General features: G+C 38.4%; 1 protein-coding gene across 3 annotated transcripts; it reads right to left on the reverse strand.

Moving 5' to 3' along the window:
• Positions 1–5951: 5951 nt before the first annotated feature.
• Positions 5952–56297, reverse strand: ArfGAP3 (ADP-ribosylation factor GTPase activating protein 3). Of its 3 annotated transcripts, none has more exons than XR_014443982.1 (12): positions 56184–56297; positions 51970–52161; positions 49397–49528; positions 38453–38572; positions 32930–33094; positions 32032–32187; positions 25944–26074; positions 23432–23566; positions 21833–22070; positions 19853–20068; positions 14301–14391; positions 5952–6565 (listed from the first exon to the last, which is right to left on the reverse strand). XR_014443982.1 is itself a non-coding variant. In XM_083144163.1 (12 exons), exons 1-11 carry the CDS (start codon positions 56256–56258, stop codon positions 14555–14557), a joined length of 1569 nt encoding a protein of 522 aa, XP_083000289.1. In that variant the 5' UTR covers positions 56259–56297; the 3' UTR covers positions 5952–6565; positions 14535–14554. The 3 variants fall into 3 exon arrangements, 2 of the variants coding, with proteins under 2 accessions (XP_083000289.1, XP_083000281.1); XM_083144163.1 differs by lacking the exon at positions 14301–14391 and adding an exon at positions 14535–14563; XM_083144155.1 differs by lacking the exon at positions 14301–14391.
• Positions 56298–72089: the final 15792 nt, after the last annotated feature.

Below are 72089 nucleotides of genomic sequence, written 5' to 3' on the forward strand. Positions count from 1 at the left end.
CACTATCATCCATTTTAACAGATTTATCCCCTTCATTAATATGGATGCTGTATGCATATTCTCGAAAATGTAGACTTGAAATATAAAGTGATTTTTAAGAAACAGCAAAATGGACAAAAAAAGTGAATTATTTATAATAATTGTTATATATTTGTGATTCCGATTAATTTGTGAGACTAACTGCCAACTTTAGAAGAAAACATTAAAAGAAATAAAAAAAAAAAAACAATAACGATGTCCAAAGTCGACAAGATAATGCTGACAGGGACCAAAAAAAGAAGAAGAAGAATAATAATTGTGATTTGAACTATAGTGTCAGCCATATGAGAAAAAACATTAAAATAAGGCTCTTGGGAAAGTTGTCCGCAAAACCCTTTCAAGGGCTCCAGGGAGGGTGATTGTGTCCTCCAGTACTTGCTTTAACCTGTAACAGACACAGAACAAAAAATTACGCTTTAAGATACACCTGGGTTCTAGCTTATTTAATTTTTTATGTATAGAAAATGTTGAAAGAGACAAACTCTGTTCATGTACCTTGAAGTGTGTTTGTTAGTAGTTGTAACAAGTGTGTTGATGTGATAAAATAATAATATAGTAAAAAAAAAGAAAAATAGGAACCTTTCGATAAATATATTTACTGCATGACAAAACATGCATATGTAGATATGAGTATATCTCATTCTCTCAAACCTTGATTTGCGAGATGACCAAATACCAATAATTAAATACTAAGCATATTAATTATAAATCACAGGCATAAGAAAAAATGGTAACAGTTTCATACATCGGAGACACATTTCTTCAATTTTACACAAGAAACTACTTACGGAAATGAGTTTCTCCAAGGTTTACAACGTTCGTCGAAGTATTTACTTTCATTGTGCAATATATTTGACCGGGAAATCATGTATTTTTTCAAGAGAAATATCTCACCGACACACAATTGCCATTGCTTTCATTTGCTTGCCCTACGACAACTGGATGCTGCGTACGTTTGATGACGTAAGCCCCTGTCAGTGTTTCAAACCCCCCCTTTTTTTTTTACTATGCTTGCCTAACGTAAACAAACCTAACCTTATCGGAAATGATTCATGGGACTATCCGTGAATGGTTCGTGGGGCTATCGGTCAGCTACCGTGCATAATGGTTTATGGGGCTATACGTGAATGGTTTGTGGGGCTATCTGTCAGCTACCCGTGCATAATGTACAATTTGCACAAGGGACGAACACGATAGTAGGTATTTTTTGGTGAAGGATGTTGGAAACACTGCATGCCCACTATGGTAGTCAAGATTTGCCCGCCATATTGTGTTATGGAAGTGAAAAAAGGAGTCACAGAAATTACTCTCTGTGAAAAATTGTGTTTTTTTTCCGTGTAAAAAGCATAATGGCACCTTGAACTAATGTTCCGCAATACACAATTGGTAAGTAAGTACGAACCATGCGAAACACAAAATATCCGATTTTAATGTGTGTCTGATCTATGAAACTGGTACCGAAAAAATAACACAACTAAAGTTTGATCACAGTCTGAGAGAGACTTCTAGGAATAATGTGTTGCGGAATTCTACCAAGTACTGCTGGAGTTCTATAGAATTAACCAGCTTTTACTATAAAAGAAATTCAATTTGTCAGGGTCACTGCCATATTCAGTTTCTACTGCATTGGTATGTTCACCTTTATTAGCATCTCGCTCTATGCTTTCCTCTGTAGCTGACATCTTCCTCTATACTTTGCTCTGTAGGTGATTCACCTTCACTAACCTTGTATTGAGTATCAACACCACTTGTGTTATCAGTGTCTGTTAGAGGATCATCCAAGGTTGCAAGGATGTCTCCTTCGTTTACAATGCTCAACATAACTTGGCCACTATAAAACATGTTAAAGCAAAAAGTAATGCTAATGACACCCCCGAGCCCTGGGAACTAAATATTCTAGTTGCTTCTGGCACAGTAACACCCATGATCTGGCTCTCTACTGGCTTGAAGAGAACAAAGGGCTAGGAACGTCATTCCGGCCATTTCTTAATGCATGGAAAAACAAATTCCAGTCGGGTCCCCAAGTGTGTCCACTACAGGTTAATGTCCTTGCCTTGCAACTCATGTCACGAACATGTGCAAGTTTGAACAAGCACCTAACATTTTGTGGAACGTCATTTTACCGATTGTTCTCCAAATTTGAATGATATGTTCAAAACAATCTTGACAGTTCCTGCGAATTTGCCGTTCCCTTTTTGCCTCAGAAAACTCAGAACATATATGTACACAACACTACTGCACAAGAAAGACTTCACCACCTTGCTGCTTTGTGTATTGTTACCTCGAAAATACATATTAGCTGACTTGGACTCTGAATCAACTCTTTGAGGAAGGAGATAGCAATTTCATTAAGACAAAAAGCTTCACTCATACTGATATCCCATAACTTGGTGTGCGTCAAAAAAGAAACATGGTTATCTTAAATAAACATACAATAACTTGTATTTTGGGCAAACTTCAGATTCCAGGCTGTATTTAAGGTTATAAGTCGTGTTTCTTAAAAAAAAAAACTCCATGATGCAACAGCTCTCTAAAGCTGCCAGTTATTGCATAACTCATGGTCAACACATTGAGTCTCAATGCTGCTGTTTTCTGGCTTTTTGATTTTTTTTTATTTGATTTAGTTTATTTTACTTCGCGTTTTGTGCCTCTTGGCTAATTTGCAAAGATGGGGATGAGTGATGAAATGGATGAATGGACATTCACAAACAACCAAGCCCGACCGGGATTCGAACCCGGGACCCTTGGCATCGCAGCGCGATGTGCTAACCACTCGGCCACACTCTGGTTTTTTGAGTCAGGAGCCTGTTACTTCAAGCTCTCAAACTGTTTTCACAATGCTGGGTAAATGTCGAAATTTTGGATGATCCCGCTGGAAATTGAACTCGAGGCAATTTGCACCAAAGGTGAAAATGCTAATCATTTGGTTTTGTGGACAAAACTTTGTGTGTTTAAAATTTATATTGGGCTTGCAATAAACAATATTTTAAATGTTTAATTAACACTGCATGTTAATACACACAATTACTTAACCATAGTATTTATGATTTTACAAATATAGCAGTTACTTAGGACAATAGTCATGAACAATATTTTTATGGGATAGAAACCTTTGATTCCACCCAGTGCGCTGCACATCGATCGGATTCACTTACTACGCCCGCTTGGCTGGCGAGCCGGGCTTTCCTCCTCCTCCCCCTAACGAGTCAGCGAATAAAAACTGTCCCCCTGGGTTTTGAAGCTTAAAACATCGAAAGCCTACAGGTAACTGGCAGCCCTTGCAAACCCTCAAGACCAAGCTGTCTTTATCTACAGCGAATGCTCATTCCAGTCTTGTACCCTCTCCAAATACACGAGTCATGCAGTCACTGTTGCCAACTTTTAAATTCGAAACTGTTCAAGGACGACTTGAAATGTTCATCACGTTTATAAATTTGAAATTGCAGAGATTTATTCCGTGGTAAAAAAACATTTGTTTCACAGACACCTGTAAAGAGTATGAACCAAGTTTCGCAAAATGTGCAATCGTAAATATTTTGGAACATTGTGTTGGTGTTGTTCTACATTAAACTATTTTTCGAAGAAATTTCAAAACTGATGCTACAGATTTTCTCTGGTGTAATTTTGCCAATCAATATCCGAATTAGTTGCTCAAGATATCCTCTCTCCTTTTTGAAAAGTTATACGTACTGTTCCCGATTGTTTTGTGTTCATTATCCTCTCTACGGCACAAATATAGCTTCTTTTGTTTTCGTAAATTTCATTCTGAAGGGAATTTTATACTCAATATAGGTGCAATGTAGTACTTTTTCAAACCTTACATTTATGACATCATGTGATGCTGAACACTAAAACCCAGAGGTCCATAAAATTGAACATGAATTCAGAGTTTATAGTAGGCAATGCTATTCACACATTTCAACAAACAAAGGACTTGCAATTTCAAGAACTTCAAAACAAATTTGGAAAATATGTGGTAGTCAATTTAACATAATAATGAAAAACTAACAGTTATACAACCTCAAGGCTCCTGCAACTAGTATAAATTCAAATGCCTCCATGCATACGGAAATATAATGGCCGTTGACTAAGCAACTACATCAGGTCTTACGTGACTTCTTAGTTCTGCAACTACCAGGTAAAGGGAGAAATCTGGCAGGCATTGAGGCCTGTGGATTCTTGTTCAGGAAAACTTACTTGCACAATGTCCAACAACTAGCTTGACGTGCATGTTGCATGTTATTTTAGGTGCGACTCCTTGTGGATGGGTTTCTTCCAGGTCTCGTGAAGGTCTCTGATTCCACCCAACAAAATTTGTTACCCTACAGTTCGAGAGTTTTCTCTCCAGGGTCCAAAAATGTAGTCTGAATAGATTTGAAAGTGTCCAAAATGGACACACCTACACATTGTTACTGGGGGCATTTTGAACAGCATATAGTGAATTACTGTTATACATATGCTTATCGATGCATAAAACAGAATCTGGAACTCAGGATTCATGATGAGATCTACGCAGTTGCATAGAGCGATTTCAAACATGAACATTATTTTGTTGAATTGCATTAAGAACAATGAACTTTTTATAAAATGCTTGCCCACAAACATATCCTTCAAACTTTGACGAACGATTTAGGATTATGTCTGGAGGGGGAGGGTGCTAGTACAAGAATGAAAATCAATTACATCCAACCAAACATTTTCATTCAAAACCAGACCCACATCTTCATCTACTGCATTGACAATACAGTTTAGTAGATGCACGATGCACCACCTACATTATCCAAAGAGTATTATTGCAACACAAGATTCCTCAGGTCTTACAATCTGAAAATTGGTGAAAATATTAACTCGTTAAAAAATGGACTAAGTGCTTTCATGGACGTCCGCAGGATTTTTTCCCAGTAATAGTGTCGTTCCCTCAAAAAACATTGCTTAAATTTGAATTTATCATATTCATGCAACAATTAACACATATTATTGTGGCTAAAATCAAATTATATGTCAAAAATATAAAAGTTTTGGTTGACTTTCATTTTCCAGGAGGGCATGGCCACCCCTTGCACCCCTTTCGGATGGCAATGGGTGCTTTGCTTCGTTATTTCTTTACATTACCAGAAATTAAAACAAGCCACATCATTCACTCAAATTGGCAAAATTGCTTTGCATTGTAACACTGCAATTTTCAAGCTCGGGGCCATGGTGGCATTGGTGAAGGTGGCGTTAGGAAAATATCATAATCCATTTAACAAAACCCAGGGCCCATACTCAGGGAGGACAGTGTATTTTCAGACAGGCAATAAATGGCTCTTTTCCGAGGTCCAACTCTTCATGTCTATGACAGTTAGGAGGTGCTTAGATGCAGATAGTATGCAGTGGTGGTAACGTACTTCATTTTAGACAAATGCAGGAAAGAACAGATAAACAGACACAGCTTTTTGATTTTCAGAGCTTAATAGGCTGGTTGACCAGAAGCCAGTCAAATTCTTACAGTAGTATCTATAGTAGGTCACACGTCAACTACCTAAGGGTACCATGCTGGTAGTGAAGATATAAACTGTTGATGTTATCTCATCACCAACATTACTGATTGATTGATTTGGTTTATTTCACTTTTATTTTTCTGACACTTTTGGCTAATCGTGAAAATTGGCGATACCATTAAATTGATGGAAGGGCAACTACAAACACAAGTGGATGGCTCACAACATGAGACTCGCAGAGGACTATACTGGGTGCGAGTGCAGATGCTAGCGTCTCATTAGTTTGCAGTCCAGGTACCACACAGAAGTAAGCTTGGCATTTGGGTGCCTTCCAAAAGGGTCACAACTAAAACTTGAACAGCATGGCACAGAAATAACTCCAAAGTATCTAACATACAAACTGGGTGTGAGAGAGACAGAAATAAAAACTGCCTTGGTTTCTTTTATTTATTACGCAAATAGTTATTAGACCCAAAAACCTTAACCTAGACTTTACAATTTATCATGTACATTCATAATACTTCTGTGAAGACTTTGCACAATTTTTTATCTACTTTTATCTTACAATCACATACAACTGTTTTTTATTTTAAAAAAAGATCCCCAAAACTGATAATAAATGAGTGCATCCCAGTAAGAAAGAAAGGGGGGAAAATATATATGCATATAAACCCACAAGAGCCTCAAAATAAAAATGACCCCAAGAAGATATTGACGTGAGTCCATCCCTCATAGAGCCCTGCGAAAATTGCAGTTTCATTTATGGAAAGCCGACTGATGCTTATGATGACTCTTCTGGTTCCACACACGATCCGCTTGCTTAAAAGTGGCAACACAATTATTCTACATGTGCAGCATTTGAGATTCCAATACTGCTGATCCACTTGTGCTGAAGAATAAAATTACAAATCCGGAAGGCACGATCACTGTCTTCCAAAAATAATTTACAATAAAATAAGGGCCACTGACACTATGTACTTCATCTTCGGAGTTCAGTTGTTCCCGATTCCTATGTAAAAAGATTTCCTTCAATATCCATAACGGTCCTGGAAAAATAAAAGCAAATTTAGGAATGAACAGATTAATCAATACACTATTGGTATCAGATGACATACGTATATAGCTGTAGTGTTTTATCATTAGATGTGCCTATAATTTTATAATCCAATATATCTACTGATAGTCCCACACATTATGTACTAACTCTAGTGCAAAAGTCAGGCATTTGTTTTTGTTTTACATAAAGGTATCCGTGAACCCTGGCATTACAAAGTAAATGCCTAATTACAAGGGTCGTTCAAGGTTGACCAGGACTTTTATTTCTAGACAGGAAATATACATACATAGAAGCACCAAACTATGTCAGTTTTTCAAAGTATTCCCCCTGAACATCCAGACACCGTTGCCGTCGTTGTGGAAGTTCCTTGATGCCTTTGGCGTAGAAAAAAGTAGATTGGTGTTGTAACCACTGCAGGACAGCATTCTTGAGTTCCTCATCTGTCTGGAAGTGCATCTCGCCCAAATGCTCTTTCAGAGCCCCAAACAAGTGGAAATCACTGAGGCATAAATCTGGACTGTAAGGACTGTGTGGTAAAACCTCCCAGTGCACGCTGGCCAGTGTTGTTTGAATCAAATGGACCGTGTGGGGCCTGGCATTGTCATGGAGAACAATGACGTGTTTCGACTACATTCCAGGTCTTTTCTTCTGAACAGCCCCACGTACAGCACCGTGAAGCAGTGTTGAGTAATACTTGGCATTAATTGTGGCACCCTTCTCCACAAAATCCACATGGATAACACCTTTCATGTTCCAGAAGACTGTTCCCAAAATCTTACCGGCAGACGGCAGCGCTTTGCTTTTCTTGGGTGGAGGGGAACTTTTATGACACCATTCGTACACTGTTGCCCGTGACAGTGTTTGTTCACCATACTGTGCTTGCAGTCTACGCCAAATTTGAGCAGGTTTCACCTTCTCCTTCACGAGAAATTTCATTATACACCGCTGTTCCACAGCAACATATACACTACTTGCCGCCATCTTTGTTTACACTACTGCGCATGCGCCAAATGTGTTGCAAAGGATCATGGTTACTCGCAAGGAATCATGGTCTGTCCTGCTCTAGTAATGCAGTGCTACATTGATTCATTAATATTTTACGCACGGAAGTCCTGGTCAACCTTGAACGACCCTTGTATAATTATCCACTTTTTTTTCCAAACATGTCCTCCTCTGTGGCCGTGAGGTCTAAGGTGCTGTGCTTGGACACAAGCTGTGTCCAAAAGGTATGAAGTACATACTTGAAGTATGGTCTTCACGGAAGTGACGTCACCTAGTGCATTTTGAAAGTACCAAGTACACAAGCAATTGAGACCATAGTTCAGACGACGGATCGTTGCAGACTTGGTCACGTGATTTCTGCACTCGTTCATTTGTTTGAAATCAAGGATGTAGAAAGCCAGCAAGTTGTTGGTTGAAGTTCTTGTAATGTGTGGAAATGTATGTATAAGAACATTTGTCGTCAGTTTTATCTACTGATTGTATTTGGTGCAGCAGTTGAAGTGCAATTCAAAAGACTTTCACCTCCAGTCTACGACTTCAAGACCATTTTCAGAGGATGCTAGCTTCAAGTACGGTAGGTATTGCACCTTTCGGACACGGCCTCAGACTGCAGGACGGCATGGTTCAGTCTCTGGGTTTTCGGCCTGTGTATAGGACCGATGGCAACCCACCATCGTGAGGAAATTTGGGTGCTATGAGTGAGTAGCGTAACCCTGTCTGGGAAATATCTTATAATGGCTGATGGTTCAACATGCTCACCCCACACCACTCCATTACAAGTTGAAGATATCTACACCTCTAGGTAGGATTGTGGGAGGGAGACTAGTAGTTGAGAGATAGGCCAAGTCCTGTCGAGCCACGGGTTCTTTCTCCAAGCATGACATACATTAAACAAGGGAGTAAATGATCCAGTCAAGTTCATCAAGGAACATTAGTAATTTTACATCGGACTGGTAGAATTGGTAATTACAATTAGTATCCGTGATTTATCAATATCGGCAAATATGTCCATCTCTAATACATATTTACTAAGTGTGCTTTTATGGTGTTAAATTTTGAAATTATCCACTCAAATTTGGAGAATATGTTTTAGACTTCCTATATTGAAAATGGGGGTATTTCTTTCTTTATTATTTCAGTGTAGCATAAAAATCATAAGGACAATCAGAAAAGTACTTGAAACAAAATAACAGCTCAGACTCTATACAGAAGGATAGATAACAATGGTGATGGGACTCTAGGTAGTGACTGCATTGTACCCAACAAGATCTGAGGATTAGGCACTTGAATCCTTAATGAAGATTACAATCATTTTCATATATTATTTTTTATCATTATATAGTAATCGCATAAAAGGCTTCAGGCTACACCAAATATTTTTTTTCAATTGCTTTAACACACAACAAAAAACAAAAAAAAAAAAACAGAAAATTCTCAGATCTTAAAAGCAACTTTAAAAAAGATCCGTAACAAAATTCTGTGAACTGATAAGACCTACCAAATAATATCTCAAGGTAACAATCTACTCAACTCATCTTATTCTGTGAGGCAATAAACATCAAAAGTGACCTGTCGATATCTCGGAAACTAGCAAATGTGATGATCTACAATTTTTCACAAATAAATATCTTAGTCATACTAGTTTAATCCAATTTGTATAATTTTGATTGACATGTCTGTCTGTCTGTGTTGGGTTAAAAATTGAAAGTCAAACAATTTGCATATTTTTTAATCCTTTAGTACCTCTGAAACCAATCAAACTATAAATATGGAATTTGGTGGGTTGAAAGAACTGTGAATTCACCACATGATGTGATCTCCACCTTCTCAATCAGCCTGTCCATTTGTCTCTTCCAGTTGACAATCAATACCTGTCAATTTCTCAGAAACATAAAATCTGGTGGACAGAAACAGCTACCTAATGTGACATAGGAGATCTTGATCAGATCAGATTTGCTGTCTGTCCACAGAGAAGTTAAGTGAAAGTTAATAATCAATATACGCTTAACTTTCAATATCTCAGAACCAAATAAAGCTGCAAACAGGTAATTGTGTATGTAGAAATTTTAATGAAAAATGCAGGCTCAACTAGGACTTGAACCCGGGTCTCTGGCATACGCCAGCCCAGGCTTTGCCCGATTCCACACAGGTGAAACATTGGCAGTCAAAAATCAGGAGAAGCCAGGATTGGGTTGGTAGCTCAGTTGGTATAGCAATGGCATGGTATGCCAGAGACCCAGATTCAAGTCTAGTCGAGCGTGCCTTTATTGCTAAAATTTCTACATAGTAAGTCTCCTGTGAGTGCCAAATCATAATGTAAGACCTAAAGATATACAGGGTAAGTCAAAATGATGGACCCGATTACAGAAATTTATTCTGTGAAATCTAATAAACATATGTTATTGTGAGACATGTTAAGGTTAACTTTCAAAGTTTAGTTTCCACGCAGTGTTTCCACTTGCTATCGCTAGGAGTCAGAAGCGAGCAGTGAGCAGGAAAATGGCGTTGACTGGAGAACAGAGATATTTCTGTGTGCTTGATTATCATGTGAACAAGTCTGTGATTAGTGTGCAACGGCATTTCCGTACAAAATATTGGAGAGAACCACCTACGGGAAAAGCCATTCGTAAGTGGTCTGAATATTTCAGAGATTCGGGCTGCATCTGAAAATGAAAATCGACTGGGGAAGAGACAGTGGAATGAATGCGCACATGTTCCGTGCAGAGTCCACAGAAGTCCACCTACCGGGCAGCGAGAGAACTTCAACTTCCACAGAAAACTGTCTGGCAGGTTCTGCGGAAACGTTTACAAATGAAACCCTACCGCTTGTGGGGCACTGGAACAACGTTGGATAGGCCAAGCATCTCCGGAGGATCGACCTCTCCTTCATTGGCCACCTCGTTCCCCCGACTTGACCCATGTGATTTCTTCATGTGGGGTTTTGTCAAGGATCATGTTTACGTACCACCACTTCCAACAACATTGAATGACCTATGTGCCCGCATCACAGCAGCCATTGCTGATACTGACCGCAACATGCTACACAAGGTTCGGCAGGACATAGACTATCGGCTTGATGAGTGCTGTGTTACGCGAGGTGCTCACATAGAACACTTGTGATTTGTTTGAAAAAAACTTTGACAGTTTACCTTTCTTAGCACATGTCTCACAATAACATTTGTTTATTATATTTCACAGAATAAATGTCTGAAATCAGGTCCATCATTTTGACTTACTCTGTATAAAGTATCAACTTATTTCTAGATTTTTTTCTCAGTTGGTCCATCCATTGTCAATTCATATCAATAATCAGACAGTTGAATATCTGTTGATTACTCGGAAACTAATGCAGATTAAATATATAATTTCATGAACTGAAAGAATACCAGGTGCTGATATAATGGGGTCTTTTATCACTCAATTGATCAGCCATTCTACCAGGCAACAGGACTTAAAAATTGATAACAATCTGCAATATCATGACATTCATGTAGTCAATATAAGTCAAAATATATTTTATGGGTAAAATGTCATAAAATAAACGTTTTGTAAAAAACATCAATCATATTAATTTAGCTAATCTGGGAAACTATCTGTGCTGCAAGATGATATTTTTAGATCAAAATACATCCGATGTACTTACAAGTTATGTTCATAGAAGGTAATATAGTCTTATGTACATTGATAAGTTTTTAGTTCCATTCCTTCTAAAATTTAGCACTGATTAGGTACTAATATTTAGTCCATTGATTTCATTGGACTTACCCATTTTCTCTGTTGCTGCATATTGCTGTCAGTTATGAAGTTGTACACTTCAAATCAATGGGTCCCAACCAGAGTACCTTGCTATACTAACTAACTCTCTAGGCTTCTTAAACCTAAAGGTTTATGGCTGCAGCAACACAAGCCTTCCATCTGCCCCTATCCTGGGCAAGATCAATCCAATCTTTTCCATCCTTACTGATATCCTTTACGTTCATCTCAACGTTATCCCTCCATCTTCGTATTGGCCTTCTTACAGGTCTCTTACAATCAGGTTTCCCAACAAGAATCCTGTATATTCTTCTTTCCTCTCTCATTCATGCCACATGGCCTGCCCAACTAAGTCTTCTTGATTTAATCATTCTAATAATATCTGGACATGAATACAAATTATGTAGTTCTAAATTATGTAACCTTCTCCATTAACCTGTCTTGTCACTCCTTTTAGATCAAAAATATTTTTCAAATACAGTCAACTCTCGATTCTACGACCCCGGGTATAACGACCCTCTCGAAGTAACGACCCTTTTCCCGGGAACCGTGAAAAATTTAGAAAAAGATAGAAAAAATTGAAAAAAAAAGTTGAAAAATTGAAGGAAATCGGCCGAAAAATGCGTTGTTCTTTTCCCCACTCATTTCCTTCATGAGCGCTCTACCGCTCACAGTTGGGTCTGAACTAAAAATAGACACCACCACACCATGCTTGAGTGATATCGAATAGCACTTGACCTCTGCCCTCCCCTCCCTCAAGCGCACCAATGTTACCCCGCACCCGACGGCCGCTACCCAACGCGCCAGGCTTGTTTTGCCACGCTTTCTCTTGGATACGCGAGAAGAGATCGAATGTGCTTGGATGTTATTTTAAATCGACCTTTTGTTTCCTTGTCCTAAGAGCTGCTGAAAACTCGCGGGGAAGGGTGGGAGCAGCCCGAAATGACTGCTGGACTTGCAGTCTTTGCCAATGTGTATGGCAGGTCAAGCTCTCTCATCGATAAATACACCACCTTGAGAGATAAGATTGCAGGAATGTTCGAAAATACAGATGTGTGGCGCTTGGAAGTCTGGCCCATCTGTCCAGTTCAGCAGGTTCCCGTGAGTGAGCAACTCTCGGCCTTGTAGCCGACAACTTCCGGTAACCGCTTTCATTCAAAATGTGTTCTTTGTTCCCTGCAACACTTCATAAAAAAGCTTTTCTCTTCCGCCACCTGTTGCTCGAGTGGCTCGAACTTCCAGCGGGTCTCTTTGTTTTTACGATGCAGCTGGCACCAGTGTTTTGTCTAGCGTCTGCTAAGCTCTTGCTTGCAGATAACAGCGATGACTCATCCAGCGGGAAGGAAAAAGTTATTGTTTTGAATCTCGCAAAGCTGTTTTGATTATAACGAAATTCGATCTCCAGAAAGCAAAACAAGAGTTAAAATAACTTCATGTTCTGCCCCTTCTGATAAGCACAACTGTAAATTTAATTTACCTTTCTTCAGAACCATTCATGTGGAGGAAAAAAAAAGTGTGTTCAATGTAGGAATGGTCGCTGAGACTGATTAAAAATAAGGGGAAAACGTTTGGAGGGGTGGGTGTTTGACATCGAGAATACTCCTAAATCCAACATTAAATCGTCCGTGAGAGTAAATAACGATCTACCATTTTGATATGCAGTTTCATAAAGCTTGTTTTCAGTTCATTTTATGCTGATGGGCTAATCGGGACTAAATATACAGTTTAAAGTGAAATTCAATTCCAAACCCGAATGATTATCAACTGCCACCTTGTTTAATGACCTGTCCTACAATACGCTTTGGGTGAAAATAGATCGCAAGTTGCGCATTTCCTTTTTCACGCTGGATTACAATGCAAGTCAAGGAAGGAGTTTGGACTGCTCCCTTGAATGGGGAAGGAGGGTTGAATGAAGTTGGTTGAAGCAAAGGAAAGTGACTTTTTTTTTACGATGTATTTTACACAGCCGAACCAGAATGAAAATTACAGCCCTGCCTTTATTTTTTTGTCTGGTACCTAGAGAGGTTGTGTTGTTTCTCCCGAGAGATCTAATCTTACCAGTTAATCTTGTAACAGACAATGAATGCTCCAGTAAACCCGTATAAAATCCAACATTCATTCTGCCCGATTATCTCCCGACTTTTGCTGGCACCAGTCTGACTGGTGTCAAGATTCTTAGAGTTTCGCTTGCAATAAGCGAGAGATTGTTTTCCTTTCCATAGGTCTCAGTGGAAACGGGTTTCTCATTAACTAGAATTGTAAGAATTTCCTGGAAAAGCAACGACTGTGCACAATTGAAACAAAGTAACATTATTTTAAATTATCTTTTGTGAAAACTTTTTCATGTTCTATTTTCCTTCTCACAACACGCATCCTGTGCATAACAGGTTGTATAACTACCAGGATAAATGGTGTTACCATCTCCTAGGCATCTTTGTGTCCGTTTGAGCTCCCTTTAAGCTGAAAATTGGTGCAAATTCCTATAACGACCCCTTCGAAAATAACGACCCTTTTCCCGGGAACTGTGAAAGGTCGTTGAATCGAGAGTTGACTGTACTCTTAATTGATGTTCCTCTTTCAATGTAAGGGACCAACTTTTGCATCCATATAATACTGCAGGCAAAATTACTGTTTTGTATATTTTAAGATTTACTTTCTTAGATATTATATGAGAAGATAACATTTTATGAAGAGAAAAGTAACACGTATTTCCTGAATTAAGTCTTCTTTTTATAACTTTGCTATATTCTTGGCAATTACTAGTCACCTATCATAAGAGAATATTAACTGTTCCTTGAATTCTACGAAGAGAAGCATATTTTTGTACACCAGTTTCATTTTTATATACGTAACAATTGTATTAAGTAAATCAGAAAATAACAAAAAGAACATGGTTTGCCTTGAAAATATTCATGTAAACATCTAGAAGCCTTTGTGTATTTGCACAAGAAGATATAAGTTGTACTTACATTTCAAGAAGAGAATACACATGAACATGCATGCATACACACAAACATCCACCCACTTGCACATACACGAACACACACACCTTTTTCAGTGCTGAAACACAGTAATTTAAATACCTTTTAAAACATGATTAGCTTAGTGCTGAGTATATTGTGTACTATTTTAATAATAAAAAGAACAGTACATTTACTTGTTCATTTAAAACATATACACTGAGTACTACAATCAGAGCTTACCACAGAATCTATCCATACTGTCAGTTACGCTACAAAATCAGAACAGAGAAAACAATCATTACAATAGTTCACCACAATTTCTAAATAAATACATAAAATAATTATATTGTAAAAACATTATATACATTCTACAATGTAATAATTTGTTATTTTACTACTAAAAAATTATCTGTGTTAACTGGTTTCATTTACAGGAAAACCTCATTAATACGAAGTTCAAGGGATCAAAAAAATGTCAACTTGAAATTAAATGACTTCAAGTTATCCAAACTTTTCAAGAAGGTACCCGTTTTTTAGGTAGAAATAAATTATCCCCATAATGGATGTTTTTAAACTTGGCAATAGCTCACAAAATAAGCTTTATATGTACTATGTAATAATGTTGTAAGTTTAGAAACTGTATTGACTCTCAAGTACGCCGTACAATATTTTAGACTAAAATGTGACACACAATGAGGACATGCAGCTTAAGCAGCCAATACACCTGGGTAAAAACACGTTGGTCATTAAATTTTGCACATGACATAGAAATATGACAGTATGTATTTGGGAAGTCGAGGATGTTATGCACCGTAATTTTTGTACGCACCCCAGTAATTTTCCTATGGCCCAAAAGTTTAGGTCGTCTTACCTTTTCTGCATATACGCATGCGTAAAGGTGGGTGGGGATGAAAGAGCAGGTTGGGACTGGAAGAAACCAGCAGAGATAATTGCCCTGTTCTTCCCTCCACCAAGACAGCTATTGTGAATAACTAAAATCCATGAGGTACCACCGCTGAAAGGTCAGTCCCTGGGGACCCACTTTGTAGAAAGCAGGTAGTACGGGACTACCCGAGCTTGTGCTTGAAATTGGGCTCCAAGGAAAGGGTGTGTGGTTCAGTGTATGTCTCGGCAACCTGACGTAATGTTCTTGTATAAATACGCAGCAGATTTACATCGCATATTTGCATGTTAGTATTTGGGCTGCTTTAGAAGGGCACAGATATCTCAACGAGATGGTAACACTATTTATCCTGTATAGTTATGCAACCTGTTATGCACAGGGCACGTAGTGTTGGAATCAAAATAGAACATGAAAACGATTTCGCCAAAAAGCTAAATGGTATTTTCTTCTAATTGTGCAGTTGTTGCTCTTCCATGAAATTCTTACAATTCTAGTACCCGAGAAACCCCTCTGTATTAAGACCTACAAAAAGGAAAACAATCTAGTTTATTACTACGAATCTTGACAGCAGTCACACTTGCCCCAGCAAAAGTCTGGAGATAATTGGGCAGAATAAATGTTGTATTTTACATGGGTCTACTAGAGTACTGTCCGTTACAGGACTAACTGGTGACATAAGATCTCTTGGCGGAGACAACCTTTCTCAACACCAGACAAAAAAAAAAGGAAAAGTGGGGGGGGGGGAATAAAGCTTTCCTTCATTTTATCACCTCCACACATTCCTCAGCTGTAAATTTCATTCTGGTTGGGATGTCTATTTATCATAAAAAAGTTGTGTTTTCTTTGCTTCAGCCAACTTCATATTAATCCCCCCCTTTCCATTGAGCAATCCAAATTCATCCTCGACCTTGCATTGTAACCTCCCTAAAAAAAAAAAAAAGGAAACACGCAACTTGCAATCTGCTTGCACCAAATGTGGATCCTAGGACAAATTAAACAGTGCTGCACTTGATAATCAATCAATTCAGACTGCTGCTAGCCTAGGATAAAGAAAGAAAAGAAAAATAATCATCCAATCTTTGAAATGAAAGAAATACAGTGGAACTGCCTTCCCTGCCGATTTGCTTTTATTGCAAGCGGTCTTGTGGAGCAGTTAAGATTATTTATTGCACCAGATTGCTTATTGAGATGTCAAGGGATGATGTACAGCAAACAAGGTGTGCTCAATTCAGTTTTCATTAGCAACATGTAGAATGGTTTCAATTCCATTTTAAACTGTATATTTAGTCCTGATTAGCCCATCAGCATAAAATGAACTCAAAACAAGCTTTATGAAACTTGAGCATTTTTAGGTATCAAAATGGTGAATCATTATTTACTCTCACGTTAATCATCGATTTATTGTTGGACTTAGGCATATTCACCCCCCACCCCTTTAAGGATTGCTGACAAAAAGAGGGAGAAGCCAACAGAACACTTTTTTTTGCAAATTTAATGACATCAGCACAGTTGGGAAACCGTATGGAGTGGGAAACGGGAGTTATGACATCCGTAAAATCAAGGTAAACTATTGCTAGAACCTGGATCACAACACATTTAGCAGCCTCACAATCTTTAGTTTAGTTTGCCTATGTGGCTTTGATTATCTGTAACCGTTTTCCTTTTTCATGAATCGTTACAAGGGAACAAAAAACACATTTTGAATAAAAGTGGTTACCGGAAGTTATAGGCTACCGAGCCAGGGAGTTGCTAACTCACGGGAAACTGTAAAACTCGAGCTCAGAGCTAGACAGGTGGGTGAGGCTTCTGGACACCACATGTATGTATTTTTGGAACATTCCTGTGATCTTATCTTGCATTTCTCATGTGACACTGGTGAATATTTCCAAGGTGGCGCATTCAGCGATGAAAGACCTTGACCTGCCAAGCACATTGACAAAGAATGTAAGTTCAGTGGGCCTTTTGGGCTGCTTCGCCCCAAGCTGTTAGCAGCTCTTAGGACAAGGAAAAAAAGTCAAGGTCAATTTAAAATAACATCCCAGCTTTCTTCACATTATATCTTCTCTTCTCAACTAATGCAGATGCCTACTTCGAATTAAGTTTTGCTAAATGGTCTTGTCAACAACTTCATATTAAAAATTATCCATACTGAAACACATAAAAATTCTTATCTTATCGGATGGAAATGGGAAGAAGTTTGGATTAAAGGGTACTTCGTATTAACCAATATCATATTAAAAAGGTTTTCCTGTACTTAACATTAAGTAAAAAAAGAAAAGATTCCACATAAAGAAGAAATATTCAAGACCATAAATGGGTATGGTCGATAAATCTGTCCAAACCATTAACAATGGCTCAAAACAGTGTAAGGAAATGCCACAATGTTGAAATAACATTCAGAACAGCTTATTCTATTCTATCAAATTTTGTGCAGGGTGCAACAGCATTCATAGCATAATATAAAGTTGCAATTAAATGTGCAAAAAAAGTATTTTATTGAATGACCTTAGTAGCTAATTGTACACAAAGGAATGCCATTTACGAGTTAATGTTTAATATGACCCCTGGCAAATGAGTACCATGGGATGTGACATCAGATGCTGTCTGTCTATTAATCATTCTAACTAGGGATGTGCCGAAGCTGATTAGAGATGTATGAAAATCTGCAGAAATTGACATATCGGCATCGGCAAAAGTCCGATATTTCAACTGGTACAGATTATACTAGTGTGTCTACTGCAAATGGCAATTCATGCACAGTATATAGACACTATTACCAGTATCACCATCGTTTCCTACTCAAAATACACTATGAACACTGCCGCACCCTGCGTTTGTATTTGAAAAGCAACATTTCCATGTGCCAACATTGTATCCTTCCCTGCTACAAAAACTTTACCAATTAATGATGACATCAGGCATGTGCAAACTAAGCCACATTAATTTAGGTGATATAGTATGAAGTGAAGCAATATAATGTGTGCCAAAAGCAAGTGAAAGTACACTTTAAAATGTAATTCATTTATGGATGGAAATAGTGTTGTGTTGCATGCCATGAATAAAAATTTCTGAGAACAGCCTGCTTATATAATTTATGCATGTTATTTAATACTCTACTGTTCAAAAAAGTATTGGAGACTTTTTCCTGTGAAACCAGTTGAAGCTGGGAGATGAAAATCACCATACAGTCGGGTTAGTGCACATGTGTGATTTGTTACTGGCTCACCTGGTGAGCCTTCCTGTTAATATGTATGTTGTTGTGTAAAATGTGATAGCAGTCACACACAATGACTGAACACACTGAACAGTGTTATTGCATCAAGCTTGGTAATATCCAAGTTCAAACTGACCAGCATTCCAGTAGGCCTCAAAAAACCGTACAAAAATCCACATGCCATTGACAAGTGTACAATTTGATCACTAAATACAGTTAGTTGACTATCTGAGAAATTCATAATGAATGAATGGTTAGCGACGATTTGGGCTTAAAAGATTAGCTCTGTAGGCATCAAATAACTAATGGCTGCATCATGACAATGCCCTGCCTCATTATGATCTATGATTTCTTGGTCAAGAGCTGCATTACAGACACTTTCCTGCTTACCTGTGATCTCTGACTATTTTCCAACTGATGATGTTGAAAGGGTCACTATTTGATAGCCGAAAATAGCATAATGACCAAGTGATAGCATTCCAAAACAGGATTAGAAAAATGTTCTTGCAGTGAAAAGACTGCTCGATCAGAAGGGGTTCATTTTGAAGATCACAGTTAAACAAAAAAGGTAAGTCACTTTTCCTCCTGGCTTAAGTTTAGATGAGTCATGAGCAGACCTCATACCTAAGTAATTAATGGCAATATTGTAAGTAAATAAAACTGGCTGGCAATATAAAGTTGTACATTTGATATATGATGTATGATTATGACATGATCCCATAGGTGGTACGTAACAGTAATCATATTATACTCTGAATGTCCACTTTATTCAAGACTCCAACCTAGTTGACACCCAGAAGACCGGCAGAAATAACCAATCCATGCTAAACATGAGGGTGGTGTGCTTGACACAGTATTCAGGGTATTAACAATGCAGTCAATTGCAATCTGTGCAATTTTGCCCCTCCTGACATGTGCAATCTTTTCAGAAGCACTCATGACACTGTGGGCTTCAAAAATTCAGTGTGTGTTGCAGCAGGAAATGAAAAAAAAAAAAACAACCATCCAGGCACAGATAATCATGCCCTTTTTTGAAATTATTAGACTGTTGTTTCTCATACCAATTTTTAACATATTGTTCACCTCAACCATACTTTGAAGCCAAATAGTGTGGTTGCTATCTCTAATCAAGTACATGTATGGCAGATAGGCAAGAAATACTATAATCGGAAAAAATCATAGCCATTTCCTTAACTGCAATAATTCCTGAGCTGCCACCATCTATACATCTCTACTATCTAGCATTTGGCAAGTTTCTCAGTCCACTAAATTATACTCCAAGTAGTACAAGTACCTGCCAAGATTTAGATAGTTGAAAATGATGCACATGGCTTTCATGTATGAGTATTGTTTCCATGTCTACTGACTGGTACCATAAAGCAAGCTACTTTTAATTGGGAATGTCAAGTTTCACCCATGAAAAACCAGCTTGTTCCTTACCTGGAAAGACGACATTACATCACTGGCAAGACTGCTCAATTTTCCTGCTACTTTAGTCACACCTTGCCGTACACTTTCCTTCACATCTTCCAAATCCGGTGTGTGCAGTGGAGAAAGAGCACCACCACTATGAGATCCACGGGAATCTCCAAAGTAATCAGAAGAAGAAATACTTGAGGAACCTTCAAATCGTGCTAGGTTTGTTTTGCGTTCCCACTAAAAAAGAAAAGTTTTAATGTTTATAGCTAAAGGCTAAAAATAACATTTCAAACTGTTATTCTTCAATATAAAATTACTATCTGAGAAACAAAAATACTGTACAATTTTAGTGTACAGCCATTGCAAACTAAATGACTATGTCTGTCCAGTCTCAAGTTCTCCTTGTCCACCTGCTGGCTTTCTGTAAACGCAACAACATGTACGTGGAAAGTGTTGCATCTCGCACATTAAAATGATATAGCAACAAAAAGCAACTGTAATAATGTCATTCAACACTTTGCTGCCATGGTCAATTTGATGTGATATCTCCTGCAAACACAGTAGTACTGTGTCTTCACTACAAGCCAGTTGACAGCTATTCAGACAAGTAATCCTTGAATATGAAAAACATTTTTCAGACTCTTTCTCTATAGATGACAGTAGTTGCACTGCAGCCAGGTGAAAACCAAAATTTACTTGAGCAGTATATTAGTGTTATTGCTGTTAACATTACTGGGCCTTCCAGATGGAGTAGTGGTAATGCAGTCACCTCGTAATCGAGGTGTCCTGGGTTCATTACAGGTCCATGACATGGACCGTACTTTAAATTGTAGGTCCAGTCCTGATTAGCCTTTCTGTGCATAAAGTGGACTTTAAAAATATATTCAATGTTAACATTACAGATTTGTTCAGTGCAATTTGCTGTTCTTTTAAATTGGCCAGTAAAATCAGTAAGTATTCTGTTTGTGAATTTTCAGTTTTGTTTTCATTGTTGTATTCTGGGGGTGGATGACAGACCTTTTTTTCAGTTCAATTAAAGATAAGTCACACAGTTATGAAAATATTTCTTAGGTTCAGGTTACGTTATCAAATTACCTTTGTTTACACTGCATTAATCCAGATTGTTCCTAAGTTTAAGTACACTAATAAAGAACATTGTATTATCTTCGTAAAGATAATAATCGTGTGGTCAACAAAAATGGCCACGGGGCTGTTGAAAGGAAGATACTTTTTAAATGAAATCCCAGTTTAACTTTTACGATATAATTTATCAGACGTATGTAATTTAACTGGTCAGTAATTAGTCCGATTTTTGGTATGGATAAATAATAAAATAACTAAAGAACGTTCAATTTAAAAAACTCATATTGACAGTAAGAAAGAAGATAATGAACATTTTCTATTAAGAAATAGTAGCACCTTACCAGGGTTACAAATTGAAGGGTTCGGGTGTAAAACATGGTAAGTGAGTTACAAAGTAAAATGTACCATCCTTCAATTTTCAAGTGAAATTGCCATGTCATACAATTTGCAATGGACTCAGTGAAGCCTTCTGAACTTCGTAAACCCAACATGAAAACAATTTATCTCCAGTACAGCTTGTAATAATCTTTTCCTTAATGAAGTCAGAACTGTCCAAAATGTCACTTACCATGTTTTACACCAGAGCCCTTCAATTGTGATAATTTAATTCCCAATCATGGTCTAAGATCACTAGACTGGTTATTAACTTATAAATCTCACAAATTTTTCTTTGTCCTGGTTAGCACAGATTTTCTAACGAACATTCATTTTATAGTCGATGTGTCATTTGGAATTGTCTGCTGGTAAGAACACACTAAACATAAGAAAAGGTCAATTCTAGTTTAATGTTTACCTTACTTCTATATCTGAATCAGAAATCTGTAGCAACTACAGAGAGAACTCGCACAGAATTAATGGAATTTCAGTTTAAACAACAAAATAACAAGAACGATCTATGAACCATGACTTCTCACTTACATCGGAGTCCCTTGAATCCCTGAAAAACTGGTCAGACGAGATGGCTTTGGCACTACCGAATTTCTTTTGAGCCTCCATGCTGTTATCTACTAGAGTCTCTCTCTTAGGCTTATCCTCACTAGTGGTGGCTGACCTCCTCAGCTCAGTATCCGTAGACCAACCCTTAGATGAGAATCTATCTTTATTTTCTATTAGTAGTGTATCCGAACTCTTGCTATCATTTTGGCTACTCTTATACCTGAAAGGGAGAACAAATCTCACTAAAATAAAATGCACAATGTTGATTGATTTGCTTTATTTTACTTCGCTTTTTGTGCCACTTTTGGCTAACTTGCAAAGATTGGGATGAGTGATGATATGATGAAATTGATGAATGGACACTCACAAACATCCATGCCAAAGCTGGGATTCGAACCTGGGAAAAATGTACAATGTGTTAAACCATAAATATATTTTTCAATACCTGTTACTTTTACACAGTTTGCAACATTTCAGGTTTGCTTTAACCTCTTGATGTCCGCCAACCCATAATGTGGACCAGCACCACATGATGGCATTCAAGACATTTTCAGAACTAATGACAATGCGTATTTGAGTTCTTTTCATATCATTTTATGACATGAAAAAACAAAACAATAAAGTTACTTTTAGTGTTTTGAAAAGGTTTTTTTTACAAAAATTTAGTACTTTTTTTTTTTAAATAAAAAATCTTCAATGCTATTGAAACCTGGCAATGGCATCGAACCATGCATGAAAATTGCTTGAAATTTGCAGACAATCATGACAAAAGACCATTCTTTGATGACATGGCATGGGAGTTGACATGTCAATCCCCACATTTTGAAAAAAAGTATTCCCTTAATGAGGCACTTGATTTGAAAAGAATTGTAAATATCGAGAAATCAGGTATATCCCATCCAGCCTCCTATTGGCAGTGATAAAAAATAATGGTCCCATGACATAGTAAGAACATGTTACAACAGTTCACCAAAGTTTAGTACCTTCAACAATAAGGAGTTGGCATTTATTATTATTATGATTACTATTAACTGGATTACATAAGCCACCTTGCACTGATAACAGTGTTCCAAAAATTGGGTTGTATGATCCACCCTGTGTACACACACTGGTTGAAATTTACAGGTGATCACCACGAAAGACCACTTCTTCCAAGACATGTCACTTGCAACCCCACATTTTGAAATAAAAAGTCCGAAAAAGACATTTCTTGGAAAAAATGTGTAGTAGGGCATACATTTCAGACTCATGACAATCCCTTGCTTAGCCACAATTTTCACATTATTTTTCAGAAAGTTTTCCTAAAGAGTACTTTTAGTTATTGATTTCATATACCACAAACTAAAAGCCAAACACATGCACATCTCATAAAGGAATGTGCCAAAGTAACAAGCATACAGTGTCAGATTTCACAATTGTACACAATTCCTGGTACAGGGTTATGAAGTGAGCTACATAGAAATACAGGATTTTTCATTACTAAAATACATTTTAGTACAACTTTATATATATTAAATCTGATAAGCACAGATGCAAAAAGTTAAAGAAAACACAAAAATAAATTATTTAATGCTAACTTACATGGAAAAACCTCCAAATTGGAATTCATCGAAAAAGTCATCATTCTGCCTATCAAAAACAGACCTACTTGAAGTAGTGTTTGGTGTTTCTTGTTCTATCGTTTTCATGTCATTTAATGCTGAATGGCTAATTCCCCTGAAAAGAAACGAAAACAGATGCTTCATGATGTCTCAACAGGTACAGTCATGGACACTTCTGGATTGTAACAATACCATTGGCTCTCAATGGAATCGTCACATGCCAGAAGTGTCTGTAATTGTAAACTCAGTTAAAAAAATTTAGGTCTGACACCTGTGGTGTTACTATACTATAAAGTACCTATCATCATAAGATGCATTGCTAACAGTGTCCTTCACAGACACAGTGAGTAGTCAGGGCATAGGAACTTTCATTCAAGCATCATTCATCCTCATTGTCACAATCAATTTCAGATGATGTTTCAGTTGTTTCTTGTTCATTAATGTACACATGAAAGTATGACATACTTGCATTACAATGCAATATGAGTATTGTATATTTGCTTAAAATTGAAAGGTTTTTAACAAATCAAAGAATAAGAACTGTTAATTATAGAGAGTTGAAGTTGGTTTTATTTTGGATGGAATGTGTAGGATTTTACCATGAAGTAAAATGTTGATATTCCACCCCGATACACATGCAGTTAGAAGAAAGGAAGAAAAATACTCAAAGAGGTCTGCTCACATTAAACCAAAGTGAGTAGAAAAATCTCAAAATGTACAACTAGCATGTACACTTCTGTTCACAAAAAGTGGCACACTCGTTTTGAGTTGAATTCCAGCTTTGTGGCCGGAAGTACAGCCGACGTAAGCGTTCGGAAAGCAGCAGTGTTGCTTACTATCAATCAATTTAACCATATGCAGTGAATTTTGTGTGTCTCAGACTCAAAGAAAAGGGCTAACAGAAAGATTGCAGCGTAAATATTAATTAACTGAAATTTCCACATCTACAATCAAAGTAATGTAAATGTGATATTCCTGAAATTTATTTTAAAAAGAAACACATTTTTTATGTTTGTGACGAAGTAGTTATCACAATTAGTTAGAATGAGAGGGCCCCGGGTTTGAATTTGGCCTGAGCATGGGTGTTCTTTTTCAGTCTCTCTTCATCGTCGCGAGTAGCCGAAAATGGAAGAAAAGCAACACTAAATAATGAAAAGGAAAAACCACAATAAGAAAAAGCAAGACAGAAATAGTGCTGTTGCAATTCCTGAAAAGGATGCAAGAATTTTTTTTTTCGGAAATAGTGTTATCCTAGTCCAGGAGAAGACTTGAAGAATAAATAAACTCCTTCCCCATACTCTTTGGCAAACAGAATCACAAAGTTGGCACTGAATATGCGATGGGAAAAATACTAGAAATCCTAAAGGAAAGAGTTTATGTCACAGTCAGGGGAGCACATGAGAGGAGGTAGCCCCCCCCCCCACCAAAACATCAGTCATCCAGGTTATTAAAAATAAGTCAATGGTTGTCCTCTCATTTAACTTTAACAGTAAATGGAATTTTTGTAAAATAAAAATTGTCGGGCTTTACTTGTTTTACACGTGCACGTTGGTTTCGTAAGGGAGCACAAAAATAGAATTGTGACTCGTAAATTTCTTACCAAATGAATGAATGTCTCCGTACATTCCAGAATAATACTCTTCATTTTGAAATAAATTTACAAGTGACCCACTTGATGAATACTCGCACCTTACGAGTAATTTTCAAATGGGAAAGAAAAAAGCCCCTATTTAATACACAGTAAGGCTAATCGGGACTGGACCTACAGTTTAAAGTGGGATCCAAACCACTATGTGCCCCCACCAGGTAACCCGAAACCCCTTGATTAAAAGGTGACTACGCTACCACTGCGCCATCAGGGAGGGTACACAGTAAGGAAAAGAGTTTGCAACTGTATGATGTATATATCGGTATGAAGAGTACCTACATACAACAATATTTATGTACTGTGCTGCTAAACTAATTATTGCTACCAATACTGCAATGAATTACTGAACAATTATAATTATCAGCACTAGTTTGCATGGTTGTAGCATCATAACATAACAGTACCTTATTTTGGAATTTTTGTATTCTTTAGATTATTGCAGGCAGCACAGGGGCCTTCCAGATAGGAATTTTTGGGTAGAATTACAATTTTCTTCTAAATGTATTTGCAGGGAAGGGGATACCAGAATTTCACCTTGCATGAGAGAATGATTCTTTCTTTAAAAATATGAAACCAACATCAACGGTCTATTGTCCTACAATTTATTTTGTGCACCACTGAACATTTGAAGAGTGTGTGGTTTAACACATCCATTAAAAAGGGTAGAAAAGTAACATGACAATCAGATACAAGGAAGTTAACATCTTTGGGTGTTTTACATGCCATAATGATTTTTAAATAGATTGAAAATTATAGCATTACCTAATCCACCCAAAATTACAAATATGGCAACATTTAAAATTGTGCTACTATTACCCGTAATTATCTGTATATGACTACTTACGTTCGAGAGGCAAAGCCCATTCCAAGCCTTTCTATTTGTTGAGCTTTCTTGGGATCGACTTGCTTCATTTTTTCCTCTTCCTTTTTCTGTTTCATGCTAAGGTCTTGATATGCTAATCTCATGGAGGCTATCTGCAAATTATTCAATTTGAAATAAATAGACAGTGTATTCAAAAATTTCCAAAACAATGCTACTAAGCACACAGTTTTAATGATAAATGTAATTTTATTATTTAACATTGAACATAGATCCCATCTCTCTATATACACATTTGAAACTAATTATATACCACCTCTTGTGGGCTTGACCATCACATTCTTCTGAATGGTTTCCACATCATTCAACTTCTCTTTCAGTGCTGTCTGCAGTTTGGGAATAAGATAAAGTCAGCCAGAGCGAAATCTGGTAAATAGGGTGGATGGTTTATCGTTGAAACTGATTTTCTTGCAAGCAATTGGAACACCATTACCAATGAAAAGTGCTGGAGCCTTGCCATTCAGGACAAACCGGTCTTCCTGATTGGTCCATTCTTGGCCTAATGCTGTGAATTTTTTTGCAAAATTTCATCACGTATCTCTGTATACAATGGCTCAGCCAGTTTGTCTGGAGGTAACGAATTGATAGTGGATCAGTTCCCTTGAATTGAAAAATGCAATGAGTATAGTTTTCACTTTCAATTTTGTGGTTATCAATTTTTTCAGTCTGAGCTCTCCTGAGTTATGTCATTTGGTGGTCTGGCATTTTATGGATGGGACATGCTGGAAACACCAAGACTTGTTATCTGTGACGATGTTCTGTAAGAAATTCAGGTTATCATAGGTTCTTTAAACAAGATTTCATGATGTTTCTATACTCTGTTCCTTTTGCTCCAGTGTTAATCAGTGTGGAACAAATTGGCACACAGTTTGCCTTTGCCGACAAAGTCATGCACGATTGTGAGAATACTACCCACATTGGTGACATGCTCTTCTGATAATATTTTCATACTCAATTGATGGTTGGCAGTCTGTGTAGCACGAACATGCTCAACATTCTATTGTCTTTCTCTTAAGTCATGATTCACATAAATGACTGTCACACTTTTAAAACAAAATTCAGTTGCGGCCCTTTTTTCCATCTTGACAATAGCAACAAAAGAACTGTCTGCTCACTACAGAAAAAGACCTACACAGTACACAGCAGGTGGAGAAAGGTTCTCACTAAGTAGTTCTAGCAGTAACTATGTAAATCTACAGTAACAAATGTTCCAGAAATTTTTAGATGCACTTCATATAGTATGTTGCTGTAAGCAAATTATCAATTATGGACACAGACAAAAATAGATAAACCAAAAGTGAAAAGGGGTTAACTATTTGACTGACAAGAATCATTACTAATATGAAATTGAGAAAGAATAAATTCAGTACAAACTTCACAAGTTTAATTATTTAGTTTAATGGAAATTATCTTGACTATTGGATTATATGATTGTAAATAATGGTTTTATATATTCTGATAAAGTGACAAATAAAATGACCCAAACATATATATGAAGGAATATGTACCTAGTCATATCATAAATACTGTCACAACTTTGGAGGCTGGCTGGACATCTTCAGGGCAAGGGTAGCACCTGCCCATGGGGAGCTGTAAGACCTGAGTCATTCTGTGGTGAGCTGCAGACGGGAGAAGGTGATTGTGGTATAGAGCAGAATGGAATGGAGCGAGCATTAAAATCGAGTGGCTGTCATTGCATTACATAAGGTGGGGAAAGAAGCAGGTGAGATTTTCTAACTTCTCCAGAAGCTTCAAATCTCAAAGAGGTTCGTGTATCGCACTATCCAGCGATACATTGAAGCTGGAACTGTGAACGACAGGCCCAGGGCAGGGTGGGCTCGAACAGTACAAACTCCAGAGGTTGCGAAAGCAGTGGTGGCATGTGTGCAACGAAATCATGTCAGGAGACAGTCAGTACTGCCTCAGGACCAGAAGATGTCAAAAATGTCCATGTCTCGTGTGTTACGTTGTAACCTAGGACTGCAAGCTCACAAACGACGTACAGGTCATATCCTCAATGATGCGTTAAAGCAGCAGAGGTAGATCAAAGCAAAGTGCCTACCCACGCGGTATGCAGCAAATGGGCATAGACAAATCCTCTTCACCGATGAGAAACTGTTCAATGTGGAGGAGGCATTCAATGCCCAAAATGACAGAGCATATGCGAGGAGTTCACGAGAAGCTGCCGACAAGCTCAGAGGGTCATCACCCAGTGTCAGTTATGGTGTGGTGGGGGGTGAGCTACAAGGGCACCACTGAGCTGCATTTCTGTGAGCAAGGCATCAAAACATCGGCCAAGGTGTACCAAGAGATGGTCCGTGAGGGTGTGGTCAAGGGACTCACGAACACCCTCTTTCGCAGTCAGGCCTGGAGTTCCCAGCAGGAGTCAGCACCAGCCCATAAGGCTAAGACGACCCAGCAGTGGCTCCAGACGACTGTGCCGGACTTCATTTCTACTTCTGATTGGTCCTCTGGTAGCCCCAATCTTAACTCTGGACTAAAAATTGTGCGCTCTTCTTCAGAAAATGGTATGCAAGAAAAGACACCCCAACATCGCCAGTTTGAAGCTCTCTCTTGTGAAGACAGTGGCGGACTTCCCTGTAGATATCGTGTGTAATGCAATTGATGTGTGGCCACAAAGACTGAAGGACTGTGTGCATGCTAAAGGTGGTCATTTTGAGTAGCTATAGGTGTTGTGTTCTTCACATATTTGTATACCACATATTCTATGGATATTACACTATCCCTAACCATCTTGTGTCTATTTCCTGCAAACCTTGTGACAGTATTTATGATATGACTGGGTAGAAAACAGTTCAACATAATGAAAAACAATATATGAGGTATTACTGAAATATGTTCCCACCTTTGCTGGAAGTATTTTCTTCGTTCTGTGCATGCAAGCTGCATTTTGTTTTAAATATAAGAATAAGCATTTATCAAGTTACAAATCTAGGGTTCCCACGTAGACTCTAACTGCATTTACCCCGAGATTTCCCTGAGTTTTCCAGAATCAGCACATTTTTTCCACAGTACTCATTACTATTCTAAATATATTTTACAATGGCCTATGGTGTATCTATTTTATCAGTAATATTACTGATCTGATATATTTATAAATAATCTGTAATTTAGTGCAATATTCTGCCATCTTGTTATTTACTTTATGAATAAGAACAAATAATGAATGTAATGGTTTTGTGAAGTAAATGCCTAAATAGGTAGTTCCTTTTCAAAGGCAAAACCCACCACAACCAACCAGTTATGTACATTAATTAAGGAGGTAAATGAACCATTCATCGAACATTCAAGGAGCACTTTCAATTTTATATCAGATCAGTAGGCCTATTAGTAAATTTTGTGTAGTACTTTATCAGTATCACCCAATCACAAAACAGATTAAATAATACAATGATATCTTTATGCTCATCCTGTGGTGTTCAAAGTCATTGATAATTGACCTACAGAAGTGATATAACATTTCATCTTTAGCTTTCATAATCGAATGGGGTGGTTACGAAAACTATGTGGCTCTTTAGCAGCCTGTAAGATAGGGAAGTCAGCTGAAATTTTAAAGATTCTCTAGAAGCTTCAAATCGTTATTGGAATTTGCACCAATTTTCAGCTTAAATGGAGCTCAAACAGACATAAAGATGCCTAGGAGATGGTAACACCATGTATCCTGGTAGTTATACAACCTGTTATGCACATGACGCATGTTGTGAAAAGGAAAATAGAACATGAAAAAAACATTTTCATAAAAAAGGATTTAAAATAATGTTACTTTCTTTCAATTGTGCACAGTCGTTGCTCTCCCAGGAAATTCTTACCATTCTAGTTCATGAGAAACCAGTTTGCAGTCAGACCTATGGAAAGGAAAATAAATCTCTCTCTTATTGCAAGCGAAACTCAAAGAATCTTGACACCAGTTAGACTGGCGCCAGCAAAAGTCTGAAGATATCTGGCAGAATGAAGGTTGGATTTTATACGGGTCTACTGGAGCATTGTCTGTTACAAGATTAACTGGTAAGATTAGATCTCTCGGGAGAAACAATACAACCTTTCCAGGCGCACAAAAAAAAAAAAAAGGCGGGGCTGTAAATTTCGTTCTGGTTCCGCAGTGTAAAATACATAGTAAAAAAAGGTCACGTTTTCTTTGCTTCAACCAACTTCATTCACCCCCCCCCCTCCCCCATTCAAGGGAGCAGTCCAAACTCCTTCCTTGACTTGCATTGTAATCCAGCGTGAAAAAGGAAACGCGTTGCGATCTGTTTTCACTCAGTGCGTATTCTAGGACACGTCATTAATCATTAAACAGTGTCGCAGTCGATAATCATTCGGGTTTGGAATTGGGCGCATTTGCACCTATCAAAATAGATCGTTATTTACTCTCACGTTAATCGACGATTTAATGTTTGATGTAGGACTATTCTCGATGTCAAACACCCACTCCTTCAAAAGTTTTCCCCTTGAATATGAATAATGTCTTTTTAATCGGTCTCAGCGAACATTCCTACATTTAACTTTTTTTTTTTCCTGAATGGTTCTGAAGAAAAGGCTGATGCGAATTAAATTTACAGTTTTGCTTATCAGAACAGAAGGCGCAGAACATGAAGTTGTTTTAACTCTTGTTTTCCTTTCTGGAGATCGAATTTTGTTATCATCAAATCAAAACAGCTTTGCCAGATTCAAAACAATAACCTTTTCCTCCGCGCTGCATGAGTCATTGCTGTTATCACCAAGCAAGAGCTTTGCAGACGCTAGACAAAACACTGGCGCCAGCTGCATCGTAAAAACAAGGAGACCCGCTGGAAGTTCGAGCAACAGGTGGCGGAAGAGAAAAATCCCAGCATTTTAAAGATAACGCAACTGTCGAAGACGGAACTTTTAACAGCAGTGTAAAGAAAAAAGAAATGACCCTTGCTTTACGTTTTACCATGCAACAGACAATAATACGGGCAATATTTCCTATGCAGACAACAGCATTAAAAAAATAGGACCTGAATTCTGCAATTATCAACATTGCCGTGCACACCAGTGGCGGAGAATGAGCTGGGGAAAGGGGGGCACTTTTTTTTTTACTTGTTCTATGGTTTTTGTCCGGTTTCAAGAATATATCCAGAACTGGTTGCCCCATTTCAGACGTCAAAGGAAAGGAATAGGGGTGGATCCTCTTCCACCCTCACCTGTAATCCACCCCTGTGCACACACGAGCAAGAAAATCGTGACTCATACAATCGCCCTTCAATTTTTTAAAAAAAATTTCCCAAATTTTTCAACTTTTTTCTAAATTTTTCACGGTTCCCCGGAAAAGGGTCGTTACTTCGAGAGGGTCGTTATACCCGGGGTCGTAGAATCGAGAGTTGACTGTACGTTGATTTCTTGACTGGTAGACACCCTGTTATAATATCAATTAATCTGTGATGCAAAATAAACACAAATCTAAAGCCTACATCTTCAAAATAGTTCATATAAAGCAAGTTAGTGAAGTTGGAATTATTAGTACAAGAACAAGCATATTTTAGTCCATCATTGGGGACTCAATGATAATTAGATGTTTTTCCCTGAATTTTTACTTTTCTTCAAATTCCCTGAGAATTCCAGGTGTGTGGGAACCCTGAAATCATTCCATTGTTTACTGTGAAGGGGATCTGCATTAAATCCAGTTGACGGCATTGCTAAAATCAACTATCACCCCTGTCAAAATAATTCACTTCTTCTTCTTGTACTTGAAACCTTAAATCTTATCAGCTGAAGCCAATTGAAGAGCTCCGGGGTAAAACATGGTAAGTGACATTTTGGGCATTATTGAGTTTATTAAACTCAAAGGTTACTAGAAGCTATACTGTAGATAAATTGTTTTAGCATTGTGTTTACCAATTTCAGAAGCTTTCAATGAGTCCAATGCAAATTGCATGACATGGCAATTAAACACGAAAATTGAAGAATGGCTCTTTACTTTGTGACTCAATAATAACCAAAATGCCCTTCAATTAGAAATACCTTTTAACAAAATTTTCAATGATGATAGTTTAATGACAAACATCAATACCTGTATCTCTTCCTCCTCTTCTTTCTTCTCGGTCATCTGCTTTGCTTCTTCTGCAGCTCTCTCCTTTACGTGGTCAGCGAGAGCAGCTTCCCGCTCTATCTCTGCAAAATCAGCCTTCACCTTCTGTGCTCCCAAACCACCTTTCTTCCCTCCGAGCTGAAACAGGGATAAAGATAAAAAACAACTTGTTACATACATTTATATCATATTTTGGTATACTTTATGTTCTACATGACAAAAACCAAGTGGATGCCTGTATTATGCATTCAATCTTGATGGTTTTAATATAGCATATTTTCCTCAAGTTTACATTTTCCTGCATTTTACGTTTTTTCAGTTTGGCACCTGAAAAGTGTGAAATCAAGGTTCCACTGTATTGGGAATGTACAGTGCCTTTCAAGGCCACCTCGGCTAGCGTGCTGGGATGTAAGAGCGCATCTGCCAGCATTTAGACCCACAGCAGCACACTGACCTTGGCACTGGACACGTCAGCTTCAGTATACAGATAGCGTGTCCAATTTGAATGTTTGTCAGGAGAGAAAATGAAGCAATTTCGGATAAGGAACTGATGTGTGTTAGTGAAAATTTCCTTAAAAATGTCATAAATGTGTGGAAGCAGTATGACATTTCCAACACCTCTTGTAACAAGCTATGTGCTCATTTAAATTGTAACTGTCTATGTAATTGTACGAGCTTATTTCGTTACATAGCTAACGGTTCCAGTTACGCAGATGTTGCATCCAGTTTGCCGGCAGGTACGCTCTTAATTCCTGGCATGTTAGCAGTCACTCCACGGCCTCCAAGCACCAGTTGACAAGCAAAGATTCCTATTCTATCCAATAAAACTTAAATTATGGACAAACATATAGAGACTACTAGTAAAAATATTCATAATTACCCCTGTCCTTTTTGCAGGAGGTTTTCTCATTCCTATTGTTGGCTTCCTCCCAGCCAATTGCTGTTGGGCTTCTGATGGGCTTGTACTCAATGCAGCTTCTACACTTGGACTTTCTCCACTGCCCTGCATGTCTACTAACCTCCCATTTTGAACTGCTGTGGAAGTCTACAAAAGAGAGGACAAATTGACATGCACTTGTCAGAGAACTTTTAAACAAAGCTTATTTACAAACGAGAGTATACACAAGGTGTAGGGTTGCCCAACTTGAAAAAAAACTTGATCATACCAGGACTCAAACCCAGCACCATCAGGGGCACGATCATGACGAAGAACGATGCAGATTTGCAACAAACATGATGAAAACTGAGACAATACAATTATTTCTCTTGTAGTCTACACTTGTTACAAGCATAAAAACACAAGTTTTTCATTGTGACGTTTCAGGAGAACACATGCTCCCTTCATCAGACATTTATTTTTAGTTTGACTAAAGATACAGTTATAACAATGGTTAATTTTTTTTAAACAAAAAAGAATCAGTTATACAATGGATGTTGTCCATGTTACATTGTTAAATACGGAGAAACTAGTACTCACTTTTATCCGCGAAGCTGTTTTTTCTTTTTCGATTAATTTCAGTGGCCACTGCCACCATCCTCGTTGGAACTTGCTGTATAATGTGAGTACTAGTTTCTCCATCTCTCTTTTCCCAATTATGAATTACATTGTTAATTCAGGTACTTGAAGTTACATTGTTGTAATATAGCAACTTAACTGTGAAAACAATCAGTCCGTTTTATTTCTATTTCAGATAAAAATTTTGATCACATAAAAACTGTGTTTTTATGCTTGTAATAACCGTACACTACAAGAGAAATAATTCTACAATGCAAGCAATGCCTACATACAAGAAAAGCTATGAGACAATAGAGTAACATTAGATAACATATAGTAATAAAGTCTGGCACACACCAATGACATAGATCAGGTCTGGCGTAGATCTTTAGTCAGTATACGACACTGTCCACGCTAAAAAAAGGTATGACTTGGAGCTAGATTGTCTCTCTTTATGCTATCAAGTTCCTTGCAAAGTTTAGTGATTTTAGCTGCTAAGTAGGAGCACAAAAGGACCAGATTTGGCTCCTAAAGACCCAAGTTGGCAACAGTGAACACCCTGTGAATGATCCAACCTGTTGCTACCAAAGGTATCTCTTCTCACACAACAGATCACCAGTTATCCTGTGCGCAATACACTACATGGAAGTGAAAATTATGTCATACAAATGGTTGACTAGTGTAAGCATAAACAAATGACCAAGGGAATTAATAAATGTCACGTTAATGAAGACTGCCAGTGTTCATTTCCTTGTCCCATTATTAGTTCTTTGTTTATTAGAGAACCATATACAGTATTAAGCTTGTTTGCTTGGTTTATTCAATACCATTCATTTATTAGCACTAATGAAATCATGCAGTAACCACCAGTGGTGTAGCGTTATAGTACACCCGGTGTTCCCAAATTTAAAATTTCAAAAATGCTGTGATTATAAAGTAAAACGTGACTAATTTCATATGTGTTTGACCTTCATGGCATTATAATAGGTATTTTTCGCGATCCGCTTGCAACGCTCCATTCTCAACACTCGTTCTAGCATCTCTTTTCAATGCCTTTCCCGGCCGGACGCCAAGCAGGTTCGGCGTACAGGACTCCTATATTCCTTGCTGGCTTTCTGGAGGGAAAGCTTCGATTTCTACAGCACGCGCGTAAATGCTCTCTCTTACGCCAGCGTACGGAGCAGAGGTGTCTACCGTGATTGGTTCATGTGACCCTTCCTGCCTTCTGAAGCAGACGACAGCAGTAGAATTCCTACCCGGTTCTTCGCTCTTCGCGCTCATGCAACTCGTGTTATGTGATGCTACAATACGCAATATTGACTGACGTAACTTTACCAATCTCAAATATACTGCTTCTTAATGGCCACTGCATTGTATAATTTATCACACGAACAGCGATGTGCATTAGAAACTAAAAGATCAACACAGTTTTTGTCCAATAAATTGGTGAAGTCCTCGTGGTAGAAATTCAGCCTGTGGCTGCTCTACCACTCTGGTCGGAATTTATTCGGCCTACGTATAGGGCCGGTGGCAACTTTCCATCGTGAGGAAATTGCGGAGCTTCGAATGAGTAAGCGTAAACTGGCCCCCCGACTATTCCAATCCTGGTTGAAGATCTCCATGCTTAGAGGTGACGAAGGGAAGCGTGGGAGGGAGACCGGCAGTCAGTAGGTACGCAAAGGCCCTTCATGGGCTGTTGCGCAAAGGATTATTATTATTAATAAACAGTGGTCTGAATTACTAATCGGCACTTATGCCAGTAGTGTGTACGATATTTGGATCATCCACTCTGCTTTGCACAGTGCACCAAGACGACAGAGGTCCCTGGTTCGAATCCCGGCGTGAGCACAGGTGTTCTTTGTCAGTGTCCCTTCATCAATATCATCACTCATATTCATATTCACAATTAACCAAAAGTGGTAGAAAAGCGAAGCAAAATAAACCAAATCAATCAGTAGTTGGATCATCCACAACAATGACGTCTACTGTTGTGCAAAGGTGCTTGTAATTCAGGTAGGTTTTTAATGACTTGCGTCATGCAGAAAGGTATAAAACACCAGAGTTCAAAACATTTGTGGCATAGTGAGGCATCTAATTTTCTAGCTAAAACATGCATGGATGATGTTTTACTGAAAACCCAGCTGACTTCAGGCAAATAAACAATACCTGTGGCGACTAATACCATAAGTAAATTATTAAGCAAGAAAGGGCCGACCCTTCCTTCGGACTTGGTGTTCCATGCTACACCACTGGTAACCACCAAACGGTTGTTGTTTTTTTTAAAGAAAGGAACACAGCACATGCTTTGCAACAGTTTTCTGTCAAGACACTTTCAGTAGCTTCCAGTGCCTTTTTTTTCACTAGGGCATTGCATGGACTGCTGCTTCATTTCCGGCATCAGGGTAGCTACGATTTTTTGATTATGAAATTCCCTGACTTTTCCAGGTTTTCCAGACCAGAAATGAAATTTTTCCAGACATATTTGTCGTCATGATTTTTGCTTTTGAACCTCATGCTTTTCAATTAAATATGCAGGCACGTTAATTATTATGAATATGAATATACACAGTTATTAGCTGAAAATTTACCAAGTGATTAATATAATGCTATTCAATGAAAAAATAAATAACTATTGTCCTTTCCCATTTTTACTAAGTCATTACAATTAAGGTGGTGTAAAAAATCAATAGAAAATGTGGCATATATCAAAGCTTTACAATGTAACTTGTATACAAGCTCAATTATATCAATACAAATGAGAAACGACACAAAATTAGGTCATGTACCTTTAGAAAATATGAAATAAGTTTAATGATTATATTTTTTAATTTATTGAAAATAGTACATATTTCGGAAATTCAGAACGTGAATGGGGCCAGTAACCAACCATACACCTAAAAGAAATATATATGCAGGCCATACTTTGGAATCAAATATCTCCATTATTTGAGTTTTCCACATGCTGGAACCAATTTTATATTACGGGAAAATATCGAAATCTATCTACTAAAAGGTAACAGTTCCGAATGTTTTATGTTGGGTTTTTTTTTCAAAGTTTCCTAGCAGGAAGACTAACTACCATAGAATTTTGGCATTCAATATGACACGAAATTTGAACCTTCCCTAAAATAATGAGCACTATTTGGATTCGAAAAAAGTTATTTATGTTGAAAAAAACAACTTCAAAATGACCTTACGCAATCATACACGCTTCCCACGGAAAAGGCATTCTCCGGTTGACAAGCGACAGTAAGTATCGTAAACTAGTGGGATTGAATGTAGAAATAAATCTGAACCTTAGTACAGGGTCTTTATTTTAATTGTAAGACAACCAAACCTGACCTTCCTACCCTAACCACAAAAGTGTATTTGACAAAATCTTAAGTAATCGCTAAAACTCTGCAGTATGCATTAACAGCCATAAATCGAAATCGAACCATGTAAAAGTTGCATTTGTAGCATGATGAAATCGTAATAAAACAAATGGAACTTGGGCCCATTTTCACCACTTTTCAGTAAAATTTCATTCTACACGCAAAAAATACGTAAAATTACTATCGGCATCAAACCAACAATCCTAACCTAACAACGATGTGTGACCAGCGTACGTTTAATTCCTCTATTTCGCACCAGTTTTTTTAAAAATAAATTCGTTCTACATGCACAAAACACGTGCATATTCGAATAATGACGTCACTGATACTGCATAAAATCACTAATTTATCAGGTGTAACACATCTCTGCAATGTAAAAACGATGACAACGAGCAAATGAACCAGTTGATCAGGTTGCTTCTGAACGGGTCACAAACGAAGGACTTAAATTCACAGAAGGGGTTCATGGGGGGGAAGAAGTACTGAGTCCCTTTGTTTTTAATCGACATCCGTACCCATCCAGTGTGACGTCAACCACTGAACGGGTCGCAAACGAAGGACTTAAATTCACAGAACGGGTTCATGGGGGGAACGAAGTACTGAGTCCCTTTGTTTTTACTCGGCATCCGCACCCGTCCAGTGTGACGTCAACCACAGCCAGTTACGTGAAATTCTGCTCTTCAAGCTTTATTGTAGATCCAAAACCAATGAACTGTACGAACACCAACCTGCTCCGCTTCACGTATCAAAAGAGAACGGGTTCCGAACGGGTGTGTTCTTGAAGAAAATTTCCTCACCACACTCAAACCTAAAGCAACATTTTTCCTTAAGAAATTCTGAGGATGGCTGGTGCGTAGGTTTCGTCTTGAGTTGCTTGTTCTCTAAGGAAAAATCTCACGCCTCTCCAAATTCCGGTCTTGAACAGGTTCAGAAGAACGAGTCGCAAAATGAACGGATCCAAGATCCGAGAGTGAATAAATATAGAATCGAAATGCGAAGGAACCATAATTTTGTACGTAACAGACTAGAAGTTATGACAACGAGAGGAACAAGTTTCTGAACTGAATCTTTTGTGGGGACTGGAATCACAACAACCGAATTCGGAATTGGAAATGAACCGTTCATTCATTTTGTAACTGGTTCTCCTGCAACTCCAAAATGCTCGTAAATTCCAGAAAATATTCAAAATTCCCTGACTATTCCATGACTTTTCCCTGTTTTCCAGTCGCGTAGCAACCCTGCGGCATGTAATGATGAAACCAAGATTCATCATCAGAAGTCCGCCTGTTCTCTCTATACTTCATTAATAAGAGCAACTTAGTAATGACAACCAACAGTCCATGCAAACTTCTCAATAGATTCTAAATTGAATTACAGGACACAATGAATTATATTAGTGATTTATAATTGTTTATCAATTAATGAGCAGTTATGTGCAATAAAACAATATGCCATATTAAGTGTGTAAACCTGGGTAGTATTTGTAATTTTTGGCTATTTAAGGAAATGTTTACTACTTAGCAACATCACTTACTTGGAACATGGTATCCATAATTTGGGTTTCAGTTTGCTGAACTGTAGATAATTCCTCAAAGAAGTCTACTTCCTTGTTTGCTTCTGGGGTCTGTGGTTCATGCGTTGATTCCAGATGAAGCTATGGTTACCCACAAGAAAACAATGATGTGAGTAACATGCACATGCTATGATTTAGAAAAGTTTATCACATATTCAACACATTGCTGACAGGCTACTATTCACACGGTATCAATAGGGTTCTCATATTTTCAATAACAACGAAAATTTCACTGTTAAATTCATCAAAATATTAGTAAACATCATTTGGAAGCTATTTATATTTTTAAGATAACTTGCAAAATGAAATCAATTCTATTTGAAATATAGATATTTGGCACATAAAAATAATACCATAAATTATATGTACGGTGAAACCCCGATTTTACAGTTTCCCGCATTATACATTCACTCTTCATGGTCCCAACATAGGAAAATCTTAAAAAATTTAAATCTAATTTTACATTTTCCTGCATTTCAAGTTCTTGCAGCTTGGTTCCCTGGAAAACGTAAAATCGAGGTTCCACTGTATTTATAAAACAAGTTCTAATTCCAAGGATGTAAAATCAGAATTTCAGTGTGCATGTACAATAACAAAAGTAATTCCATGAAAATAACATCATTACAATTTGAGAAAATGGTTCAATTTATAGGTTTTCAATATTTTCCACACACATGTCAATAACTTATAATCAAATTATTTGCATGTTTTCCATTTCAGAATCCTGACCAAGTATTTGTATCGTGTATCTAGAATCACTTACTACACAATGCACACACATTTCAATTATAACCCAAGTTTGCAGGAAAAAGTCGGCTTTATTCATTACAAAAGAAGTCATAAAAGTATGTATCTGTTCAACAACTGCCACAGCTACAACATTGTAATATGCTAGATCCTCAACACAGAAATTACACTACACACCTAAGATTGGAGAAACCATTACTGATCATAGGAGCAAACTGCAAGAAACCTTAGTTATTGTTCATCACCCAGGAGCATATATATATATGAGGTGAATAATCTACATTGAGAGGAGTAACCAGAATCAAGTGTGAGTGATGCTCAAGCTAAAAGGGCGAACAGGAACTGATTCTGCTGCAGGGCCACTAGGTGCTGTGGAGCTCAAGACAAGGTCTACCTAAAAAGGAACAACACCTACAGCCAGCAACCTGATTCTATTATGAACATTTACATCCCCTCCTTCCAAGCCTGCTAAATTCACTGTCCCTGACTTGCTGCTTATTGTCCAATGACACTGACTCACCAGAAGAAATTATAATTTTCATGAGCGGTGGCTCAGTCGGTAACGCGTCTGACTACCATGCTCAAGGTCCCGGGTTCGATCCCCGGCTGGTTCAAATCCGGGAACTTTTCTAACGATGGAAGCGGCCCCGGTGCCCACCCAGCGTCGAATAACATGGGTACCTGGGGGAAACCCTGGAGGGTAAAGGTGGTCAGGGGCGTGATGCTGATCACATCACCCCCGCTCACGACCGGGATCAAGAAAGTGTGGGGCGTTACCCCCACACCCCCTATACGCCTTCATGGCGTGGTGCTATGCACAGGGGAGCACTTTACCTTTTACCTTTTATGAACTACGTTAATAATCACCAGGGAACCTTAATTCATAACTACAGAGCTCTGGTACAAGTTTGTTTTAAGCCTACGTTATGCACAGTTTTGTTTGTACCCAGAGTCATGAATAAATCACTGGTAATCATACTTTTGTTTGCAATATTCTCTACTATTCTAGAAAAAGGGACTAAACAAGTGTAATAAATGGCTCACAATGCTTAGGAATGCATGAAAAAAGAAAACTCAGGTTATTCGATTCACTGCACTACTAAGACATCTCAGGTTATTCGATTCACTGCACTACTAAGACATAACACCTTTGCAAATATTTTGAAAGTAGTTTAAGTTATGTGCTGGATGCTGAATCATTATTTAAATTATGAATTAGATTCTTTAGATATAATGTAAACTTTGGCATTTCAAACAATCACAGATCATAAAACTATTTTGAATATTCACATCCTGTCAACAATGTTAATGTTATGTTAAAAATTAATAAATCACCAAAGTAACGACAGTCTGAAATAAACACACAACCATGTCAAAAAGCCCAACACAAGCAATTACTTTTAAAATTTGATTTTTTAAATTAACACACCATCAAAAAATAACAAATACCTCTCAATCAAGTTTATTCACTTGTCAAGAATTTTCCAGCTTGAAAGTTGCAGGTGGGAAATGTGCCTCAAAACCAAGCATTTCGTGCCCTATAGTTATCTCAATATCATAGATATTATGTGCACAATCTGTACAATCAAGATCAAAGATGCATGCAGACAAATTACGCATTATGATCTTCAGTCACTTTCTCTTAGAGCCTATGGACTAATACAAGATGGTTGTTAAAAACGTCATGGCAGAAGTGGAATAATATTAAGACTACTCACATCACATACATGTGACATGAAATAAAATGTACTTAACACATGTGTGACAATTAATGATTTCAATGTGTAGACATCTCAATTTCAAATTCATATCTTGATTACATTTCAAACTGACTAGCAATGCAACTATAAATTAGTATGGTACAAGCAATACTTACACAAAATGAGTATCTAGCTTTTTAATGCATATTCAAACTATAAAATAAGACAGAGAAAAAAGAGCCTTACCCATTATTTCCAAAGTTTTCAATAATCATTGTGTGTTACATAACTTAGTACTTAAAACCAGAATATCATGCAACTCACCGACTATAAACACTCAAGCACAAAAAAAGAAAAAATATATTCGAGTCATTCCATGCGAAATCAACACAGCCTTTGACCTGACCATATCCGATTTTCATGAAATTTGGGGAGTTGAAACTATGCATGGAACTTAGTAACTATGAAAATTTTTAGTCTCGTGCGTCTTGTAATTGTTAAATTATTCAAGGTCAAAGTTAGCAGAAATTGCCCTTTTTGAGCCCGCTTAGCTATACTAAATCTGCTGTAACTCCGCCCCTATTTTGCCTAGGAAGCTCAAATAAAGCTTATTGTACAGGGAATTGAACAAGCTTTCCAGTGATATCCAACAAGCCTACCTTTGTATAAAAATATAATTTTGTCACGTGACCTTGACTTTTGACCTTGAATATCTCAAAACATGTCATCACCAAAAATCGTGAAAAAAATATATTTGGTCCCTCATACCATACTCTAAAACATATAAAAAAATCATTCTGGGACTGCAATGGGATCAGAAAATACAAAATAATATGTGTAACTATGTGACTGATAAAAGCCTCATTACATGAACTATGAAGAGTCAAATGTCCCTTAACACTCCCTACAAAATGTGAAGGAGTTATCCTGGGTATAATGGACATTTCCACTCAATTTTTTTTACAACAATTTTAAAAACTACACCCTGGAAAAATGACCCCTGCAAGTTCTCGCGTTTCTCTGCGTCCAGTTTAAGGCAGAAACGAGACTTCCAAAGTTGGGAGGCTAGCGTTGCGCTGAAAACACGCCGCCGCCATGTTACTACGTCACTCCTTAGGGAGAGCTCGTTTGTCGTCTGCTTCGAGCGTCCAGTTCCGGATGGGTAACCCACGGTGAGCGAACACGTGCAGCAGTTTTACAAATCTGTACCGATTTAAATAATGGAAGAAGGAGCGATAGGAGAAAGGAAAGCTATGCTTTGTATTGATCATTCTTCTATGAAATATCCGTGCTGCACACGTGCAAGATAAATGAAAGGGTTCAGCTGCGTGTGTGTTCTCAGGCCATGCGAAAAATATTGCTTATAAGATTGGTTGCTGACCAGACACTCAAAAATATTTTTTAAACTTATGTTTATCGATATTTACCGTAACCTATGTAGTGCAAAATAGGAATTTTCACATTCTTCACTTTATTTATAAAGCCTATTTAACTTTCTTTTCCATGAAGCAATTTCAGTTTGTGTTCCATTTCTGTTGCGCAAATTATGATCAAACATTTTTGTGCAGATAAGAGAAAATACACTGAGAAGATTACATTAGTTGCACAGTACATATCTATACTTAGTTTATGTATAATTATTACAAGGAAATAATGTGTATAACCATGGGCGTATTTAAGGGGGATTCAACGGGTCCAACCCCTCTCTTTTTTTGGTTCACTAAAATTACCAGTTTCCTTGTTCTATCCGCTTGTTCATAAAAAAATTCCTTCGGACTTATTTCATTCTCTTAAATTAGAGACGTATAGGACGGGATACGGATGGGAAGGCAATTTCGTAATTCCACTCACCAGATGGGACTGCAGACCAATATCTGCAATTTCCTGATAGTTTCGGAATTTCTGCGATAAGAAACTACATTGAGACTATCAAATCAGTTATTTTTTACCCCCTCGAATCATATTAAAGAAATTTGGTTCTTAAAAACGTAGTGACACAAGATGAACAGAAAAGTATCAATACTTCGTGACTACAAACACACAACTTTGTCGGGTCCAACATCCCCTCCCCCCACGCTCCCCAACAAGCTTCCGGCCAGCAGTGTCCTGGATTTTCACTTACGAAATAAAGCAACCCTAATCATACCAAAAGTTGATCCATCCCTCCCCGTGAACTATATATACAATCCCATGTGTATAACAATATCCCATACTGAAATGGTAAGATATAATTATTTTTAATTTTGTACTGCGAAAAAAGCCGCCTCATCTAGTTACTCCGAACGCATTAATTGGTTGGTTCACAACTTCACCACTAAGGATCCTATCGAGACGAGACATGGCAGCCTTGGTCTCGTTCTCGTTGAGAGTTGTAAATGTCTCATTGACAGTCTCGTCTCAATTTATAGACATCCGTCTCGGTTTGGGAGGGCAATTCTCGTTCTCGTCTCAAGTCTCGTCTCGTCAAGTATATGCAGAGGCTTATAATTATAAATACAAAGAAAACCTTTCTTAATATTTTTTTTTATTACTATTATTATTTTTTTTTTTTTGACTTTTCGTTTCGACGGTACAGCCCTCGAAAACTAAATATTATCCTGCTTATATATGCAAACCAAACTGCAGATTCAGAATTACCAGAAATGAACTGGCGTAATTATTATACACAAAATTCATGATTTATCTGAGGAAGTCGCATGTTCCAGGTTTGACTCTCGACCTGGGCATGACTGTTTCCTTGTGAGTGACATTTCATTGAACTGGAAATTGTTACATGGGAGGATGTTTGCTCGAGACTTTGGGGACAGCTAGGGGGATGCTTCTATTGTTAATGTTAGTGTTGCTCACGAGACGAGGCATGTTCCGTCTCGTCTCATAAAAGGAGATGGGACAAGTGAATGTTTTCGAAATGAGATGGGACAGAAGAAAAAGTTCGTCTCTTATCATGGCAGATTGGGTGATACTTAGATTGTGCTGTTGGTGGTAGTGTGTGTGTGAGGGGAGGATGTACTCCTGCACCCCGACTTTGAATACAGCTTGTAGTTATAGTTATTCATCTTCATTGTAGCGATTAGCCAAAAGTGGGAAGAAATGTGATGTTAGAGATGAAAATTAATAAATAAATTATAATAAATTAACCATGCGTTCTCATCGTTGCGGTTAAACAAAGTGAACGGAAAAGCGACGTAAAAGTAGGCTAAATACAAAAATTTGCAATATATATATTAACTGAAGAAAACTGTCATTTACTGCAGGAAATTGAAAAACTCACCGTACCTTTTTATACCGTATCACCTCTTATATTGCAGAAATTGGCGTGTAAACCAGTGTGTTCTAAAAGTATTATCTTAAAATTTGTGAAGAAAATATTATGACGAAAATAACTAATTCCAGAAAAGGCATTCCTATAACATTAAGTTCTTGCCAGTCAGAACCAACCTATGTATTCGCAATGAACAAGGCTGTTCACGTGTTCAGCCATTGACTGTTACAAGGTTTGCTTTGTCACCCTAATGGGAAAACCCTCTACCGAGTGGCTGAATTATAATAAATACTGCTATACTGCTAGGGCATAATTCATCTCCAAGAAATGGAGCACAGATTTTGGCACTGGAAGTTGTAAGATACTTGTTTTGCACAGTAACAAGTGAATTTTCTGTCACTTCCGCGCATGGCCGTAGGCAGGAAAAAATTTCGGGGAGGGGGGGGGGGTCATTCATAATTGTTCCCATGGGCGTCGCCAGAAATTTGAATAATAGAAATAATAACAATAATTGTACAATAATAATTAAAATTTCATAATAATAAAAAAAATTATTACATAATAATAATACTAATAATAATAATTATTATATTATTGTTATATCCTTGAGGGGGCTTACTCAATCCAGCAGATGAGTGAATATCCAGCACAAGTTTCTTTCTTTTTTTTTACGTTTCATACAGTGTGTACTGAAATGCACAATTATTATACTTCATCATTAAACTTTAGATACCTTCAAGAGAAAGGCTTTAAAAGTTAGATGGAAATTTTAGTCATAAAGCTTTTGTTGTTTGACTTTAAAATTAAATTTTTGGAATTTTGAGAAGTGTGGAACCAGTTATTCTTTTTAAAAACTTAAGCCCCTATCACATGGAACTGGATTTCTAGTTGGAATGCTCTAGTTGACGCTGGACTGGCTACCCATTTGCTAGTTTTCGCCTCACACGGTACTTGTTATACCGTACTTGTCGATAGTCTTTCGTTCCAATAATGGCGGCCGCGCGAGATGTAAACAACGTATCACTTCACACTTTTAAAATACGATAACTATCCAACCGAGAGGAATATCGCATCGCATTAAATGGTTTTAGGTAGAGAAGAATGGCGCTGATAAAATACATACTTTACAACGTTCACTATACACGTATGGAAGAATATTTTAGCTTTTTCAATTGTAAACATGCCTTTCGTGTTGTATGCACTCGGAAGCCACAGACAAAAAAAGGCTACTTTACAAACTCACAGAATATCTTCACATGGGCAAACTTTGGTCTGATTGGCTGTTCCACAGAATCTAGTCGAAGAAGTTAGTAGCAATTAGAACATGTCCTATTCCTCAAAACCAGTCAAGCAGTCAGCCAGACGGCTATGATTACTACCCAGAAAGTCAGTTCATCGCCAACTAGGGCATTCTAACTAGAAATCCAGTTCCGTGTGATAGGGGCTTTAGCCTGGTGCATGGATTGTAACCTCAATCGCGAACTAAATGCGCTAGAAAACTGGAGATCCTAGGTTTGAACGCCTATCAAGGGGGATTTTCGACTTTATCGGACAGGGAATTTAAAAGCTGGAAAGGGAATTTTGGGACAATCATAAAGGAATCTTCTGTATTCCTTGTGACGCAGGAACAACACTGGAAAGATGACAACAGAAGTGATAATGGTGGGGTCGCGGATGGGCTACGATTCTGAGAATAAATCCTGTTTCACTCAACTTTCAGAATTCCAATGTATGAAAATTCTATCTCGATCGTTTCAACATTGTCTCCATGAATTTTTGTGATGCTTCGAAAAAAAATTGAAAATTTGTTACAGATTTTGGTTTCTGAACTTCCATTAATCCAACATGTCAAAGTTTCGGGGGGGTTGAACCCTAGAAACACCCCCTCTAAATACGGCCATGCTTCCGCGGCTCATGCTAAGTTGACGGGACGAGCAGAAGCCCCGCCTTCTTGCATTTCTAAGTGATGACGTCAGAGGACCTCCTGTCTGTGGAGAGGACGTTTTCAAATCCGTGACGTAGTAGGTGAATTTCAGCGGTGTTTGAAGGCGTGTTTCTCGAGAACCAAAACAAATATCGCCGAGATATTTTGCACATCTCATGTTTGTGTCATTATCCGTAAAATGAATGGATTTAAAACGTTTTTCATGTCAAAGTGGAAATGTCCATTGGTCATGAAAGAAATAGGTTAGGCACAGGGAGATTCCTAGCCGTGTGTGTCAAGCGCAGGTCCGGCATATTGTTGACCGCCATATTGAATTCAACGCAAAAATTTCAAAGGAAAGGGGGTGATGTGAAATATCAAATGAGGCTAGAATTTCACGAGAAATGAAGTGACGAAGGTTTATCTAACATATATGTAACCAGCAAAAATTTATTACTGCATGCTTGTAACCATTTTGTCCTTTTCGAGGTGTTAAAAACAAAGCATTGGAATGCTTCTAACGTATTAGGAACTCATCGAGATCATGCTGACATCTTGGGAGAGAAAGAAGTATATGCACCATTGCATATGATTTTAATCAGCTACATTCATCAAATAGTTGAATATTGAAGAATATTGGAAAAATTATCTCAAACAATTACGTGATACTTCCTTTGGAATGAAAAAATCTTCAGTGACGAGGCTAATTTTTATGTTCACGGTGAAATTAATAAATATAATGCAATACCTGCGATTTGCTCAGTGGAATGGTTGTTGCTGTTAAGCTAATTATGTGGTATAATGTATGGCGAACGGAAATGGTTGGTCCATATTCAACAACGGAACCTTAAATGGTGAGGGCTTCTTGGATTTGTTAAGTGAACAGGTTTTTTCACCCTTGCTTACGGGATATGGCACTTTTCCAGAGTTTTGAAACAGGACAGAGTGTGACCACACTATGTGGACATTTTCGCAATTTCTTCATGGTAATTTTCTAGGTAGATTGATGGGCAAACGGGGATCTATTAAAAGGCCTTTACATTCCCCAGATCTAACATCTTAGGAGGACTTTTACCTTCAGAAACATTTGAAGAGAATGGTGCATGCACTAAAAGTCCCTGATATTGACCATCTGAGAGAAGGCATAGTTGCTGCTTGCGATGTTGTTGCACATGCTACATTGCCAAATGTTCTATGCGAGTGTGAGAGACGTCAACGAGTGTGCTCACAGGAACATTGACAACATTGTAATGTGCATATATCGTAAGTGAAAGATATGTGTATAACTTTTTGCTGGTTAAATATATGTTGGATAAACCTTCGTCACTTCATTTCTCGTGAAATTCTAGCCTCATTTGATATATCACATCACCCCCTCTCCTTTGAAATTTTTGCGTTGAATTCAATATGGCGGTCAACAATATGCCGGACCTGCGCTTGACACACACGGCTAGGGATCTCCCTGTGCCTAACCTATTTCTTTCATGACCAATTATACCCAGGATAACTCCTTCACATTTTGTAGGGAGTGTTAAGGGACATTTGACTCTTCATAGTTCATGTAATGAGGCTTTTATCAGTCACATAGTTACACATATTATTTTGTATCTTCTGATACCATTGCAGTCCCAGAATGATTTTTTTATATGTTTTAGAGTATGGTATGAGGGACCAAATATATTTTTTTCACGATTTTTGGTGATGACATGTTTTGAGATATTCAAGGTCAAAAGTCAAGGTCACGTGACAAAATTATATTTTTATACAAAGGTAGGCTTGTTGGATATCACTGGAAAGCTTGTTCAATTCCCTGTACAATACGCTTTATTTGAGCTTCCTAGGCAAAATAGGGGCGGAGTTACAGCAGATTTAGTATAGCTAAGCGGGATCAAAAAGGGCAATTTCTGCTAACTTTGACCTTGAATAATTTAACAATTACAAGATGCACGAGACTAAAAATTTTCATAGTTACTAAGTTCTATGCATAGTTTCAACTCCCCAAGTTTCATGAAAATCGGAGATGGTCAGGTTAAAAATTGCACATATCTGTGTTGATTTGGCATGGAATGACTCATTCACTTAAAAATTGTATTGCATCACATGCTAAATAGCCTCTCAAAAAACCAGGAAAAGGATATAAAAAAGGACAAGCACAATAACAAAGTGTTGGAAGGAAGAGTCCATTTATTACGAGGTAGGTTAGGTATCAAAATAACGTGTCGTATAAGCAAGAAGCACCGGTTCCGTTTCATGGGATATATACAGCACTGTTGCTACTATTAAATTTCCAACACACGGATTTTATTATATATGGCAAACAATATTACCTTTACTAGTAAGTGTTGTGTTTTGATATCATTTTCCTGCAAAAGATAATTTCTTTCTCCAACAAAGATAGCATATAATGGATAACACAGTCACCATGGGCCCTAGATTTGATAGTGAGTGTACATTTCAGTGGTTTGGATGCACCTTTAAACCATATGCTTGTATGGGCACTGACTCTGTCTGCACTCTCAATGATCACACTTAGACACAAATTAGAGTGACTAATTGAATGATTGATTGATTGCTTTTAATTTGCATTTCTGCCTCTTTTGGCTGATCGTGAAGATGAGGACAAGTGATGGTATGATGAAGGAACACTCAAAAAGAAAACCCATGCCAGACCAGGATTCAAACCCGGGAAATGCAGAAAGTGATGAAAACTTGTAATAAACAAAGGGGTGAAATTCATGTTTGAAGAACAGACATTTTTTCTTGTAAAGTGTGATATTTATGAAATAACCAACTTCTCTCCCTCTCTCCAAATACTTAAAACTCTTACGGGTTGCAAACATTTGCTATTTCAAGGGGTGACTAAATAGTTTAAATAAACATAAGTTCACAGGAAATAGAATGTAAGCAAGCCAATATTAGGAGCTATGAAGATGTTGTTGCACATTGATTGATTTGTTATTTAAAGTCAACTTTATGCACAGAAAGACTAATTGGGACTGGGCCTACAGTTTAAAGTGGGATCCAAACCACTCTGCTATGTCCCTCCAGTGGGTATCGAACCTGCGACCCCTTGATTACAAGCCGACACTACTTGAAAAGAAAAAGTGCAGTGATGGGGCTCATTACCGTGACCACACATCAACCAATGAAAAGCCACTCAGCAATTGATGACTCTCAAAGACTGTTGCACCACAGAGTTTAATTTCTAGTTTTAAAATACTGACCTTGTGTATGAAATGTATCACTAACAAACATATTTTCAGACTACATACCTTTGTACCGTGTATCCGCATTGCCTGGGCTGCCATTTGATGCAACTTCTCGCGATAGAGCTGGGCTGCTCGAGAATTATATTTCTGCTGGGAATCTGCAGATGTGCAATTATGTTGCCGGAAAAATGACATCTGTACAAGGACAAAACAAGCAAATGAGAACAAGTTCTGAGATGAAGATATTATGGAAATGTAAAATAACATACTAACAATACTACAAATTTACCTGAGGGAAACTGGTTAAGGATGGTCAAGAATGGATTGAGCTTTAAGGAACAGGTGGAAAACACGTATTGCTATATCTTCAGTTTAGGAATGCCAGAGAGTTAGTGAACAATTCTATAAATTTACTTCGTTAATTAGCACAATCTACACATTTTTCCATTTTGCTAAAACAAGACTTTCATATAAAATTAATAACCACATTACCCATTAAGAAAACCATTACATGGCTTCAATAACAATAATGACAACAAAGGGTATTAAAACAGAAAAATTTTAATCTTACAGATAAGTTCAGGCATACACATTACCTAGTCATATCATAAATTCTGTTACAAAGTTTAGACAGGGATGGCAAGGTAACCTCGCAATGTTGGATCAAACAACAACCAGTATCAATGTGTGTTTGGCTGTTGTAGCGGAAAGGTGAAAATCACTGCGAGTCGAATGGAGTGGGGTGTATACGAGAACCGTGTGGCAGTAATCGCACTGCACAAAGTTGGCAAATCACCATCGGACATTTTCAACACACTGAAAAAGCTAAATATCAGCAGGATGTTCGTGCATCGAACCATTAACAGATACTGTGACACAGGGACAATTGAGACCGCCCCAGGAAAGGTACACCTCGCACCGTGAGGAGCCAGAAGCTCGTGAAAGCAGTGGCAGCACGAAATCCTGTCGGGAAACAAAATGTCGATGTCGCATGTGCTCCAAAGTAACCTAGGACTCCGCACTTATCGGCGAAGTACTGGTCACTTCCTCACACCACAGCTTAAGGTCCAGAGGGAGCAGAAAACAAAAAGACTCCTTCAGCGTTACGCAAATGGTGGCCACAGGAGGATCCTTTTCACGGACAAAAAAATCTCGAGTCTTACAATAGTCAATACAACCGTGTTTATGCCTAGACATCCCAGGAACCTCTCATGCCACGGACCCTCAGAGGCCATCATCGTGCCTCAGTGATGGTTTGTGGGTTTCGTAAGATGGCACAACTGACTTCCTGCTCTGTGAACATGGTGTGAAAACATCTGCAAAAGTGTACCAAGCGACAATGTTGGAGCCACTTGTGAAATCGTTGACCCGCACCATGTTCAACAATGAGCCGTGGAGCTTCCAGCAGGACTCAGCACCGGCCCACAAAGCAAAGACCACACAGGAGTGGCTTCAGAGGAATGTGCCGGATTTCATTGCTCGGATGATTGGGCCTCCAGCAGCCCATCGGACTACAGGTTGTGGTCCATTTTGGAGGGCATGGTCTGTAGGAAGAGGCACCCAAACCTTGAGTCTCAAGTGTTCTCTTGTGAAGGCAGTGGCGGATTTTTCCCTCGAGACCGTGCGTGCTGCAATAGATGACTGGCCTCAGAGACTTCGGGCCTGTGTGAAGGCCAGAGATGGCCATTATGAACAGTGATTGGTGCTCTGTGTTGGCAAGACCTGTACCTTTATAACATAAAAATATTAATACATTAGCTTGCTCACTGTGCCTGTAGTTCATTATTACCTTTGTAACAGAATTTATATGACTAGGTACAAGCATTCACATTTAATTTCAAGTTTCTAAATTTTGCAAAATTGTATGCTTTTCACCCCCTGCCTAAAAATCTGGTATCCTTGATCCTCTGTACCCCCTCAATAAAGTGAAATATTTATCATGGCTTATGAACGCTTCTGTTGTTTTTAGCTTACGGAAATGTGTAGTTGTGAAGTAAAGTAAGTCTCTTACCTTACTGCGAAGCAGAACAGCCCAAAGGCTTCGCACAAGTGAATGTAGCACCCAACATGATATAATACAAAAGCAGCTATAATTTTACATCGTTAGGCTAGGAATGTTAGGTTTAGAGCTGATTTCTGATGTGATCTTTCGCTATTCTAGTGTGAGTACAAACTGTCAAATATCTCCATTAAATTTGAGTTTTCCGCATGCTGGAACCAATTGTATATTACGTAAAACATCAAAATCTGTCGATTAAAAACAATCAATATAATTCTCGAGGGGGTCCAGTCCAGTTTATGCTCTTTCATTTAATTCCATACTTTTGTATAAAAATGCTTCATTGCTCAGAAAAAAAAATGAGGCAAAAAACACAATTTCTTGCTCTTGTATGTATTTTGTATTTTCAATAATTTTTTTGTTACATTTCTGTCTGAAAAATGAATGATGATTAAATTAAACTGATGAAGGGACACTTGCAAAGGAACACCCATAACTTGGCTGGGACAAACCCCACAGCCTTAGGTGTCATGATAGTGAGTCGACCCGACCTGTCAACCACAAAATTTGCTGCATTTATTTAAACACAATAAGAAGTGTTTTAGGCAACTCTAATATTTTATATACATTCACTTACTGCATTTGCATTTCCTCCTAACTGCATTTGCCTCAGCTGTAGCCATGTCCAATTAGTGTCAAGCTGGGTGGATCGAACAAATGACAAATGTACTCCTAGACCTCTGTGCACTGCTGAGCAATCGATACAAATAAACACACCAAAAGTAACACTCGCCCACGTGGGATTCTTGGAATTACAATCAAAGCAAACCTGTGGTACAAAACAAACACTGCATTAGAACAAAATGCTACAAATTATAACATTAATCTTAACAAATTGTACATACGACAGATAATGTCTCCTCAAACTTCAGAAACATGTAGGAAAAAAAAGAAATGAGGACACAAACAACAATGTTAATAACTTCTGACTCGAGTGTCAAACATGAGCACAATCTCATATAAAAGGAAAGTATCACATATATACTTAAGAAGAATGTATGAATTTACAATACCGGACCCCTCTCCAATTTCTTTCAAATTTCACATACTCACTAATTTAGACTCTCTAATCACGAATCTGCAGTTAATATTTGGCGGTCACTTGGTTGGTAGGGTTACGTTATGATTGGCAAACATAGTTACACTTTGGATTTGTAGAACCATTCACAGTAAGGTTAGGTTAGGAAAACATAATTTCATTTTTAAAAAAAAAATTTATAAGTGACCGCCAAATATTAACTTTGGATTCGTGATTAGAAGGTCTAAATTAGTGAGTACGCGAATTTTGAAAGAAATTTGAGAGGGGTCTGGTATTGTAAATTGTTCCAAAAAGAATAAAATATAGAATAAAAGGTAACTATTCGATCTCAGCAGAACGGATTTCTTCATTTTTACAGAAAAAAACCACTTAAGGAAATGAGTTTCTGTAGCATTCTGAAAGTTTGTGGGCGTATTTTCTTCCATCGTGTAATCTATTCGACTGGCAATTCATGTATTTTTGAAAAAAAATATCTCCAATGCACAATTACCAATGCGGTAAAAATTTACTATCCTTCGGACACACCTAATTTTTTCGTTTCCTCAATTTTTGACATTCGTACTTGCGTATCTCCTTCGCGGAACATTCCTGAAGGTGTATCAGCGTTGTTTTGATGAAAGTAAGAGCAATTTTTCACATTACCAGTACGTCTTTCTCGCAGGCCTTTTCGCTTGCCTGAGACACAATATGGTGAGTACACCTTCCTACATAATCGCGCATCGTGCTTGTCTTTTGTCTAATTTTTGACATTCGTACTTACGTATCTGCTTCGCGGAACATTCCTGAAGGTGTATTGACGTTGTTTTGATCAAAGTAAGAGCAATTTTTCACATTACCAGTACTTCTTTCTCCTAGCCTTTCCGCTTGCCTCACACACAATATGGCGCGCACACCTTCGTAAATAATGATGCGTCGGGCTTGTCGTTTCTCGATTTTCAATTGTTATGCAGTGTTTCAACCTTTGGAACCCAAGAAATGCCCGTCAACAAACTTCATCTTTTTTTCGCATACTTCTACGAATAAAATTATAATCTTTCGTCGCGCTATCCGTGAATCGTTCTTGCGGCTATCCGTCCTTGAATAAATGGGAAACATCTAGAAATTGCAAAATAAGCAAAAATAAAGCGTTAGTTTTCGGAATTGAAACTGTCAATTTTCATGAATTTTTTTGTTTCACAACCAATTATATATATCCCTGATACTACCACGACACCAAATTTTAACTATGTTTCCTAACATAACTGAACTAACCAAACCACGTGCCAATGGTTCGTGGGGCTAGCGTCAATGGTTCGCAATTATTTCCAATTTCTAGATCCTGATACTAACACGACACCAGTACTTCTTTCTCCTAGCCTTTCCGCTTGCCTCACACACAATATGGCGCGCACACCTTCGTAAATAATGATGCGTCGGGCTTGTCGTTTCTCGATTTTCAATTGTTATGCAGTGTTTCAACCTTTGGAACCCAAGAAATGCCCGTCAACAAACTTCATCTTTTTTTCGCATACTTCTACGAATAAAATTATAATCTTTCGTCGCGCTATCCGTGAATCGTTCTTGCGGCTATCCGTCCTTGAATAAATGGGAAACATCTAGAAATTGCAAAATAAGCAAAAATAAAGCGTTAGTTTTCGGAATTGAAACTGTCAATTTTCATGAATTTTTTTGTTTCACAACCAATTATATATATCCCTGATACTACCACGACACCAAATTTTAACTATGTTTCCTAACATAACTGAACTAACCAAACCACGTGCCAATGGTTCGTGGGGCTAGCGTCAATGGTTCGCAATTATTTCCAATTTCTAGATCCTGATACTAACACGACACCAAATTTTAACTATGTATCCTAACCTAACTGAACTAACCTAACCACGTGCCAATGGTTCGTGGGGCTAGCGTCAATGGTTCGCAATTATTTCCAATTTCTAGATCCTGATACTAACACGACACCAAATTTTAACTATGTATCCTAATCTAACTGAACTAACCTAACCACGTGCCAATGGTTCGTGGGGCTAGCGTCAATGGTTCGCAATTATTTCCAATTTCTAGATCCTGATACTAACACGACACCAAATTTTAACTATGTATCCTAACCTAACTGAACTAACCTAACCATGCACCAATGGTTCGTGGGGTTAGCGCCAATGGTTTGCAATTATTTCCAATTTCTAGATCCTGATACTAACACGACACCAAATTTTAACTATGTATCCTAACCTAACTGAACTAACCTAACCACGCACCAATGGTTCGCAATTATTTCCAATTTCTAGATCCTGATACTAACACGAAATTCCTTTCCTTTCTTCACGACCCCGTGTTCAATTAGAAAACCCACTGGATCCTCAACACCCGGTACAAACTTCACCACACATCCAGGACACGTTATGCTTCTCACTCTCGTTGCAAATGCAGACAGTTCGAAACACTGGATACCCAATGAACAAGAACAAAACACAATCACAACGCGTCATGATAGTCACGACGGTGTACGAAGGTGATGGCGTACGAAGGTGTACGCGCCAAACGCTATTCTTAGTCGGAGAATTAATTTTCAACAAACAACATGAATTTCAGGTATGAAACATTCCCACACCACACAAAACACCTTCCCGATGTTCGACAATCCTACAGGAACTTATTACGGTAAGTAGTTTCTTCCGTAAAAATAAATAAATGTGTCCGAAGGATAGTAAACAAGTACCCATTTAAGACATCACTCTGCACCAAAATACATCTTCCTCTTCCCATGATACTGAGGTAGTATACACTTTGTAAATGACAAATACGAGATTTTTTTTATGAAGAACTGAAAAAAATAATAGCAAAGAAAGAAAGTTACTGTCTCGCTGTGGACACTGATAATCAGAAATCGGTCTGACTGATAAGCTCCCTTGCCATGAGCAGAGTACAATTGAGTCAGTATGATAATTCAACTAGTTAATAAATCTTATTTTGCTCGCCTGTAACTTATTACTAATGTCGCATTATCACGTAAGAATATGCAAAGGGAAACATGACAGCTTTATCGCAGGATTAAATATATCTACAGTGAAATCCTAATACACTGCTACGGTGAATATCATATTTCACACACTTCTGTAGATGAACAGTCGCCATTCAAACTTTAGACCTTGATTTGTTTACTTCAAGTTTAGTTAGTGCAGGTACACCGTACAATATAATGCATTCATTGATATACAACTATGAATGAACAGTGAACAATAACCCGGTTAATGTAGGGTTTCCGAATAGTTTTCATGTTGGATGGAGTTTTGGTTGTCCTTGAAAGGCAAAGAATTATAGTTTTGTGGAAATAGCTACATGTCAAATCATATTATTCTACTAGGAAGTTTATCTTTAAAACACGTACATGAATGCACTCTTAAGAAGTACGAACAATTTCATCACGTGAAACAGTATTTAATCAGTGTCAAGTTACTGTCACAATAATTCGTTGACCTCCTTTCGTATTTACAGTATGTACTTATTCTGCGTACGATACCCAAGGAAACTATTTACATTACCTTTGACTTTACTTTAAATCTCACCAAATGTGAACATACAATTTATTATACGTTCTACAGTGTAATTGGATTATCAACAGCAGAACTCCGAAGAGAAGTTTCTTGCGCACATGTTAGCTGGAAACTAATAGTAGTTTGTCATAAAAACGGACAAACTATACATAAAACGATGAACTATAATATAACGTACTTCTAGAAAATTAAAATGTGTACCTTATTAGTAGCAATTGCTCTTAATCGCTTAAAAATTGCTTGAATGTCGTTCCGACTCGGACACTGATCCGCCATGTTTGACTTGTTGTCATAACTGGAAAGTGGAAATGACGTTATTTTCGTAGAGGCAAGTTGGAAGTGACGTAGGAAGTGCGTCACAAATGCTGACGTCAGAAGTACGTGCGTCATCAAATAAAAGCAAAATGAGCATTGTTACTGCGCATTGAGCACCATCAATAAAATTATTGTTTCCACAAAAAATTTAAAACTTGACGTTGTTCTTGATACCGAAGGTGATGATTGTAGAAAATATTCAAAGATTTTGGAACAGGGTGTGGATTGACAAATTTGCATTTTATTTAATGTCGATTCTACGTTCCTTCAGGTTAATTGTGACGACTGAGATGAATGAATTAGATGGAATGGATAAAATAACAAACGCAGTGGAACACCTCTGTCCTACCTGGGACTCAAACCCAGAGGTTACGTACAGTAACACAACCAAAATTAAACTTTGAATTTGATGAGCTAGTCAAAAAGATTAAAGCAAAGTTGAGGAGTAAGGTAAAATAACGCGTTACATACGTTAGTAATGTGTTACTTAACCGGTACTGACGTTACTAACACCACAGACAAATGTAATTTCACTAATTTGTCTGTGGTAACACATTAACGAAATTACAAGAGCCATTGTAATGACTAGGGGTGTGCGGGATCCCGAAAAGTCGGACTTCGGGAAATTACTTCTAGACTTTTCGGCATCCCGAGCAGTCGGGAAATACCGAATGGTCATTTTAAAAAGTTGTTAATTCTCGACGTTTTTCCATTGTAAATGTCTAGAACTCGTCGGAAATTGTTAGTTTTTGTACCAGAAATGCAAAAACAATCACATAAAGTAAAAATTACGTGTAGAACTCGAGATTTCCAGTGCTTCGGGAAATTTCGAACATTTCCCGTCCCGATTTTGTCGGGGAATCGTGAATTTTTCCCGTCTCGAATGTTGGGATTTAAAAAGTTTCCAGTCCTGATCCCGTCCCGACACAAGAAATTCTGTCCCGCACACCCCTAGTAATGACACTGCATTCCGTTACTTTACTTGTACCAGGGGCGCCGACTTGTCAAAATTATTGGGGGGGCTCTGATCACTGAAATAAATTAATGAATGACTCACTCTCTCCCTTTCTTAAAAATAAAAATTACGTCTTCGTATAGCAGTTTTTAAGGAGCTATTATATTCCTCATGCAAATGAAATGTAACATGATAAACGTTTAGAAAATGTTTCAAAGTCTCTTTATGTCTTTTGTGTCTGCTCATTTGTTTTTTAGATAACAATTAACATTTTTATTGAAAAGTATGTATTTACATTAAGAGACCAACCTAACAGTTTTATACCGGCCTCGGTAGGCGAGCGTGTTGGGTGGTCCTCGCTTTGATCCAGAGGTCTCGGGTTCGAGTTCCTGCGAGGGCATGGGTGTGTTTTAATGTCCGCAACAGACATGTAATGGGTTGCAAATAACCTTAGTGTTGACGTACCCATAAAATAACGAATATTTACAATATTTAACAGTTTTATTTAATTATTTACATAAATGCTAACACAAATCGCAGGAAAATAGTTTTACTTTTTTGTTCTTGCTACAATATTTAACTTTATAAATTTAATTTTGCAATAATAAAAAAATAGCATGTACACTAAGATATAAAGTGACATACACAACAAAAACATATGAACATGATTTAAAAATAAAGCAAAAGTTGCTCTACGCAGTGGGTTATTTTTTTTTTAACTCATTAACGAGCGGTCTCAGGTTCAAATTATCAATCACAGTTTGATGTATTGGAGTACCGCTAAGCTGCTTAGTCTCTTCTGCCTCATTGTAGATCTCAAATATGTCTTTAGTCGGCGAATAGCACTGAATGACCTTTCGGCTGTGGCTGTCCTCACTATCGTGAGGACCATTATGAATTTGGCAACTTCAAGCAGAATCTCCTGGAGGGTGCTGTCTTCCAAAAGAAACTTCCTTATGTCCCGCATGGTAGTTAGAACCATTTTCTTCTGTTTGGCGATATCACCAAGCATGGACATGTGTAAGGAGAGCATATCGGCATCCAAATATTGGCGAAAGAATTCTCGCGTTTGCTGAAAGTTTGTTGTGCAACTGTTCACAGTTGAGATGCATTCTTTCTCTAGGGCTGTTATTTTCTGTAGTCCTGTAGATTCATGTCCTTGTTTAACACATGATTTTGCTGTGTCACACACGTCAGTGTATATTGATTTATAATACTATTTTGGAGTGTAGAACTTGTGATGTTTGGCAGCATCAGGATTTTCAAGTCTCTTAGGGACGTGACGTTGCCGGGGCAATTCTGGCTCATCAACTATAGGCTCGGTTTGCCCTCTGTGCATTTCAGCCAGAACTGCTCAAAACTGCTCGCTTTTCTTGAAAGATGTCAATCAAGTATTTCAGTTTTGATTCCACTTCTGTAGCACCAGTGCTTGGAGACTGAATCTTACAGTTTACCTCTTCTATTGGACCCATCACATGGCAGTAGAGGGAGAGAAAGAAAAATGTCTTGAAGTGAAGCATTGTCTCCAGGTATCCACCACATTTTGATGCTGCATCAGTAGAATCTTCTTCACAAAATTTCTCAAAAAAATTGAGAAGGTTTTCGTAGTTCCTTAAGATCTATTGCATACTGGAGGCTCTCAACATCCACCGACGAGGACAAAGTGGTCGCAGTCCAGTATGGCCAGCCTTCTCATTAACATCAATAATATTCCTAAATATTTGCATTCTTTTAGGGAATTCCCAAACAGTCTTTAACAATTCCTTGGCTAAATTTATTATGTCTCTGATTAAAATATGTATAATAGTAAATAATAATTATATACTTAGTATATAGTAATAAGTCATGTGTGTTTTGCTGTCTCCGGTCATAGCCACCCCTCCACAAAGTAAATGGTTTAGCAGTCTCAGCCCCCCAAAGTTAATGGTCTACAACATTTCAAATGTGTATTTAAAGTTAAGTTCATGTGGCACAATTCAGAGAACTTTACAAGAGAAGAAAAATAATACATTAGATCATCTTAAGTAAAATTATTTGGGGGCTCTCGAGCCCCCCTAAGCCCCATGGAGTCGGCGCCTATGACTTGTACTGCCTTATAAATTCGGAACTGGAGGATTTATTGGCAAGGATGAGACATGCTATTGTGATGATTTAAACTTATACTCATCGCTCTCGTTGCATAACCAAGTAACGGTGACAGAGATGTGTTACTCTTCGAAGCAAATTACCGGTAGTTGTAGCGCATTACTTTTTCTAGTAACTTACCTAACTCTGGATTAAAGACATAAATGAAAGTAATACTCTTACACGCCCCCCCCCCCCCACCGATGACGTAGTAGTATAACGTCGTCACCTTTTGTAATCAAGTGGTCCCGGATTTCCCGGTAGAGGTCCTTAGTAGTTCGTATCCAGGGCCGGACTGGCCCACCGGTACATCTGGCAAAATCTGACATCGATTATACCGGGCCGCAAGAGTTTCTCCTGCAATATGTCGTTTTAGTTTGCTCAGCACTTCCCACTAACAAATACTAAAATACATACTGTGCATATATAAATATTTGATGTGTGAATGTGTCGTCTACAAGTTGATGTCCTACCACTTTCCCTGTTCCGCTCACAGAAATTGTTGTCTAAATTTTTCGTGAATAAATGTCTCAATATTTTTTTCTCCAACTACCATCGTTAAAATTAAATTAACAATATGTACCTATAGTAATCACTATTTCAAGTATAACAATATAGTCATTAATTTCCAAATTAGTATTAATTGACATTTTTTAGTGTTCAAAATGCAACATGCCAATGATTGATTTGCTTTATTTTACTTCGCTTTTTGTGCCACTTTTGGCGAAGATGGGAATGAGTGATGATGTGATGAAATTGATGAATGAACACTCACCACTCGCAAACATCCATGCCCTGGCCGGGATTCGAGCCCGGGACCCCTGGCGTCGTAGTGCGACGGGGGCTGCAACATGCCAATGAAAATGAGCACTTATAATAATATATAATAACCCGTGACTCAACATCCCGTGAAGCCCAGGGCCTACCTAACGACTGCCGGGATCACTCCCAGCTGCCGAAGTGGAAAATCATCCAGTCAGTTACGGGGTGACGTATGGTCAGCACGACGAACCCCCAGTCGTTGTAGGTGTACATGATCGGCTTACGCTACTCATTCGTAGCTCCCCAATTCCTCACGATGGTGGGTGGTCACCGGTCCCATACACAGGCCGAAATCTCAGGAGAAAAATTGTTACCCTTCTCCCAGTAGACTCAAACCTGTGCGCGTTCCGCAGCCGGAGCCGCCCAACGCCTGACGCCTGACGCCTTACGCCTGTAGACCACACGGCCACGGTGCCGGACATAAAATCAGCACTTAATAAATTCATTGCATAATGTTGGCTTGGGAGATCTATATAATTTCAATTTGGCCAGTGATTGACAACTAATTTAAACTTAATTTTATATTGTTACCAAGCCTAGACATAATCGAACTATAACTATTCATGCTTATACCAAAATTTATTTATTAATATTTAATTTCAAGGGTACACATTAATTCATGCATAAAGTTAAAAAAAATAAAAAAAAGATATTCACGAATAAAATTGTTGAGATCGGAGCAAGGCTTTCAAAAAAACAATTTAACGGGCTGCGGTCTCGCTAAGTTTGAGAACCACGTGACAATAAAACTCTAAGACAAAATTATAACATTGCCAGAGAAGCAAGCCCGAAAATTTTTAGATCTATTTCTTTGTAGACTGACAATAATGGTAATTGAATAGGATGCCAATACTTTCACGGGCCGTCACAGTGATTACTCTTTTAAACTTTCCCTATTTTTTTTTTGTTCGACAACCCCCACCCCTTCCCCTAACCAGAATATCAATCAATAAATTCCCACATTTGTGGACGACGATAATAGAAGTCGCAGATAAACTGAGATAAAACACATTTAAATCGTTTTATAGTATCAAAGTTCCGTTGTAATTTGGCGAATTTTGTTTAAAGTCATTTTTATACTAAAATAGGCTAAACAAGTCTGGACCACAGTAGGATTCGTACTACCGTGCTGTGGTCCCACTCTAAATTGAACCCCGGACTCCTTGATTGCGAAAGAGAAGATATGGAAATGCACCACATTTCATTCAGGTAGTCAGCTTACATTACACACACATTTGTTTTTAAATTTGGTATTTTGCAGAAGTACTTTACTTTCGATCCCACAATGAAAAACGATCTACACCCGTCACTGACGCGTTTAGCACTTCCTTGTGACAAAGTCCAATAACACAAACACGTTTTTATATACGTACACATAAAATGGCGCAAAAGGTTATCAGTTTTGCTGAACTCTTTTCACTAGGACAGTGTTGATTTCTACACAAGTCAACCGAGTTCGTTAGCAGCAACGCCAGGAAGAAAGCCGGCCTTTGTGGCGGAGTAGTTAGCACAGCGCGTGGAATTGATGAAGAGACATTCACAAAGACAGTGACGTGCACTGAGGAGTAGCTAGTCTAGCAGAGATAGATCAATCAATCTCACATCTCGAATTATATTCAAATCACAATATTTATTGTCTTGTTAAAGCCACCACAGCTCATATGCAACACTGTCTTTTCCACGCTCTTCTCGTCCATCGGTGTTCTCCGCGGGCAAAGCTGGCTGGATACCCTAGTTCGCTCTTCTTCCGCCTGACCAGTTTCCAGGTAGAAATGGCCGCCAAAAAGAAAAGGAAGGTTTCTACCTCTACCTCCTTTGTCCCCTAATCCCGCTGCAATGGTTGAAAGCCCGTGCTTTCAGGTCCCCCAGTCTATCTCCTATAGGACAGATAGGGGATTGATTTCTCATAGATTTTTTTGTAAATCCTCTAAAGAACTCACGGTAAAATTGTCTGCAGTTCTCTGTATTTACACAACATTTTACACGTTGTATGTATAATATGGGATGTAGTTTTATTATTTATGAAATGGGAACGTGCTATGTGCAGACAATAATGTTATGCTTTCTTTCTCTTTTTTTTCAAGTATGGAATATATAATGATTAAATTACAAATATGTACTCGGGCTATCTCTCACTCTCGTTTTAGTAGTGTTTTATTTTAATATACTACTCTTGGCCTCTAGCAGTCATAAATACGGATGTATTTATTTGGGCAAGAGAACGCGCGTTCATATTGTTGTTGGTTTGGTTTATTTTACTTCGCTTTTCTGCCACATTTGGTTATCGCGGAAATGAGGATGAGTGATGATATGATGAAATTGATGAAGGGATCTCATATGAACAATCCAGGCCAGGATTCGAACCCGCGATGAGTGCGCATTCTTGTCCTATGTGTTGTACTCTGCAGTGAATAATGAAATAATTTGGAATGAAAAATGTATCTCAGAACTCAAAAAGTCAAATTAATATTATTTAAGAAACTACAAAAAAGTGTGTTTTGTTTCCTGTTTTGTTTCTGTGCATAAACTGGACTTAAAACACCAAATCAACCAACTGTGCGGAAGTGGTTATAACAGCGCGCTACGACACCAGGAGTTCCGGGTTCGAACCCCTTCCTGGGCATGGGTGTTCTTTGTGTTTGTTCCTCCATTAATTTTATCGTATCATCTTCGCAATTAACCAAATGTGACAAAAAAGCGACGCTAAGTAACAAAAATGAAATCAAATCATTGATTGATTGCTCGATTTGGTTTATTTTACTTTTTTTCCGCCACTTTTGGCTAATCGCGAAGATGATACGATAAAATTGATGAAGGGACACACACAAAGAATAGGTCAAGCTGAGATTCGAACCCAGGATCTCTGGCTTAGTAGTCAAATAAAATCGTTTTTTATTTTCGAATGTGGGTGGGGTTTACGTGTACTTTTTTTAGTACTCATTCATCATTTTGTAATCTTTTCCTGTTATTGACATTCTTTTTTTTAGGAATACTGGGCCCTAAAGGGGGAAGGGGTGTGACCCACACCAACCCAACCCCCCCTTGAGCACGCCACTGACTGCTAGCCCAAGTGTCGACGTCACCGCACGCCACTGCACAGAGAACACCCATGACCAGGCCGGAATCCGAAGCTGGGGCCTCTGACGTCGTAGCGAGTTGTGATAACCACTCCGCCACGGAGATCGGCTACGAGGTAGTTAAGTAGTATGGTATCATTGCCAATAACATAAATCAGAATTATAGCAGAACGTGTACACTAGGAAGCGAAGTGTTTTGCAAATGGGCAATGACCTAATTAAATAACGAAGAGAAATGCTTTGTGGAATGCAGAATCGTGGTATCACAATGGGATTCACTTCCGATCCAACGCTCTCAAGGCTGTGCAGCAGGAAAAACTAATTCCACTCTGATGCTAATAAAAAGTCTATCTTATCGCAGAGCTAGGGGAAAAACTGCAGATCGACAAATGAGAATCGAGCACGATCTCGTGTGGTGGCCTTCCTGTTTCAATACATCCAAATCCATGCCTTGGCGCAAAGGGGTAGTGTAATGATGTGAAGCGTTGTTGCCACTCGGGAAAACATTCGACGTTTGACCGATTTGACCGTAAAGAAGGAAGCAGCGGGATATGTCTTCGTTTTCGTTAGTATTCAACAGTATAGTTGCACCATTTTCTCCATAACAGACGCTCTTGTTTTTAGTAAAACTGAACCAAAGAACGTGTACGACCCAATAACCATTTTAATCACAATGACTATGACGTTACTTGGATTGAGCACAGTCGTGGACACTTTTGTGTTATTATGATCCCGTTGGCTTTTAATGAAATCGTTACCTCCCAGAAGTGTCCGTGGCTGTATGCGAAGCAGATGTTGTCCACTGTTTATTGACGTTTTCGTTTCAATTCATGATCTTCACATTGCGGAAAACCGACTGAATGATAATGGCGCCTACTCTTACTTCTCGTCCAGAATCCATTTAAAATTTACGAGAGAGCAAGAACACTTTCCACGGGGCGCAGATGTAAATTTAGCACAAAAAAGACCATGAAGTAATTATTTGGCCAAACTTAGATAGAGAGGTAGAGTAGAATTACTTTCGGAACATCTCCAGCGGACTACGCGAGTCTGTCTAGCGAGCCTAGTGGGCGTGTAGAGCCTAAGCGGAGGGCTTAGCGATAGATTCTGGGTTGAGATGACGTCAGCGGCTCGCTGCGTTGATTAGCTGCTTCGAGAGTTGCGACTCGTTCCGAAGCTTCAAATGCATAACAGCCAAAGATGTTATGGAAATAATCTCCCTCTACTACGAAATATGTGGGGGAGGGTGTGTCTAAAACAAGGGCAAACTCGAATTGCGCAAAAAAACCTGGCCAGAGATGAATGTTAATAAGGGTTCACTAATCTCCGAGCACGAATTGCGCACAGAGCGGCACATGATAGCAGCAGGCCCAGGTGCGCTGGCAGGTGGATGTCAATCACGAATTGAGCACAGAGCAGCCTTTTGAGTCCCAAGGCCATTTTTACTGGTAAGCCTCTCGGTCCCGAGCCGATTTTGAGCAAAATGCAGTTTCAATTAAATGAGTGTAGATCGGAGACTAATTGCCCTAGAGAGATGAGTGATATACCGTTGTACGCGGAATGAACCAGAGATTCAGACTATATGAAATTTATGTATATGTATATGTGGCGGGGGGAGGGGGCTAACTCTCAAAATTCCAAAGTTTTGGACAAAAAATTTGGTTCCCCCACCCTCCCCTCAAGAAGAAAGTACATGACAGTGTCGACATGCACATGGAAATGATTGCTGACATGTAAGGAACACAAAAATATTTGCATTATTATCATATGACCAATGTAACTTAAGTTGTACCCCCAAAAGGAATGGTCGGCACGCCACTGATTCAAGCTTCAAATGCAGCGGTACCTTGAAATGACTTTATGATGACAATGACTACGACCTTGACACAGCGTCTCGATCGAGACGCTTGGGACCGTGAGGGTTACATTTGGGTATCTCGTTCGAGACGCTTGGGAAACTAAAGGAAGTGCTCGTTATAGATTTCAGCCAATAACGTTCGACCTAATGTGAAATCTGTTAAATTGTGAAGCAATTTCTTTCATTTGCAGTTATGACATTAATTTGAACTCCTGGGAATAAAGTGACTGGCGTACTGTGGAATAAAGTGTGGCAATATGGAAATACAAAACGTTTGGAGTGAGAGAGGAAACGCACTTCTCGTTTACTTAAAGCATACGTTTCGAGAAGGCCAGATATTGAAATCTACGGGTGAAGAACGCTGGAGGTGTACCAGTAAATCATATTAGGCCAGACTTTACACACTCGGCGATGGAACTACATTCTTGCCGATGGAAAAAGAGCACAATCATGATACTCTCCGAAACCAGGTTTTAAGGAGAAAATCCCTGAGCAACAGCAGGAAGAGAAAAGGAGATGAGATTGAGGAAAGACCTTCTAAGTTAATACACAGAGCAGGCCCATACCCAAGGGGGCCATCCCCCCCCGCCCTTCGAGCCATGAAATTTTTTAACGCAAACCTATAAAAACCTACAAAAGTAACATGGACAATTTTTAAGATTTTGCAAGAATTTCGATTTTCTTTTCATAAATGAATGTGTTGCTTCTGGAGAGAGGCAGACTGCAGAAGTCTGCAGTCTACTATATTTAGTAATTTTAGTTTTATAACCATTTATGGGGAGCTACTAAATGTTCCAATTTGGTCGGGACAGTTCACCATTTTTGCTCTCTGTTCTGGCTTTCTTAGAACTGCAGTCTTGATGAGAAAATGTCCTTTTTTTTTTTTTTTTGCTTAATTCACATTCAGACACGTTCTTCATTATATGGATCATTCCATAGCGTAGGTGGTCACATTCAGGGAACGAATTCCCATGGTGAAAGGAGGGTCTCCCACCTTCCACCTTGTTCTATTAAAATTTTTCCCTCATCAAAATTTTCCGAGGGTAAGAGTTTGTGTCATGACAACAAAGATAAGCAATTAGTTTTGACTCCAAACATACTTTACTAAGAATAATAAGATAAACTCATACAAAGAAGGAAGAAAAAGAATCATGTCTGCCCGTGTGTGAATGTTGCATACATCTCTTGTTCTCTCTCTCTCTCTCTCTCTCTCTTTCTCCCTTTGGGGCTGGTAACAGCATGGGGTTAAATCGTACTTCTACAGTCATAGATAAGATTTTAAAATTATAGCAAATTGATCTAGTAAGGAATGCAGCCGTAGCTGCGTAAGGGGTTGTCCAAGGTATTCCAGGTCTGGAATACAGATATTAGACCGACCTGTTACTTCTCCTCCATTTCTCACCTCCTGTCGTCGGGAATAAAACATAGCACTTACATGTTAATTTCATAGGAAACTAATGTCTTCTTAAAGTTTCTAATTTTTTGTCCCTCCACCTAGTTATCTTTAATTTGCAATCGAGATTGCAGATTTCAATAATAACACACACTGCTTGACAGAAGATGATGTGGGGTGCACAACCGACTGTCCTTCTATTAGCCACATTTCTTGAATTTTAAGTTTTCTTTTCGTCGTATTTAACGGAAAAGAGTAAGTACATAAAATTTCTACAATATCTAAGTATGCCAGCTACATCTAGGTAGGGGGGTGGTACAAATTCGATGCAGGGTGTGCGAAAAATCTATTCTCATCCTGGGCACTGAAATCTCTAGCTACAACTATGATATGGAAATATTTCCTTTCGAGAGACCATTAATAGGTTTACACCATTATAGAAACAGAACACATTAACATTATGAAAATATAAGTATCATTAGAAAATCGGTGTATGAAGATGTAATACTTTTATTACCTGCACAAGTTTTATAAGCTGCTACATTCACAACAGTTGTTCAAAGTGGCGTCCCCCACTTGATTTCTTCTTGTGGGGTCATGTGAGAAGTCTTGTGTACGAGACACCTGTCGAGACTGAAGAGGATCTCCTAGCAAGAATTCTCGCTGCCTGTGACATTGTTCGAACGGCCTTGGGGTTGTTCCAACGGGTACACCAGGACTTTGTGGGACGATGATGTCATGCCTGCAGCGAAGCTGGGGGATGCCACTTTGAACAACTGTTGTGAATGTAGCAGTTTGTGAAACTTGTTCTTCTTCTTCTTATGGCGCTACAGTCCACTGATGAACCTTGGCCTCCTCTGTGATTTGTCTCCATCTATCTCTACCTTTCGCCACAACTTTCCAATTTCTATACTGGAGCCTCCGAACATCCTCATCCACTCCATCCACCCATCTTAATTTAGGCCTTCCTCGTTTCCTTTGTCCACCTGGGCTATCCAGCATCACTCTCTTTGCAGGGTCACTATCACTCATGCGCATCTCATGGCCTGCCCATCTTAATCTAGCCGCCTTTATTACACCAATAACTGTTGGTTCTTGATATAAGTCATAGAGCTCCTTATTAAATCGCTTTCTCCATTTTCCATCCTCACATACTGGTCCCAATATTCTTCGTAATATCTTTCTTTCAAAGGTCTCTACCAACTCTTCATCTTTCCTTGAACTGGTCCAAGTTTCCGCAGCATAAGTCAATACAGGTCTTATCAGTGTCTTGTAAAGTATTAACTTAGTTGTTCTGGACAATATGGTGCTCTTAAAATGTCTCTGTAGTCCATAATAGGCCCTATTCGCTGCTATAAGTCGTGCCTTTACTTCCTCCTGTGAATCATTTTCATATGTCACAACAGAACCCAGGTAGATAAAGGCATCCACTCTATCAAAGGTATAATTAGCCATTGTTATGGTTGGTGATTGATTATATCTGTGTGCTTTGCCTGCTGCCATGTACTTAGTCTTCCCTTCATTCACCACCAATCCCATCTTTTTTCCTTCCCTTTCTATGGCCAGAAATGCTTCTTCCACTGCACGTAGAGATCTTCCTACTATGTCCACATCATCTGCATATGCAAGTATCTGGATTGACTTATAATATATGGTACCCCTAATTTGCACCAGAGCTTCCCGTATAACCTTCTCTAACGCAATGTTAAACAACAAACAGGACAGCACATCGCCTTGTCTTAGTCCATTTTCTATTTCAACAGGTTCTGAGAGTTGTCCTCCTACTCTTATCTTACTATTAGAGCCCTCCATAGTTATCCTCACCATTCTTATTAATCCTATTGGAATTCCGAGATCTTTCATTGCCAGATATAGTTGGGTCCTGTTTATACTATCGTATGCAGATTTAAAATCAAGAAATAGATGGTGCGTTCCTATCCCAAACTCCAGCGTTTTCTCCAGTATTTGCCTTAAGGTGAATATCTGGTTAATTGTAGATTTCCCTGGCCTGAACCCACATTGATATGGTCCAATGCACTTTTCTACATATGGTAGTAGTCTTTTATATATAATTCTTGCAAATACTTTATATGCAACGTTCAACAATGTAATTCCACGATAGTTTGCACACTCCATCATGTCCCCTTTCTTGTGGATAGGTACTATGATACCCGTCCTCCATTCACTTGGCATCTGTCCCTTTTTCCAGATTATGTTTATTATTTCCTTCAAGCCTCTAATGACACTCTCGCCTCCATGCTTAAGCAGCTCTGCTTGCAAGTTATCTATACCAGGTGCTTTACTATTTTTCAATATCTTGACTGCCTCCCATACTTCATCTAACTTTGGACTTTCTATGCCCTCTTCTCCTTCCTCTTCTTCATTTAATCCTTCTTCCAGCATACCTGCTACATCTGCACTGCCATTCAATACATCATTAAAATGCCTTCTCCACCTTTCTAAAATTTCATTAGTGTCACTAATTATATCGCCTGTTTCATTTCTACAGACTGTCGTCCTTGGTTTAAAAACATCTTTTGTATTATTTACCAGCTTATACATCTGTCTTACATTCTTCTGCTCATGCAGGCTTTCCAACTGCTTCATCTCTTGCTTCATCCATTCCCTTTTTCTTTTCCTATGGACTCTCTTCTCAATTCTTCTTTTCTCTTGATATTCATCCCTAGCTCTCCTTGTTGCACTTCTTTGCTGCATCCTCTTATATACATCATTCTTTTCTTTGGTTACATTTTGACATTCCTCATCGAACCACGTTTCTTTCTTTACTGGTTTTTGTGTTTCAAGTATTTCCTTTGCTACATTACTGATCCTCAGCTTATATCTATCCCACCTCTCATCTACATTTTCCACTTCTGCCGGTTTCATCCCGACGAATCCCTCTTGTAGTTTACTTCTGTACCTCTCAACCACCGTTGGATTTCTTAACTGCGTGACATTAAATTTAATCAGGCTAGTCGCCTTCATTTTTCGGCTATTAGATATTCTAGCAGCCTTGGGGTTGTTCCAACGGGTACACCAGGACTTTGTGGGACGATGATGTCATGCCTGCAGCGAAGCTGGGGGATGCCACTTTGAACAACTGTTGTGAATGTAGCAGTTTGTGAAACTTGTGCAGGTAATAAAAGTATTACATTTTCATACACCGATTTTCGCTTATAACTTTCGACTAGTCGTTTCCGGACCAGGGTTCCTTATCTCAAATTGATACATGTGCCCTTCTCCATCACCCCTGAAAGTTTGTATCATCAGCCCGGAAACACCCTGTATAACCACTGTTTCGGGCTTCCCCCCCTCAAAAAAATCCTGGGTACGGGCCTGACACAGAGAGTTATAGGAGGAGCGGAACATTGTGGAAACCTTAACCCGAAAGGACATAAAGCTCGTCAGGAACAACATCAATTATGCTCGGTTGAAAGTACAACCTAAATTACCCAAAACTTGGGATGAAGTTCAGTTGACGCTCAATGAAATAGAAGTGAAGACCATTCGTGGTGAGAACTTTTTGTTAAAAAACGACAAAGAAAAGGTGATCGTGATTTTTTCTTGCGACTCAAATCTTGAGTATTTGTGCGAGAATCAAGTAATTCTAATGGACGGGATATATAAATAAAAAAATACTACATAAATAAAAAATAAATTACCACAGCTTAGAAATAATAATATTGATCGTTTGAGTTTTGTGACATGCGTATCTTACAAGGTATCTTGTTAACTAGAAGTGAGTGGTTTAATCATAGTAATTGTTTTAATGTCTATATTAAAATGTAATTGTTGAGTATATGTGACTCGTATGGATGTCTATATTAAAATGTAATTTGGTATATGGTTACTGACAATTTTGTCCAAATCTGAAATAAAATTGTTATTCTTATTCTGTTTTATTAATTGTTACATGCTTTGAATTTGTTCCATTTCTGTATGTATTTCCAGCAAACTTCCGCTTGGTGCGCAGTTCGTGCTCGGTTGTAGGGGACAATCTTCGGTCCGGTGCGCAATTCGGGTTCGGTGAGACACCTGCACCATGCGAGCCCTAAAACATCTACTAGACATCCCTGGAAGAATAAGAGGACAAATTTAGAGACCCTGCAGCATCTTCTAATCCATACTGAAATAAAAATTTGGAGGACGGACCAAAGTGGTCTTAAATGATGTAATAATATGGCCTATAATATCTGCTACCCTTGAGAAATTTGAGAGAGGATCCAAATAGTGACTCCCTCTCCAGTAAGTCCGCGTCAGTGACTCTTTTATTGGGTAAGTTATAACACATATGTAATATTCATCACTTATATCCAAAAATGGAATCATAAATTTCTTCGTCGCGATTAGCCGAAAGTGGAAGAAAAGCGACGATATATATTCAAAATCAAATCAAAATAAATTTCTCATTTATGATTTCCATTCTGCTTTCTGCACTTGTCAATTGATTGATTGATTTGTTGTTTTAAGTCCACTTTATGCACAGTAAAGCTAATCGGGACTGGACCTACAGTACATTTGTCAATTCGAACGATGTATACTATTAGTAATATTGCTCATAATGAAATTAAATAGTGTATATTGCGTTTATGTTTGATGTTTCATGATGGTCCAAACTAGTTGAAAATGAATTCATTTGTTAAAATCGTACGAGTTTTCCATAATTAAAGCACATCATACATGATACATCTGACAAACACTGGAGTGTAATTTACATATACAGGGTGAACAGAAACTATAGGGACAAACTTCAGGAGGTGATTCCTGACAGGAAAAGGAACAAAAAAGTTGATATTAAGATATGTCCGGAAACGCATATTTGCCAAGTTAGATGGCACTGAACAACGACATCATCCTCTCATAACAACACTCACAGTGTGTTTTTTTGTGTTGTAGATTGTATGATTAGAGCTATGTCGAAGCACCATGATCCGGTATTCATACCAGGAAGAAGCCGAGATGGTTTTCGTATACGGTCAAGTAGATGGAAACGGTCCAGAGGCCGCACGGATTTATCGAGCCACGTGCCCGGACAGACAGCACAACTGGGGTCTTTCATACAGGCGAACATGGAGGGCAGCTGCGACATGTGCGTACACCAGATCTGGAGGAATATGTGCTACACGATATTGAGAACAACCCCAGTACAAGCTCCAGGCAAGTGGCTCGCCAGCATGGTGTAAGCCAAGCGACGGTGTTGTGTATCCTACATGAAAATCGCTACTATCCTTATAACCTGCAACGTGTTCAGGGATTATCACCAGCGGATTTTCCTCCAAAGGAACGGTTTTGTCGCTGGTTTTTGCAATATGCTACCACCATATTGGGTTTTCTGTTGTCCTCTTCACCGATGAAGCGACCTTTGATAGAGATGGCATCGTCAACCTACACAATCGTCATCTGTGGGCTACAGCCAATCCTCGAGGAATGGTTGAATCGTCTCATCAGCAACGGTGATGATTGGGCAGGGAATATTGGCGACCACCTACTTGGACCATTTGTTCTTCCACAACGCCTTAATGGACAGACGTATCTGGAATTCCTGCAGAACACTCTGCCTCTT

This window comes from Lepisma saccharinum, chromosome 1, assembly GCF_977018435.1.
Source record: "Lepisma saccharinum chromosome 1, izLepSacc3.1, whole genome shotgun sequence".
NCBI lineage: Eukaryota > Metazoa > Arthropoda > Insecta > Zygentoma > Lepismatidae > Lepisma > Lepisma saccharinum.

Bases quoted from the DNA above. Each gene is read 5' to 3' on its own strand.
- ArfGAP3 (XM_083144155.1), bottom strand. From the start codon at position 56,258: ATGGCGGATCAGTGTCCGAGTCGGAACGACATTCAAGCAATTTTTAAG. The intron at 32,188-32,929 runs GTAATTATGAAT...TCCCTGTTTCAG, and splicing joins CTCCTGCAAAAAGGACAGGG to CTCGGAGGGAAGAAAGGTGG. The intron at 23,567-25,943 runs GTAAGTAGTCAT...GTTTCTTTTCAG, and splicing joins ATGGGCTTTGCCTCTCGAAC to GGGAATTAGCCATTCAGCAT.